We start from the raw sequence: 70415 nt of genomic DNA on the forward strand, positions 1-70415 counted from the left end.
GGGGTGAATAGGTGATCCTGTAAAACTTAAACTTATAGCCACAAAAACTTGGTTAATCGTTAGCACAATAACTGCCAAGTGGCTAGAGAGGAGTCAAAACACAATAACCACAAGAAATCAATCACAGAGATGACACGGTGGTTATCCCGTGGTTCGGCCAAGTACAAAACTTGCCTACTCCACGTTGTGGCGTCCCAACGGACGAGAGTTGCACTCAACTCCTCTCAAGTGATCAAATGATCAACTTGAATACCACAGTGTTATGCTTTTCTTTTCTCAATCCCGTTTGCGAGGAATCTCCACAACTTGGAGCCTCTCGCCCTTACAATTGAAGTTCACAAAGAAACACAGAGCAAGGGTGGGAATGAGCAACGCACACAAGACTTCAAAAGATCAGAGCAACAACACGCACACAAGCAGCAACAAGAGCTCGCAACACAACTCAAAGAGTTCACAACTCCACAAGAGCTCTATATGCTATCACAATGAAACGAATGTGTGAGATCGATGTCTTGGTGCTTAGGAATGTTGTAGGAATGCTTGTTGTACTCCTCCATGCGCCTAGGGGTCCCTTTTATAGCCCCAAGGCAGCTAGGAGCCGTTGAGAACAGATCTGGAAGGCCATCCTTGCCTTCTGTCGTCGGGAGCACCGGACAGTCCAGTGCACACCGGACACTGTCCGGTGCCCGATTTCTTTCCTTAACAGGCGCAGCCGACCGTTGCCGACCGTTGCAGATCTGGCGCACCGGACAGTCCGGTGCACACCGGACAGTCCGGTGCACACCGGACAGTCCGGTGCCTCCTTCCGACCGTTGGCCAGACCACGTGTCGCGCGCAGATTCCGCGGCCGACCGTTGGCTCGGACGACCGTTGGCTCACCGGACAGTCCGGTGCACACCGGACAGTCCGGTGAATTTTAGCCGTACGCCGTCAGCAGATTCCCGAGAGCGGCCTCTTCGCCCGAGGCAGCCTGGCGCACCGGACACTGTCCGGTGCACCACCGGACAGTCCGGTGCCCCAGACCGAAACAGCCTGTTGGCTGTACACAGCCAACAATCTCCTTTTCTTCTTCTTTCTGTTTCTAACACTTAGATAAATATATTAGTACACAAAACCAATGTACTAAGGCTTAGAAACATACCTTTACTTGTGATTTTCACTTTGTTCATCCATGGGCATAGATTCACATTTAAGCACTTGTGTTTGCACTCAATCGCCAAAATACTTTAGAAATGGCCCAAGGGCACATTTCCCTTTCAAGCCACGACAATAACCTTTTCACATCCTGATCCTAATTTGGGTTTGGTTGAGCCTATTGCGGCTATGGCAGACATTTAGATGTCTCCAGCTGTGGTGGTTCCCAGTCTTCTTTCTTCTCATTCTGGCGAGCAGGAGGATTCCCAGTCTATGCAGAGGGTAGAGTTCCTTAAATCTGTTACTCGGCAACCTTCTAAATTGCTTCCTGCTCCTCCAGTCATCTTGAAGAAGAAGGATAACTTAATGCCCTCCAGATCGGTACCACGACGCAGCCGCAGAGTTGCTGGAGTAGGCGTTGAATTTAATGCTTCTGATCTTGACAGACGTGCTACCAAAAAATCATGAAGGCAGTTGGCATAATTGCTGATAATGTAGGAATTGACCAGAGGGCTCAAGAGGAGTATGCTGATCTTTTCAAGACATCTTTGTCTGATATTCATGTAAAAGCCCTTGCAGCCTTGTTTGGCTGGCAGCTTCCTGACCACTTGTAGGGTCTGGGATTGGATCTCCTTTGTTTTTCCCTTTGGTTGTTCTCATCGCCCTTGTGTCAATGAATCTGGAACGTGTTCTGATATGGAATGTAAGAGGATTAAATTCCTTAGCTAGGCAAGACTCAGTCCGTTCTTTAGTTGCTTCCTCAAAAATTGATATCATTTGCTTACAAGAAACTAAATTGGATGTTGTTACCAGAGGGGTCCTCCTATCAGCCTTAGGATCCAAGTTTCTTAATTTTATCGAGCTACCTACTGTTGGCGCCAGTGGTGGGATTTTGGTGGCTTGGAAACAAGATGTGGTTGTCACGAGCACGCAGTATATCCGAAATAATAGTGTCTCAGTGTAGTTTCTCAATGGAAATGGGAGCCCTTGGTGGCTTACTTGTGTTTATGGACCCCAGGGAAATAATGATAAAATCCTATTTCTGCAGGAGCTCAGAAATTTGAGGGGACTGTGTCTTGGACCATGGATGATTGCTGGTGATTCTAATTTGATCTATAAAGCTGAAGATAAGAATACCCCAAACTTCAACCGGGGTATGATGGGAAGATTTCGCAATCTGATCAATGACCTTGCTCCGAGTGAGCTCCCCTTGACTGGTAGAAAATTCACATGGTCTAATCAGCAGGCTAATCCTATCTTAGTGAAGTTGGACAGGGTTTTATGTACCTTGGATTGGGAGGAAATGTTTCCGAATTCTCTGCTTCAAAGTCTGGCCTCCAATGACTCTAATCATTGTCCCCTTCTTTTGGGTTTGAGGGATAACATCTCGGGTAGGCGTAGGTTCCATTTTGAAGCTTTCTGGCCCAAGATTGATGGGTTTTTGGAGGTTGTTTCGTTGGCATGGCATTCTGTCCCAGTTTCGAATTGTCCTTTTTCCACTTTGAATCTTAAGTTGAAGGCTGCTGCTAAAGGGATGCATGAATCGAGTGCTAAAAAAGTTGGGAATATTTCGTCCACTTTGTCTCTGGCCCAAGTGTTGTTGCATCACTTGGAAGTTGCCCAAGACTCTCTCCTGTTGTCATCAGCTGAGTTGTGGTTTAAAGTAAACCTTAAGAAACATTCTCTGGCCCTTGCTTCCCTTCAAAGGACTATTGCTAGGTTGAGGTCTAGAATTGGGTGGCTGCGTGAGGGGGACGCCAACACTAAATTGTTTCATATGCATTCCAGATTTCGAAAGAAGAAAAATTTTGTTACAAAATTGGTGTCCAATGGAGTAGTCCTCTCTAGTCATGATGACAAGGCCAATCTGGTTGATGATTTTTATGGCGGGCTACTGGGGCTCTGCAGTGATAGAGAGCATACTATATCCTTGGAAAATTTGGGGATTCCAAACTTTGATCTGTCATCCTTGGATGCTCCATTCTCAGAAAAGGAAGTGTGGGATACAATTTGTCTTATTCCCTTAGACCAGGCTCCTGGTCCGGATGGTTTCATGGGGAGATTTTATAAAGCTTCCTGGGATATTATCAAGGTTGATGTTTTGGCTGCTTTTTCGGCTGTTGGAAGCAGGAGATTCATTAATTTTCATGTTCTAAACACTGCATATATCACCCTCATCCCAAAGTTTGAAGGGGCTGATCAAGTAAAAGACTTCAGACCTATAAGTTTAGTTCACAGCTTCGCAAAACTGCTCACTAAACTCCTTGCTAATTGTCTGGCGAGCAGATTACACAATATGGTGTCCCCTAATCAAAGTGCCTTTATTAAAGGCCGCTTCATTCAAGACAATTTTATGTTAGTGCAACAGACTACTCGTTTTCTCCATCAACATAAGCTTCCTCGAATTCTCCTGAAGTTAGATATCTCAAAGGCATTTGATTCAGTTTCTTGGCCTTTCCTCCTCGAAGTTCTGCAACATTTGGGTTTTGGTCAGATATTGAGGGACGTTATTAGTGGTTTGCTATGGACCTCCTCATCCCAGGTGTTGCTTAACGGACTGCCTGGACAATCTATTATTCATCGACGTGGTCTTCGATAAGGCGATCCTTTGTCCCCTTTTCTGTTCATCTTGGTCATGGATATTTTGGTATTCTTATTCAACCGAGTTGAACAGGTTGGGCTATTGTAGCCCCTTGCCTCACGGATTCTGCAGCACCGGATTTCGTTATACGCTAATGATGTGGTGATATTTCTTCGTCCGACTGCTTTGAATATCAATATTACTTTGGATATTCTTCATCTCTTTGGAGAGGCTTCCGGTTTATGTACTAATGTCCAGAAGAGCAGCGTATATCCCATTAGATGTGATGACCACGACCTTGTTGTGCTTCATGATTTGCTGCCTTGTGAGGTGGCTGCTTTTCCTTGCCGATACCTGGGTCTACCGCTAGCTATTAAAAAGCTCACTAGAGATCAGATTCAGTCCATCATTAATAAGATTGCAAATAAACTTGCTGGTTGGAAGGCTGATTTATTGACTAAATCTGGTTGAAAAATTCACGTCCAGTATGTTCTCACAGGGATGGTCATTTATCTTGCTACGGCTGTGGACCTTCCAGCTTGGGCGCTCAAAGCTATTGACAAGATTCGTCGTGGGATTTTATGGAGAGGGCGGAAAGATGCAAGAGGTGGACATTGTCATGTGGCCCGGGGGACTATTTGCAGGCCTATTGAGCTGGGTGGTCTTGGTATTTCGAGCTTAAAAGAGCTTGCTTGGTCACTGAGAATGCGTTGGTTATGGTTGGAAAAAACTGATCCAACTCACCCTTAGACTTCTATTTCCATCCAAGTTCCTAAGAAAGTAAAAGATTTCTTCTCAATGGCTATGCAAACTGATCTTGGTAATGGTGCTACTACGTTTTTTTGGACAGATAGGTGGCTGTCGGGACATAGAATTGCAGATTTGACTCCACGGTTATTTAGAACTATTCCTAAGCAAAGGGCTAATCGGAGAACAATATTGGATGCTCTTTCCAATCACAGCTGGATTTTGGATATTCAGGGGGGCCTTTTAGTGGGTGTTATCAATGAGTATCTCCTCCTGTGGGATTTAATGGATTTGGTTCAGCTAAGACCTCATGTTGAAGACAAGCATTTTTTCGCCTAGCTGCCAATGGAAAATATTCTTCAAAGGAAGCTTATAGGGGTTTCTTTATTGGGTCAATTGAGTTTGAGCCTTTTCATATAATATGGAAGACTTGGGCTCCTCCGAAATCTAAGTTTTTCATGTGGTTGGTCGCTCACAAGAAGGTGTGACAGCTGATAGGTTGCAAAGAAGAGGTATGGATCATCCGGAGAGGTGCCCATTATGTGATCAGGATCAGGAAACCTTAAACCATATGCTGCTGGGCTGCATTTTTGCTAGAGAATTTTGGTTCAAGCTGCTTCTTCTTGTAAATCTACAACACTTGGCCCATCAGTCCTGTGAAGGGGTTTTTATGGATTGGTGGCAAGACTTGAGCACCAAGGTTCCTGGGATTGCAAGAAATGGTCTTAACTCTCTTGTCATTCTTGGTGTTTGGACCCTATGGAAACATCGCAATGGCTGCGTTTTTGACAATAAGAGTCCTAGTGTTGCTATTGCTATTAGAAGTGTTGGTTTGGAGATCGATCTTTGGGTTTTGGCTGGTGCAAAGAAGCTGTCCTTGCCTACTGCCCCCATCCCAGGTCTCCGTGTTAGCTAGATAGCTGTAGTGCTGTTTTGTAGCAGTATTTTGTCATGGATGGGTTCATTTATGCTTGTTATTGGCCGCCGTAGAGAGGCCTTATCTGTATCTTGGGGTCCTATTAGACCTTTTTCTCCTTCTTAATATATTTTCGCGCAGTTCTCTTGCGCTTTCGAGAAAAAGCATGAGACTAGCTAGCCCTTCTCTACTACCACTGTTTATTACTTGGAAAAAACAGACAACATGCAGGTACTACCGGTGGATTTTCCTTCAAAGAGCAGACATTTATAGGTTGCTCTCAGCTTAAAAGGATACTAGTTATGTGCGCGTGCGTTGCTACGGATTCAATATATCACATAGATAGATCTGGTTTAAATTAGATAACTGTTGAAACTTGTCTAAACCTTGAAATCAACTATGTCAAAACAAACCATTTGACACCAGCTTTATGCTCAAGGTTGGCATTGAATGTTTGAGCAGTATAGCAAGCAGGGGAAGTGTCATAGTTCTTTTGGGTCATTCTCACGTAGAAGAGTTTGCAAGCTGGGTTGCCTTGGACCGCGAGAACAGGCAACCTTGCACTACAAAAGGAAAGTCGGACCTGTAAGAAACGCCTTGGAGTCTTGGAGATCCGAACACCGAACCAACGGCGAGCTGCGGCTCTAAGAGATTTTGATGGCTAAATGGGCCGGCATTAGTCTTAGCAGATCCGGCAAGGCCCAAACACTATGTCGGTAATGCCAACACAAACCAGTGAAAATCACATTGGTTAATGGTGAGCTGGAAATGAATTACATGTGTGTATAACTGAAGTTTGCTTTTATCACTAAACTGAGGATACTTCATAATGGTCCAATCAAATACATAATCTAGTTGGTACCCTACAAGTATACAGAATAAGCCACATCAAAAATAGAGGTGCAAGGAACATCAATTATACATTTCTCATGTTTAACCATACCCTCGCAGATAAATAGGTCACAGAAGATTCTCTTCAAATAGGAGTAATATGGTTTATCTTCAAACCGTATTGATCTACAGTAATGAAAATATGCCGTAAACTCTGATGGATATGATTTATAGAGGACCTGTTTAGAAAATTTGACATGTTATTTTCAAAGGCATAAAAAATAAATACATGAGCACATAACAAAGAGATTCCATATCATCTCTTCTGCTTTGCTCTAGAAGGAAATGAAAAAAGTTACCCAAATTCATCTATCAATGCATTCAGATTTGTGTATGAATAGCTTGCAGCTAATTGGCTACACGTTCAAGTATAGTGTTATAGGTTTTAAGGAGTTTTTAGATTTGTTAAAAGGCATTCAGATTTCTGCATTTTCAGCGATGGTAAAAGCTCTTCTTGCATCATTGTCTGAGCGGGTAGCATCGTAGATATATTTTTTATCCAAATAATGGTTGTGCTCATGTAAACCTCGCCATATATTATTCTACAATGAATAGCTCATCGCTGAAAAATGTAGAAATCAAGAAGAGCTTTTACCATTGCATTGCAAAATCCACATGTTCGGCGATTCGATCTTATGATTTGTTTAAAATTTTGTTTCACTTATTAACAACTTATTACATGTCTGGGTTATTGGTTATGAACCTATCTAAAAGTTGAATTTTAAATTAATTATACCTTTTGTCATGGACAAAATTTGGTCATTCTTGAAATGTTAACCTGGTACCTGGCATAATAAGATGTTTTGCTGGTTTTAACCAAAGTGGTCAAGTTTGTTAGTATAAGCAGGCCAGGGGCAGCCAACCATACTTCATGTTAAACATATATCTACGATGCTACCAGCTCAGACAATGATGCAAGTATTATATCTAAGAATTGAAATGCAATCATTATCTTGTCTCACCAGGGCATCATTGAGATTTTTCCTCACAAATATAAAGAAAAACTAACCTAAATGGCACCAAAGGTTTTTCTTTTAGTGAGCTAGACGCTCTGGTGGATTCTTGCCACTATTAGCAATGCCGTATTTGTAGCAATCTAACACATCCCACATGTTTGCAATTTCACGTACTGCAGCAATAGAAAAAACTAAAACAGATAGCAATTAAAGCGAACCAATACAAGAAACTTTAATAAAATGCATGTAGATACAGACCAAGCGAGGTTATTTGAAACCCTCTTGTGTGTAGCTCCAATTGAAACATTATAATTTTTTTTCTTGTTATGATGATTTGCAGGTCATGTACTCATGTTGCCATCTTTCACTCACATTCTCATGATCACATTAAAAAAAGAATGAGAGAAAGGCTAATAGCAAAGGTCATATTTATCTTCATTTACATTCACCATCAAACAGAAAATATACGCTTTATTCAACCTAAATCTCATATTCAGTACACGTTCCTAGTTGAATAATTTCTTAAGAAGTTTACAAAACAAAAGAAAAATAAGGTGTGCATATGTTTTTTAGTGCGCGAGGGAAGACATATCTATGATCTTCTTGTGAACTTGATTATGTTAGTGTCATTGGAAACTATTTTCAGAAACTACTCTACATAGAACACTTCTTATCTAGAACAGTTAGACAATATATCAGGCAGAGAAAACGGTTTCTCTTGGACAAAATGAGCGCAGGTTCTATATATCTACAACATTGCTTGTCTAGAACAGTTAAATACCAAAAATACTGAAACCTTATTGAAACACCAAAATACTGAAATTGTAGCTGACCAACAGAAATTCATAGGAAAAGAACAGTCTCACTACAGATGTCTGATAATCAAGGTTTAGTGATGCAAATAGTGTATACAAGATCCAGACGTACCTGGCAGTAGTATGAAGAGATGCATTTGTTATGTAATGTTTCTTGACATTTTATAGGCACAAATCTGTGTCTGCCGCATTCTACATGGAAGGTTTTTGATGGGGGCGAGGTTGGTCGGTGCCAAGGCGACTCACCTTCCCTTGAGAGCGTGGATCGAGAGCCGGTGCGTCGATTTGAGGCGTCTGATTCGCCTTCATGGATAGCGCAACACGGACGCGGATGAGGAGGATTGCGCTAGGAGGTAGCGAACTTCGCGGATGGAGAGAACAGGGAATGGGCGGAGGAAGCAGCCACAGTTCCTCGCTGTTGGATAGTTGCCTTCTGTCCGTGGGTGCATCGGACAGTCCGGTGCACCACCGGACAGTGAACAACACGATTTCCTTCCTTTTCTGGCGAAGTCGACCGTTGCAGCCACGACGCTCGTGGCACACCGGATAGTATGGTGTGGCCTGATGACCGTTGGCGAAGTCCACGCGTCGCCCACTGATTGCGCTGCTGACCGTTGGCACAGCTGGCTCACCGGACAGTCCGGTGAATTATAGTCGCGACACGCTAAGTTTTTCCCGAGAGCGGCCTGTTCGCCGGGGGAGCCAACCTGAGCACCGGACAGTCCAGTGCTCCTCGGGCTGGTGCAAGTCTGGCTGGACTCAGCCAAACTTCTTCAATCCGATTTCTCTCGTTTTGACAAGGTTCCTAGCACTTAGTTGAATAATGTTAGTACCAAAAACAATTTACTAAAGCTAGATTCATACCTTAATTTTCTATTTGCATATCTTTGACACTTAGTATAAAACAATATGTGTTGAGTATTTAATCACTAAAACATTTATATAAATGGTCCAAGTGCATATTTTCTTTTTAGTATGGAAGACCATTTTGCCAATAAGGAGCAGAGACGAAAGTTTGGGAAACTAAGGTCAAGCTGAGAAGATGAGGTTGGCGGCTGGTAGACTAGGCCGGATGTGGGCTTTTCTTGGCTGGGTCGTCCGAGATGAGACATAGCCATACGGCCCAGTTTGGCACACTTACTTTGATACGGCCCTTCGTTCTTATCCACATCCCCTTTTGCCAGCCACTGCTCCCGTCCCACCCGCCACACCGTCCACCGGCACGTCCACCGGCTCCCATGGCGCTCCACGCCGTCTCCTCCGCGGCGGTCTCCTCCCCGTTGCGCGCCCTCTCACGCAGCCTCCCCCAGCGCCCAGGTCCGCCCCACTTTCCCCCTCTCCCCGCCTCCCGGATTGCGCGAAATATTTTTGGCAATGAGCCGAACACCACGGAACGTTAGACGCCAACCTAGTGATTTGCTTGCCTGCCATTCGCGCTGCACGAACAGAATTCCTACTCACGTTTGATAATATATGCAGTTCCGTCTGCTTTGGGGATAATGCCGTCGAATAGATGACACTTGCTAAGGCGTTTATGGGATTTTATTTTTTTTTTCCCGCGACCGTGCCTAAGCACTTTTTTTTCATTAAGGCCTTGTTTGGTTCCCAGGAATTGAGAGGAATTGAAAAGTAATCTAATAATAGAATGAGAAGCACTTTCTAGATATTGGTTTCAATTCATGGGATCAAAACATGCAGTAAGAGAAAATGCTTTCTGGGATAATCAAATTTGTTGTAGGCAGTAGTCCGCCCGAAATTTGCTCAGTTATGGACTTATGGTCTACAGAGGATAGTTGCACTACTCGATCTCACAAAGTATGGGTGTTCAGTAATTAGTTTAACAGTGATTGCTGTGAAAAACAAATAATGTGGCAAACTCTTGACAACAGATGTTCTACTTCACAGGCTGTGGTTGTTTACCAAAGCAGTCCGTCATGATTTACTCCACAAAATTTGCAAGACCTCAGGCTGGACCGGTGGACTTCGCTGGCAGGCCTCTGGTTCTTGGACGCTCGGACAAGAGGCGAGTGGTTACAGATAGAGACATTTTCCCCATGTTATGGGTTATCAGATTAGTCTTCATTAGCTTTTGATTCTCATGATATCAGAGCAGTTTTGATGCATGCCACTATTGAAGAAATCGAAGCGGAGAAATCCCTCATCGAAGACCAAGCTGTATGTTACAGTGTATCTGCATTGAGAAGGCCCTTTTGCCTGGTCAGGTTTTGTTCCTCTCGTTTTGACTAGCTGCTGGTGTGTCTTCAGAAAGAAAAGATGGAGAAGGCAATCGAAACAGTCCAAGCTAACTTCAACACTGTGAGGACAGGACGTGCAAACCCGGCCATGCTTGACCGGATTGAGGTTTCATGGCTCGTCCTTGTTCTTTTTTCTTATATATGATGAAGTGCTAAGTGTTGCATGATCAAATATATTCCCCTGTGTTGGGAACATCTTCCATTTTGCATGCTTGTCATGGTTTCCTGCTTAGCTGAAACTTTGTACAATATAGTGTTTCTCATAGCTCACTAACTGTAAATATAAAACCTTATCTGATTTTAGCAAAGCAGAGTTTAGTGGCTGATTCAACTTTAGCGCACAGAGACTACTGGAAATGGTTGTACTGTTCTATTCAACTAAGATTCAATAAATGTTTCTTACAGGTTGAGTACTACGGAACTCCAGTAAACTTGAAGAGCATTGCACAGATAAGCACTCCAGATGCAACTTCTCTTCTTATTCAACCATATGATAAGTCAAGGTAAGCTTATACTAATTAACCTTCCCAATGCAGAGCTGTTGTTGAGTTCTTTCATCCTGTGTAATCACACCCATGTACTGTGTAGCCTCAAGCTTATTGAGAAAACTATAGTTGCTGCAAATCTTGGTGTGACACCAAGCAATGATGGAGAAGTAATACGAGTGACTGTCCCACCATTGACATCTGATCGCAGAAAGGTTTGTGTTTGTAAATTCATATGTGCATTACATTTTTTTCACTTCTTATTTTGTCAGGATATCTTTTCTTTAACCTTTACAATGGTAACTCCGTGGAAACAAAAATATATGCAGGTGATCCAAATTGCAGATTCATTAAAACCCCAGAACGTACATGTGCTACCATATATTCCATATATCTTATGACTACTGTGTGTTGACATAACTACAGAAATCATCACTTAAAATATGTAAAACTGGTTAACAAAGAAATATATATTTCCTTCAATGATAGAAGTAAAGTCCTTAAGCTTGTTCTAATAGGATAGGAGTCATTAGTAACTTGCATCTGAAACCACTTAGATGCTTATCTGCCAATCTACAACCAAACTATTTTGTCCATATTGAATGGTTTCTGAATCTTGTGGGATCACACCCCGCATCTCTACTGATAAGTTCGCCAAATAAGTTATAACTTCTTATGTCCTCGCTGATTCTTAAATTTTTAGCAATTTGGTGCCTTCTGAAATTATTGATGTTTCTGCAGGAATTATCAAAGACAGTAGCTAAATTAGCTGAAGATGGCAAGGTATTATCCCAAATTTTATCTTTCCACCTTTCTCACTATGTTTTTGCTTCCAATTCCAACATTACCTTTTTATCTTCTTACTTGGAGATTTTTTAACTAAGACCCCGTTTGTTTCCTTTCATTTTGAGGAATTGGAATTTTACTAATAGTAAAAGCTATTTTTATTAGAATGTGACATTCTACCACTTTCCAAAGTTATCATCTAAGTCTATCTCAAATTCATGGGGTGAGAGGTGGAAATTGATTCTATAGATTTACATGCTATTTTTCCAATATACAACTTATATCACACTCTTCTACTTGCTTCGTTATAACATGAATGTAGTATATAACTATCTCTCTCATATGATTTAAGATAATATACAAATATATTACATATATAAATATATGAACTTAATTAATTTTGTCTAAATTATAATTATTAAAATGGAATTCAATTCCAACGAAACAAACGAGGCCTAAGTGTTTCTGTTTTTTTACACATAAGTTCCACTTTGTTATCTTATCCTGTTTGGGCTATAATGAATATGATATCAGTAAGTGTTTTTTTTTTGCAGGTTGCTATAAGGAACATAAGAAGAGATGCAATCAAAGCTTATGATAAACTAGAGAAGGTTGCTCTTCTCATTCGTCACTTGTCCTTGTGGGCCATCGTAGCTTTGTAATAAAACTCATATACCACACTTGCTTATTTTTGTTCAAAAAACTGCACTTGCTTATGTAGGAAAAGAAGCTTTCTGAGGACAATGTGAAAGATTTATCAGCTGATCTACAAGTGAGGATGAATTTTCTGTTTTTTTCTTTTCTTCCTGTAGTCGCACATAGGTCCTCAAGGATATGCTTATATCTCTTGGAAAGCTTTTTACTGTTAGATGCAGTGGGAGCTAACTTTCTCGTACAAATTCTGCAGAAAGTCACAGATGAGTACATGAAAAAGATCGAATCCATCCAGAAGCAGAAGGAACAGGTACTTTTTTAATCTATTTGTTGACTTTTTGTCTAACAAGACGTAGTGTTTGCTGGTTATACTCTATAACCTAAGGCGAGGTAATAGGCACATATCGAACTGAGCTTCTTAATAAAAATAACTATGCTTGATGCTAGAACAAGAACTTGCAGTATTCTTGGGTTAACTGTTAAAGAGCCCTCAGAAAGTGAATCAGAACTGCCTGGATTCTTTTCAGGAACTGATGAAAATTTAGACCTCAAGCTGACTGTATGGCTGGTGAGGAGTAACCGCCTCCGTGAAGCATGGACCCCTGCATATGTTGGTGTTTCTGAAGCAATTTGTTTGGTTCATGGCTTTGGCGTCTCGGCGCTGCGCCAGGGATGCACGTTTTGAATCAGGCGCTTTGCTGGAACTTTTGGGTGCACACAAGTTGAGACTGCTGCTGCTGCTGTGTGTGTGTTTTGAGATTAAGACAATGCTGCTGTGTTTTTTCTTTGAGATTAAGACAATGCTGTTGCGTGTGTTCTTCTCGTTTTCTGTAATGTTCGTAAATAGTCTCTTCGTCGCCGTGTTGTCTGACTGCTACATTGTCAATATTTCAAAACATACGTCTCTGAATCAAATGTCTGGATTGGTTCTGCCTACTCTGTTGCGTCTATTGTCAGAACTCAGATGAGGCTCAAAGCAAGGACTCGATCCAACCAAAGCGAGGTACACTCGTCGAGCCTCCTAATATCCACCATCTTTTAGTCTTAGGCAATAATCTATGCATGTATTAAGGATTCAAAAACAAAAAACGCTTCCGTGCTATCCATTGCACGTTGCAGGCCTGCAGGAGCGGCTGTCTTGGCGTTGCTTCCTTGTCACAATGCATGGGTCTCTGCCTGCTTGGAAATTGGAATCGGTCAGCATGCATGAGTACATTGCTTGCTTGGAATCTACGAGAGGCGTAGGCCAACGCCTTGATGTTGCTATCGGTATCAACAGCCTAATAAAGTAATAATGACAGCACTTCAGGAGCAAACAAGGGACGAAAACTTACTAATGCCCTGCTCTAGATTATATAATAATCCAATTTAAATAAGCTAAGAGGTAAACTAATAATACAAATTATTAGGTGGATTATATAGTCTAAATACGTAGATTACTATAATTAATAAACTGATCAATATGTGTTTATATAATTCATAAGCTAGATTGTATAGTCATAGAAGGAAATCAGTGCCTAAAATTCAAACTTAGGGCTAGTTTAGGAATACTATTTTTTCAAGGGATTCTAATTTTCCCAAAGAAAAATAAACTAATTTTTTTAGGAAAATGAAAATTCCTTTGGAAAATGAGATTCCCAGAGAGCCACAAAATCGGAGGGGATTAGGGGGCTAAAATCACCTCCTTATTCAAATTTGAATAAGAAAGGGATTTTAACCCCTCTAACCCCCTTCGGTTTTTAGACTCTTAAACTAGCCCTTAGAGGTCTTTTGGAATAAAGGAAATTTTCCCGAATCCTGCACTTTCCTGCTTTTTTAACTAATTCTTGTAAAATTTCTATATCTCTACTATTCCTTATGTTTGTATTGTAGGCGTTCACAGTCCAGGACGGCGCACGGTTCTGCCGTCGCGCTCCATCCGTCCTCCGCGCTCGATCCTCAATTCCCGCGGCTTCCATCCTCATCCCGCATCGGCTCCCATCCTCGAACCCCGCCCGCGGATCAAGCAGTCGCGGTTCCTTCCATACTCGAATCGAGCAGCTCCATCCTCGAACCCAGCGGCTCCCATTCTTGAACCCCCGCAGCGCTCCCATCCTCGAATCCCGCCCGCAGATCAAGCAGCCACAGTTCCTTCCATCCTCGAACCCCCGCAGCGGCTCCCATCCTCGAATCCCGCCCGCTGACCAAGCAGCGGTGGTTGCTTCCATCCTCGAATCGAGCAGCGGTTCCATCAAACATCAAGCACCCGCGGCTTCCTTCGATGACGCTCCTTCCTTCGACGGCCAGCCCCGCCGCGGCGCCAGGGCGAAATCCTCCTCTGCCCCCAAAATCTCGTCGGCCTGGCTATGGTGAGCGTGCCATCTTTGACCCTGGCCGCTGCGAAGCCACTCCCGGATGGCCTCCGCCTCGTACGTGAACCCGTCACTGGAGATCTGCGGGTCCCTCATCACCTCCTTGAGTATCGGGCAGAGGAAGTAGGATGGGGCGCTGTCGGACTCGGATAGCGATGATGGCGACCTGCTCGGCTTTGCGCTCACCGCGGCCTCCAGCACGCCGCGGGCCTCCTCCAGCAACAGCGCGGCGGGGAGCCGCAGCCTCTGCTCCGCCTCCACATCCACGCCGCAGCATCTCAGCCCAAGCAGGGCCACCTCCCTGGCGCGCTCTGTCGGCCACCCTCCCGCCACCTCCTGCCACGACGCCCTGCCGTCCACGGCCTCCCGCGCCGCCTTCCTCGCTAGGAACGCCGGTCTCCTGGTCACCAGCCAGAGGAGGACCACGCCTAGCGCGTACACGTCGCGTGCGGGTTTAGCTCCCCCGTCGCAACGAGGAACCACGGGTCCGAGTACGGCCCATCCGCGGCGCTGGGGCGGGGCTGCTCTCGCTTCTCCACGAGCCCGCGCGTGCCGAGGCCGACCAGTTTGCATGACCACCCGTGCGGCGTGTTGTCCTCCAGCACCAGGATGTTCGCCGCCCTCACGTCCCCGTGCACCGTCGGCCGCGGCAGCGTGGAGTGCAGGAACGCCAGCGCGGAGCACGCCCCGTAGGCGACGCCGCACCACGCATGCCACGGCAGCGGCGGCGCCGCCGACCCGCTCCCGCCTCCCGGGTCCAGGCGCTCCTCCAGGCTCCCGCCCGGCACCAGCTCGTACACGACAGCGCGCGCCGACCGGCACGCGCCCACGAGCGTCACCAGGTTTGGGTGTCTCGCCCGGCCGATGCGTTCCACCGCTCGGGCGAACCAGTTTGACATGTCCCTGTTTTATCCAGCAAGTTTCCATAACTATTTTTTCTTTTCTCTATGCTCTAACTGTTGAACAATTTCAATTGTCTAGGATTTGATTGGTTTGGATGGAGATGAAATGACCGAGTATTTGCCATCTGCTGGTGATAAGACTATTCTTTTTAGATGATATTTATTCAATGGTACTTTATTCTTACAATCTACTAGCACAAATAAATAAGACATTGAAACTTGACTTATGATTGGAGATAGTGGGGTTGTTCTGTCATGGATGGCACTTTTGCACTACGTTTTGTGAGTGAGTTTATTGTAGTGTTTTTGTGTGTATGGGTAGGCTCTGCTTTCATAGGGGCTCCTTACCCCCTCTCATTTTCTCATATTCTTAATATAAAAATATGCAGCTCTTCTTCGTTTCAGAAAAAATACAGTTATCCATGTATTTGATGTTATATGATACAATATTCTGTGGGTTTCTTGTAATCTTGTGTTGCTATCCGTTATGCAATAGTAGAACATGAATTACTTATTTTTGTTTAGTGTATGTATTAAAATGATTGTTTTATACTATAGAGGTTTTGTAGACTCCAGCTATAGAGCTATGTTAGAGTATCAATATTTTTGTAAACTCCGATAACCCATTTTGTAGACTCTGATAACCTGATATACTTTGTAAGTTTTAGTAAATTCATGTCTATTTACTATGAATGGGGAAGTAAACAAGGTTTTCTTTCATTTTAAATGCAGGGTTATACAATCATATCTTGCAGACCTGACAATATTTTTGTGCCCTCATACCAAGAATCGGTTCCTTATATTGCTTGACAACAGGCCATGGTTGCTAGATCAGGATACAAAACCTTGCTCATCTATGGTAATTGATGGTTACTAAGGTCTGTTGTTCTTGTTGTTTTATGTAAACCTATGGTAGTATCTCTTTCTTGCTTAAGTTTTACTACGCTCCCAACAAACTGATTCTTGCTGTTTTTTTGCTCCAGTTAAGGTTCCCCTCTCACCAAGTCTAGGACTAGGAAAAAGAGGGATGAAACTGATTCTTGGTGTTTCGTATAATGCCTTGAACAAGTGAGCGATGCATACATTTAATTTTTATTATTGGCAGGACATCATTGTTTTCTTTTTATGGCCATTTTAGAACAGCAGGGATGTCTCGCTACAAATTCTTTTCTGTTCTTTTTCAGGTATCTTCCTCCAGAATGCTTTGACCTCAGCAAAACACCATTTATTTCATCTAAGGTAATTATATCTGGCAACTGTTCTACCTGTTAATGCGCTAACTGGTGAAAGTATATTATGGTTCTTGTTCTACTCATCCAGTAGCATAGTATATTCAGTAGCATAATATATTCATGTGTCAAAGGTAACAGGTCTCCTCGCTTTAAAAACTGGTTTTGGAATGTTTCAATTGGGAGGAGGTATTATGTGATGGTTTGGCTGTATGCAACTTTTACATAAAAAACACATATATCATCTCTTGCTGACCTATAGGCCTGAGGTCATTTATGTGCCTCCTGAACTCAATCAACTTTCCACAATAATAATTTTTGAAATGTGAACTTCATCCTTATTAGCAATGGCACATTAGCTTTTCCATTCGTTTCATGCAGGTGGATGTTTGGTCAGCTGGTGTAATTTTTTACCAAATGCTTTATGGAAGGCGTCCTTTTGGTCATGATCAGACTCAGGAGAGAATACTTCGGGAAGATACAATTATTTTGGTCACGATCAGACTCAGGAGAGAATACTTCGGGAAGATATAATTATCAATGCACGAAGAGTGGAGTTCCCCTAAAAAAGCCAGCTGTATCGAATGAGGCGAAGGTCTGTTTCCAATTTTTCACATGGTGTAAATATTTGCATACTCATCACATGTATCAATCCCATCAATGCAAGAATGGAATGTGTAAGAACAGAGGAGTTTTTTCAAAAGGATTAACTGAGGACCTTGCATCGCTACATACAAACTAAAGATGGCACTTCCGGTCAGTGTTTTTAAGGCGTCTCTTAGGCGGCCAGGCGCTTGAAGAATCATGGTCGCCTAGGCGTCCACGTGGCGGTCCAACGCCTTGCCTCACCTTACCGCCTTAAGAACACTGCTTCCAGTATTGCCTTCAAGCACGATCACAAACAATTTGGCATGGTAATACAAAAAAATGCATACTATTATCAACATTGTTCTTTTACTATTTCTGTACTCATGTGATTCAACATGTCATTGTAATTTCAGAACCAGTCTAGCACCTATGTTGCCACAGGAGCAGCTAGCCAACCTCTGAATTGCATGAATGAAGACAGCTCTGGTAAATCTGTTCAATCATTTATGGAAGTTGAGAATCTTTTTACTAGAGTATAAGAAAACTTCAAACATTTGTTATTCATTTGATTTGACGTTGTTTGAGTAGGCTCTAGGCTGTTAAGTGTAATGCATGTTTACTATCTCAGTAGTTTTCTGGACATGGTCACACATGGGGCTGTTGTTAGCTGCTCTTTCTGCTCTCTAGCTTTAGCCTATCCCACAATCGATGTACTCCCTTCGGTCCTGAAAAAGAAGTCACTTTAGACAAGGTTTGAGTCAAACATATAAAACTTTGACTACTGATAACCATTTTGTTATTTAGTTTTGAAATCTAATAGTCGTATATATAGATTTACCTTAAAAAGTACTTTTACAAAAGTATAAATATATTAAGAGTTTATTTGTATTTTAACAAAAAAACATTGGTCAAAGCTATATTTTAGAGACCGTGTTGATGTCCTAAATGACTTGTATTTTGAAACCGGAGGGAGTATTTGTTTTTCTTTGTCCTTTTTGTGTATCGATTGATTACTGTGTCTGTACAGTTTTTTGGTATTAAAATCTTTATTTCCATCATATTATGCAAAACTGCAGTAGCTCATAACCTATATTAGTAAAATAGTGATACTGCTCTGTTAGACCTTCATGGAAACTGTTAGACTACCCGTCTAGGGTTTGTGTTATTCCCCTTGTAATGACCGTTATACCCCCTGTGTAATAGGCCTGGCCCAGTTACTCACTCTATTAATATCACTCCCAACCCCTGTTTAGGGTATGAGTTCCTATTCTAACATGGTATCAGAGGTCTAGGTTTAGGTTTCTGTTTTTCTCTCCCCTGCAGCCAGCCGCCGGCCTCTCCTCCCCCTCCCTCCCTGCCCCGCCACCCTGCAGCCGCCGGCCTCCAAGTCCGCCGCCCCTCTCCCTCAGTAAACCCCTCTCTTCTTCCCGCGGTCTGCTCGTTCGATCCGTGCAGCCCGCGCCGCCAGCAGGTCCGGCATCCCCTGCCTGCCGCGCCGCCGCACGCCGTGCTTCCCCAGGCGCGCCGCCGTCCGCGCCTCCAGCCGTCAGGGCCGCGCACCGGCCGGACCCGACGCCCCTCCAGCCGCCGCGCCCGCCGGACCCTCCAGCCGCCGCGTCCGACAGCCGCCCACCAGGGCCGCGCGCCGTCCCGCGCTCCGGCCGGACCGTCGGTCCTGCAACCGCCGCGCCAGGAAGCCGCCGCCCTCCCTGCCCATGGCGGACCATCCCCAGGACGCGCCCACCACCGGCCTGGCACACCCGCCCCTGACCGCGGGCCTGGGCGCGACCCCTGCTTCCCTGGCCGCCGGCGTCGCCTCCCTGGGCCTCCCTGCTGCCGGCCAGGCCCACCCCATGGGCCCCGGCCGCTCCGTGGCAGATGCCGAGGCTCCCTACATCGTCGGCCTCCGGCCCCTCCGCGACGTCCCTTCCCCGGCCCACCGTCGTGGCTCTCCACCGGGGTTTCCTGCCCTCACGGCACCCCCCGGTACCGACTCCTCACTCGGCGACACCTTCGCTACGATCCAGGCGGCTGTGATGGCCTCGCGGGAGCGTGAGCGCGCCGCCTCCCTCGCCCTGGAACGTGAGCGTGCCCTGGGTGCCGCTCTGACCACCCAGATGGTCACCACGCAGCGTCTCCTCGGCCGCTCACCGGTCGCCCCTGTGGACCACCCAGCGGACCCCCGCGACTCTGACCTCGACGCCGACCTCATCGCTGCTCTCCATGCTCAGGCCGCGGGTCTGCACAACATCCGGGCCCTCGTGTCTGTGGTGCTGGATCCGGCGTCCTCCCACTACCCACGCTGGCGAGGACAGGTCCTTCTCACGCTGCGACGGTTCGTCCTCGACGATCACGTCCTCGTCGACCACGACGCTCCTCCGCCTCGCTCCTGGTGCCTCATGGACAGCGTTGTCCTCTCGTGGCTCCACGGCACCATCACCGTTGAGCTACAGGACATCATCCGCGATCAGGCGGACACTGCACGCCAGGCGTGGCTCGCTCTCGAGGACCAGTTCCTCGGGAATCGGGATGCGCGGGCACTCCACCTCGACGCCCAGTTCCACCTGTTCTCTCAGGGGGACCTCTCCGTGGGAGAATACTGCCGCCAGATGAAGGGCCTGGCTGACTCTCTCCGCGATCTCGGCGAGCCAGTTGCCGATCGTACCCTGGTGCTGAACCTCCTGTGTGGCCTCAGCCCCCGCTACGGCCACCTGAAGGCTCTCATCAAGAGGAGCGTGCCCTTCCCCACCTTCCTCGCCGTGCGGAACGAGCTTCTCCTCGAGGAGCTCACCATGGCGAATGAGGCACCCACCCCTGCCTCGGCCCTCTACAGCGCTCCTCCCAGTGGTCAGCCGCCTTCAGGGGGCCAGGCCACACGTCCTCCGTCGACCGGGGCTCCCACCCGCCCCCCACCTGCCGTCCCGGCGGCCCCTCGTCCGACTTCCACGACCGACGGGGGTCGTCGCTCCCGCAAGGGCGGCCGTGGGAGCGGCGGCTCCTCTCGTGGCGGTCCCTCCGGCCGGGGTGGCGGCCACGCGTGGCCGTCATTCTACAACCCCTGGACCGGGACCATCGCCATGTGGCCGGGCCAAGCACCGAGTACCCCCCGTCCTCCGGCGCTAGCCCTCCTGACTACACCTCACTACGGCGCACCTCCTTATGGTGTTCCCGTCGTGCCCCAGGCTCCGCCCGCGCTCCTGCCCCCGGGGACCCACACCTCGACGCCTTGGTCCCCGCCGGCCGGTGGTTGGGATAGCGCCTCCCTCGCTGCTGCCTTCAGCACCATGGCAATGACCCCACCCCCCTCCTACTGGGTGATCGACTCCGGTGCCTCGTACCACACCACTCCCACGGCAGGCACGCTCTCTCGCTCTCATCCCCCCCTCCCCTCTCACCCATCCTCGATCGTCGTTGGAAACGGTTCCACTCTGCCAGTCACCTCAGTAGGTGCCTCGGTTCTCCCTGGGCCGTTTTACCTCAACGATGTTCTCGTAGCTCCCCACATCACTCACAACCTTCTTTCTGTTCGTCGATTCACCACTGACAACTCCTGTTCCATTGAGTTTGACCCCTCTGGTTTTTCTGTGAAGGATCTGGCCACCAGGACCCTTCTCGCCTGCTGTGACAGCTCGGGGCCACTCTACACGCTCCAGCCCTCCACCGTCGGCGTGTCTCCACCTCCTGCCCTGGTCTCCACCACCTCCTCCACCACATGGCATCGACGTCTCGGCCATCCTGGACCCGACGTCATGACCAAGATTACCAGCAGTCTAGATCTTTCATGTAGTAGGGGACATTTTGAGGGTCTCTGTCATGCTTGTCAGTTAGGCCGACATACTCGTCTCCCATTTACTACTTCTTCTTCTCGGGCTGAGCAGGCTTTTGACCTGGTTCATTGTGATCTTTGGACCTCCCCTGTACTCAGTCTTTCTGGCTATAAATATTATTTGGTGATTTTGGATGATTTTTCCCATTTTCTCTGGACCTTCCCGCTTCGGTTGAAGTCGGACACATTCACCACCCTCACACACTTCTTCACCTGGGTATCCACTCAATTTCGTCGCCCGGTCCGTGCTCTGCAGTGTGACAATGGCCGCGAGTTTGATAACCACGCCTCTCGCTCCTTCTTCCTCACTCATGGCGTCCAGTTGCGTCTCTCGTGCCCCTACACTTCTGCACAGAACGGCCGAGCCGAACGCATGATCCGCACCACCACTAATATGCTCCGCTGCCTCCTCTTCCAGGCGTCTCTCCCTGCCAGCTACTGGGCAGAGGCCCTGCACACTGCCACCCACCTCCTCAACCGTCTTCCCTCGAAGGCGGTTCGCCACCCTACCCCCCACTTCGCCCTATACGGCACAACCCCTTCCTATGACCACCTTCGCGTGTTCGGCTGTGCCTGCTACCCTAACACTTCCGCTACCGCTCCACATAAGCTTTCTCCTCGCTCCACCCGCTGTCTATTCCTTGGCTACTCCCCTGACCACAAGGGATACCGGTGTCTGGACCTCACCTCCCACCGCATCATCATCTCTCGTCATGTCATCTTTGACGAAGATGTGTTTCCCCTTGCTGGCTCCACCCCACCCACCGATCTTGACTCCCTCCTCGAGTCCGATCCGATTCCTCCCCCACCTTCGGCTCCCCGTCTTGCGCCGTTACCTGCTCCTCATGCGGCCCCCACGACCTCTTCCGCGACACGCGCGGCCCCGTCGACCCCGCCTGCGCCACGCGCGGCCCCGTCGACCCCGCCTGCGCCACGCGCGGCCCCGTCGACCCCGCCTGCGCCACGCGCGGCCCCGTCGACCCCGCCTGCGCCATGCGCGGCCCCGTCGATCCTGCCTGCGCCACGCGCGGCCCCGTCGACCCCGCCTGCGCCACGCGCGGCCCCGTCGACTCTGGCTCGATTCGCCAACCCCGCCCTCGTCTACCATCGCCGCGGCCACGCCACTACCTCGGCGCCCCCCCGACTCGGGCCCGTCGACGAGCGCGGCCTGATTCGCCGACCCCGCCGTCGTCTATCACCGCCGTGAGCCGGCCCCACCAGCCGCTCCCGACGTTCCGGCGGCTCACTCCGAGTCGTCCGTATACCACCCGGTCGCCATCCACCGCGACCCCGGGCACGTCCACCCGATGGTGACTCGACGCGCTGCTGGCGTTCTCCGCCCCGTTGACCGGCTCATCCTGGCAGCCGCTACGATCAGCACTCCACCCGACGCTTCCCCGGTACCCTCCTCCGTTCGCACTGCCCTCGCCGACCCACATTGGCGTCGCGCTATGGAGGAGGAGTACGCGGCCCTCTTGGCCAACCACACCTGGGACCTGGTGCCGCGTCCACCAGGCACCAACGTGGTCACCGGCAAGTGGCTATTTCGCCACAAGCTGACCTCGGACGGCTCCCTCGACCGCTACAAGGCCCGTTGGGTCCTTCGGGGCTTCACCCAGCGCCCCGGAGTGGACTACGACGAGACCTTCAGCCCTGTCGTCAAGTTCGCCACTGTTCGCGCCGTCCTCTCCCTCGCCCTCTCCCGCGACTGGGCGATCCATCAGCTCGATGTCAAGAATGCCTTCCTCCATGGCACTCTGACGGAGACTGTCTACTGCAGCCAGCCCACCGGCTTCGTCGACGCTGACCGTCCGGACCTGGTTTGCCGGCTGAACCGGTCCCTGTACGGCCTCAAGCAGGCGCCATGGGCTTGGTACAGTCGCTTCGCCTCCTACCTGGCCTCCGTCGGCTTCGTCGAGGCCAAGTCGGACAAGTCCCTGTTCATCTACCGGCGCGGTGACGACACCGTCTACCTCCTGCTCTACGTCGACGACATTGTGCTCACGGCATCCACCGCCGGCCTCCTTCACCGCACGATCGTCGCCCTTCAGCGGGAGTTCGCGATGAAGGACCTGGGGCCCCTCCACCACTTCCTCGGCATCACCGCCGAACGTCGGCCTCAGGGTCTCTTCCTCCACCAGCGCCAGTACGCCATCGACATCCTGGAGCGGGCTGGCATGTCTGACTGCAAGCCCTGCTCCACGCCTGTCGACACTCAGGCGAAGCTCTCTGAGGACGACGGGCCTCCGGTCGCCGACGCGACGTCATACCAGAGCCTCACCGGCGCGCTCCAGTACCTCACGTTCTCCAGGCCCGACATCGCCTACGCCGTCCAGCAGGTGTGCCTGCATATGCACACTCCGCGGGAGCCCCATCTCACTGCGCTCAAGCGGATTCTACGCTACCTCCGCGGCTCCCTCGACTACGGCCTCCTACTCCGCCCATCCCCGACGTCGGAGCTCGTGGTGTACACCGACGCTGACTGGGCTGGCTGTCCCGACACGCGCCGGTCCACCTCCGGCTACGCCGTCTTCCTGGGCGCCAACCTCGTCTCTTGGGCCGCCAAGAGGCAGCCCGTCGTCTCTCGCTCCAGCGCTGAGGCCGAGTACCGTGCCGTGGCCAACGGCGTGGCCGAGGCCTCCTGGCTGCGCCAGCTCCTCCACGAGCTCCACAGTCCCCTCCAGCGCGCCACCCTCGTCTACTGCGACAACGTCAGCGCGGTCTACCTCTCCACCAACCCCGTGCAGCATCAGCGCACGAAGCATGTGGAGATCGACCTGCACTTCGTCCGCGAGCGTGTCGCTGCCGGTGACGTCCGCGTTCTCAGCGTCCCCACCACGCTTCAGTTCGCCGACATCTTCACCAAGGGGTTACCGTCGAGTGTTTTTTAGACTTTCGATCCAGTCTCAACATCTGTACAGGATAGAGTTGTGACTGCGGGGGGGGGGGTGTTAGACTACCCGTCTAGGGTTTGTGTTATTCCCCTTGTAATGACCGTTATACCCCCTGTGTAATGAGCCTGGCCCAGTTACTCACTCTATTAATATCACTCCCAACCCCTGTTTAGGGTATGGGTTCCTATTCTAACAGAAACGATGGGGATGGGATAACTTAGAAAAAACCCACATATTTTTTTCATGGGAAATCTGTGACGTCAAATATGTTGGGATTTATCTGTCAAAATGTGTAGTAGGAAAAAACAATGCATTATGTCTCTGGGATTTTCTCGCTGGAAGAGAACCCAACTAACAATGGTGATTGCTTTGCTTCCATTTTCAGAAAACTAAATAACAGGCCACGCTTTGCATACCACTACCAGAGGATCAGATACGGTAACAAGGAAGCATTGTGTTGGGCACACTTAAGTGTGCGTCTCAGATTATAAGCTGGCTACTCAGCAGTGTGGAGTGGCAACTGGCAACTGGCAACCATAATGACAAAAATGGAAGGCTCAACTGGCAGTGTCCAAATCATGTCTAGGCGTTTGGTCCAGCCAGAGTCAGGAAGCTCACTGGACATGGTGCCATCAGAGCTAGAGATTGTTCACCTGACTGCATGGGATCTCGCTCTGTTCACGGTGGGCCACATCCAGAAGGGGATCCTCTTGCCCAAGGCTGGGACAGGAGGTGCACAACTCGTCGATGACCTTGCTTCGTCCTTCGCCAGTGTGCTGGGCCATTTTTATCCACTGGCTGGCTGTCTCACTGCCTCAGAGATCACAAATGGTGTAGTAAGTCCAAGCCTTGCCATCACTCTATGCTGCAATGACAAATGCACCAAATTCATTCATGCCATGGCCCCTGAGGTCACTATCAGTCGTGTTGTCCTTCCTGCTGAACAGGCTGCTGAATGTGGAAGCACGCATGGGCTCCATCCCTGTGCTGGCCACGTAGGTCAGCGAGCTCGCAGATGTCATCTTCACTTCCATGCTGTTGCTGCTCAACTATGGCCATATGGAGCTGCATTCTGGCTCTTCTTAAACACCTGGTTAGAAACAAAAGAGGATCTTGCTGTAGAACGTGTTGTATGCTACAGCCTACGCTGACAAAATTTGGTGTTGCAGATGAATTATTGCTGTCGCACTGGGGCTCGGACGAGAACACACTTGGCTCCTACACGTTCGATGGGGGCGAACAAACCCCGTGACCTGTACGAGAAGTTGTGCATCCCCGTGGACAACATGTTCTTCGCGGGAGAGGCCATGAGTGTCAAGTACACAGGCACGGTGCATAACACCTTCTCCGTTGGTGTCGTGGCAGCCGATGAGTGAAAGATGCGGGTTCTCGAGCGGTTCAGGGAGCTTGACATGCTGGAGATATGCTACCCTGCCATGGGCGAGGACATCCCTATATCTGTCACGTTGCTCATCTCTCGGCTCATGACTTTTGGAGAGCCTCGGATAGGCTATCCTGCTTTTGTTGCATACTTTGGTGAACAAGTCCCAAGAACAATATGTGTGACCCATCAGAATGATATTGTGTCGTATTTACCACTGTATTATTATTACCTAGGTGAATGGACATATCACCACTTTGCTAGAGAGGTTTGATGATTGTCGAAAAGAATTTACAGAGATGCGTTCTTTTCCCAGATTACTGTTCGTCCATTTCTTCCGCATTTATTTATTCTCAGGTTTGGCTTCATTGAGATCATAGATGGAAATGTAGTTACTTGAAATGAGACGGTATGTGATGATTATGGTGAGGAACCGAGTTGTAGCTGGTACATATCCACCTATCTATTTTGGCAGAATCAGATTATGGCTTCATCGTGTCTTGAGGGTAGCGTCTGTAAGCATGTTATATACTGGAATTATTGATTGTCTTGAGGGTAGCGTCTTATTAGAACGTGTTTGAATGACTATCTTATTTGAATTTGTAGCAACGAACACCTAACTATCATATATACAAGTGTGTATGGTACCGATGGTTACAATGTAGTGGTGAAATAACTAAATTAAAATAATAAAATTTATGTATGCCGATGATCACAAATGTATTACAAAACTTTTTTCATAACAATATAACAGACATTTGTACATAAATTATCGTGGTATTATACGTTCTCGTTGCAACGCACGGACACACACCTAGTCAATCTTATAAATTTCATGCGTTCCAAAGAAGCCCTTATAATGGATGATATAGATTAAACCGAAACAATAATTGTTGAGTTTGACTTTTTTTTTTGCATGATACCAATTCCTTGTCATAGGAGGAGTAGACCTTTTGACCCTTGCTAAGGGTTCGACAAACAAACGCGTAAGCCATCGAAGTTAATTAACACGGCTAAGTAATTGAACCGAATGGTACGGGTTTTATTTTAAAAAATTGTGCAGTCCTAACATTGAATATCTCCCACAAATCCACTTGAAGTTGCGGACCTTGCGATTGAATTAAAATAAATCTTTGATGCCGCTGAGGTATATGGTCGTGTAAAAGTTTGAAATATAAAGTAAGATAGAATATGTGATAGTCTGACTATAATATATGTTCTACTCAACTCATCCTTCCTCCGTCTCTCCAGAAAATATCTATTTCTCTCTCCTCTTTCTTTTTCAGTAACCAACTTTTCTTTTTTTTCTGGATGAATATAAAATAGGGGAGAGAGAGGAGAGGATGAAAAGAAAAAACGAACAAAAAGGGTAATGGATCAACTCATATCAACTGACCGAGCGCTTGTCAAAAACCAAACAGAACAAGGACCCAGGCAAAATCCACTGACGGCAAGAGATAGGAGGGAGATCTCGTGATTTCCGGTGGCAAGTTTCGGTTTTGATCCCAACCCCAGGTTCCTCACCCCGAGGAGAAAAGGATCCAGATTTTCTTCCTCTCTAGTAAGTTGCAGTTCGCGGTGGCGCCGCCCCCCGCCGCTGCCTCCGTGTTGCGCGGTTCCGATTTGGAGTGAGGGGGAGCGCGTGCCGTGGGATTCCCGTTCGGATCTACGGAGTGGGCAGCTTTCCTGCTCCAATTCGGTCGGCCAGCAACGAAGGCCCTTGAATCTTGTTGATGCGCGGCCAGATGCGGGAAGCGTACTGGGAGAAGGTTTCTTGGAATCTTCGTCCGGGCTCCGTGGAGTGAGGTCCCTCGCCCGCCGGGATCGCCCCGTCGTCCTATGGGCTGCGTCAGTTCCAAGCAATTCCACGGCGGGGACGACCATGGGGACGGCAAGCCGCGCCGGCGGCCCTCGAGCAACTCGCTGAAGCGCCTGGTTAGTTACAGTTCCAGCAAGAGGCATGAGGAGTTGGAGGAGGAGGATGAGGTGGGGGCGGCTGTGGCGGCCACGTCCTCGAGCGGCGGACGCCGCGCTGGGAATGACGCCAGCACGGCGAGGCTGATCCGGAAGCCGCCAGCACTGGTGGTCGAGGCTGTGCCGGCATTGTCGGAGGAGGCTGCCACTTTGGCGGTTGGTGTAGTTGATGCAGAAAGGGCGGTTGCTGCAGCGACTGGGAATCGGAAGCGGCCTCCTGCAGATGTACATATCAATGGCGCGGCAGAGCAAGGACTGAGTAGCGTTGGTGTTAGAACGGAGGGGGAGGCCAAACCAAGGATCAGGGACGTGCCCAATGGCGTCCAGGGGGAGCATGTGGTGGCAGGGTGGCCGAGATGGCTCACAGAGGTGGCGGCAGAGGCGGTTCGTGGGTGGCAACCTCGGAGGGCTGAGTCTTTCGAGAAGCTGGACAAGGTTTGTGGTTATGATGGCCATTATTTTTCCAGCAAATTTATCATCCTTGCTACCTTTTCCATTGGTTGTCTTCTGGATCATCACTATGAGTCATTGCCTATTGGGTGTCACTCCTTTTAGGTTGATTACTTGAATGGCTTATGATATTTTGATAGGTGTTGGACAAAACATGTTATAGGGTTCATAGAATTGTTGGAATGCCATTCTTGAGGGTTTAGAATAGTTTGAATGAAAACAAATTGCAACAATAGAAATATAGTGCTCAACCCTGGGGCTCCATTTGTATGTTTATCTTGTACCACTTGGTCATGCTATTCTGTTTGCACATAAAGTAGACAAACAAAACATCCACCATTGATCAATGCTTCTCCTACTACACGACAACTAAATCATCACATTTAATACAACCGTTTTATATTTTTTGTGGTAGATGCAACATTACAGAATAAATTCTTGTTACAATTTGAACTAGTATCGAGCCACAGATCCTATGTGACCTCACTTTTCTCGTTTCATCTTTAAATATTTCAGATAGGACAAGGTACATATAGCAGCGTTTATAAAGCACGTGATCTTGAGAATGGAAAAATTGTCGCTCTGAAGAAAGTTCGGTTTGCCAATATGGACCCTGAGAGTGTCCGATTTATGGCAAGGGAAATCCACATCTTAAGAAGGCTTGATCATCCAAATGTTATCAAACTTGAAGGTTTGGTGACGTCACGCATGTCAAGCAGCTTGTATCTTGTATTTGAATACATGGAGCACGACCTTGCAGGACTTGCAGCTACACCTGGCTTAAAATTCTCAGAACCTCAGGTTTACCCTCTTAATTTGTCCTTTGGCATTCCATTTGTATTGAGGTTTAAGTTCTCACTTCAAAAGATGGTCATTTCAGGTCAAGTGTTACATGCAACAGCTACTTTCTGGACTTGATCATTGTCACAACCGTGGTGTTTTGCATCGGGATATAAAGGGTGCAAATCTCCTACTTGACAACAATGGCATTCTTAAAATAGCAGATTTTGGTCTAGCTACATTCTTTAATCCCAAACAAAAACAACATTTGACAAGTCGTGTAGTAACATTGTGGTACCGGCCTCCTGAGCTTTTGTTGGGTGCTACTAACTATGGTGCTGCTGTTGATCTATGGAGTGCCGGTTGCATTCTTGCTGAGTTGCTATCAGGGAAGCCTATCATGCCAGGACGAACTGAGGTACTGTTTGGCTATTTTTGTTGTGATAAAACTTGCACATGGTTACATTATAGGAATAATGCAGTATTCTCTGTCTGCAATAATCCAAACAATGCTATAATATTTCTGCAAATCTGCCATTTCTGTTATTATACTATTTGTTAGAACAAATTCGGTGCATAAAGGGTTTAGGAGATGAATGCTCTTGAGTTCTTTTCAGTACTTGCCAGTTGGCACAGTGTAGGGCATATTCCATTAAGAATCTGAAAATGTCAAGTAATTTATGGCTTTATGCGCTAAGAGACCATTAGTGTTTTAATATGTGTATCTGACAACATATTCTTTTTATTAACATGCATGAAGGTTGTTTGACAATAGGCCTATTTTTACTTTCCCGTGGACTTATACCAGTTTGAAGTAAATAATATTATCTGTACCTTTTTATCTTCATGATAAATGGTTACTTTATTTGGGATATATCCTTGTAGTTTTAGATTTTTGAACATCAATATGAATTTATAATGGTTGTTCTTTTGTGTTCACTTATACAGGTGGAACAGTTGCACAAAATTTTTAAGCTCTGCGGTTCACCATCAGAGGAGTTTTGGGCTAATTTGAAGTTATCCCGAGCTACCATATTCAAGCCTCAGCATCCGTACCGCCGATGTGTGAATGATGTATATAAGGACTTTCCTACTACTGCTTTAACACTTTTGGACCATCTACTTGCCGTAGAACCTGGGAATAGGGGTACCGCTGCATCTGCCCTTGACAGTGAAGTAAGTACTGGCCCTTGCATTTGTTGATCTGCATGTCTGGGTCGTGCGTGCTAAATTGTCTCATCCATTTCTTGATCTACATGTTTGGTGTATTGCCTGCACGAAGCAATCAAACTTTGATGCACAGCATACTTATGCAGTGTTTACCCTGTTGGTTTAACTTCCCCCTATATTTATTGCTAAACATGGACTTTCAGCATTGTCATAATTTATTTCAACTCTTATCTGTGTTTTTTTTCTTGTTTTTCTCTAAGTTGCTGCCTTGGTCCCTAGAGGTTCTTTCTCTTGTTTTGGTTGTCAGAAATGACTTTTATTCTTAAATCTTCGGACATGCATATGAGATGCTAAAATTGCTCCTAGCCTCCTAGGTTTATCGTGTTTATTACATCCGAACATTGGTATGGATCTGGTTCAATCCAGAATACAAGTTTAGTGATATTTCTGTTAATTTGCTGTTTTCTTTTTGTAGTTTTTTACAACAAAGCCATATGCCTGCGATCCATCAAGTCTACCCAAGTATCCCCCAAGCAAGGAATATGATGCTAAGCTTCGAGATGAAGAAGCTAGGAGGTGATTCCCTCAGAATTCAAAAACCATTACATGCTAAGAACTTGCATTACCAATCTTCTGTTCTCGACATTTCTTATTCAATCCGAGTGGTGGCTGGTTTACAGGCAAAGAGCAGCTGCTAAAGGACAGGAAGCTGAAGCTGGACGGAGGAAGCAACCTCCTGCACCTGATGGTAATAGTGGATTGCAGGTACTTGGAATCCACTTGAAATATCAGGGTCTTTTTCATTCCTTTTCTTTTTTATGCTGGTTCCAAAACACTATTGGGTGTTGAAATATTGCTTGGAGATCATTGAATTATCGAAGTACCACATTTAGAAATTCTGTGAATCTTACTGAATACATGATTCATTACTGTAATTAGCAGTCTACATAAACTTCCAAGTATTCGTTAACGGTCCTTTGGAAGTTGGTATGGATGTGCAATGCATAGATTCTACATATTCAATTCTAGAATCAAATTCGAAATATACCGTCTAAAACAAGCAATTGTGTTTGTATCCTATTGTTTCTTGCTACTGAATATTTTGTGTTCCATGACTTCACAGCACCGCCGAGTTCAGATGAATCCTAAAAGCAGCAGTTACAAGTTCACTCCAAAGGAGGATGCTGTTTCTGGATTTCCAATTGATCCGCCAGCAAGAGCTGCTGCAGACAATGGTTACCCTCAGCGCGTTCCTCTGATGCAAGCTGGCCGTTCTTCCTCCACTCTGGGTAGATCAAGTGGGATGGATCCAAAGGCCCAAAGATTCCACACCTCCCAAATTGTCACTACTGAGATGTCCGGCCAATCTACTGCATCTGGGCAGCGAGGCAATGCTCCTAAGATGTCTAACCTCGGGGAAAGTGCCAGGAGACAATATCTTCGAGAGCATCGGTCCAGTTCAAGATACAGTCAACTCACTGCTGCGGACCCTTCTGACAGGCCTGAATGGAACCATCAATTCCAAGAGCGGCCATCGTCTTCCCATCGGAAGGATGATGCTGTGGCAAACAAGGAGCATACGGTGGTGAGTTTTAAACATCTACGGTTTGTTTAATTAGTTTTTTTTGTCGAAATGTCTTCATAAAGTAGTGTTTGGTCATTGCATACTGTACACAGTTTTATTCCTCCATTCCTCTATGCTGTTGACTCTTAGAGGTCAATGTAGATGCATTCGTGCATTCTTTCTATAGAATGCAATTGAGAATGGTTGCGCATGGAATGTGTTCGTCACATGCTGCCAAAGTGTAGGAATCAGCAGTTTATTGGTGCCATATGATGAGAAATTTCCCTCCTTTTTCAGGTGAACGGGACAAAGAAGAACAGAATCCACTATTCGGGGCCATTGATGCCTCCTGGAGTGAACATGGATGAGATTCTTAGAGAGCACGAGCGACAGATCCAACAAGCAGTGCGAAGAGCGCGCCTTGACAAGGGAAAGGGAAAGCACAGCGGTGAGAGAGACCAGTCGGAGTCACTGCTGTGTACCACCGGGAATCTCAGGGCTGATCGCTAAGTTCAGTTTGAGCAGTCATCAGAAGCAAAGAAAACAGCATCGAATCCCTTATATTTTTTCGGTTCCCCCGCCCCACCCCAACCGCCAAGCGGAGAGGTTTTTGTTCTGCCAGAAACTCAAACTCCTGATGCGGTTTGGTACCCAGGAGGTGGGCAGCTGCCAAAAGAAAACCTGTTCCTGTAGAGATTTACCGCCCCAGAGTCTAGCATATGCGGTCTGAAATATTTTTTCCCTGAAGATTTGTTGGTTATCCATAGTCCTCAATTGTATATCTCAAAAGTACTCACCCCCAAAAATGAAAAATTGATCCATACACTCGTTTTTGCATACGACGTGACACTCCAAAATGAAAATTCCATAAAGATTCTCGATGAATTAAGAAAATTCTCTAAAGATTTAAAATTTCAAGTGTATTATAACAAAATTATGAATTAGGACTATCTTCCCTAAAATTTAATAAATATTAAATATAAAATGTTAGCTATATACTTAAACTATAATAAATAGAATATTGAGTTATTCTATATAAATTATTCATATTAAATTATATAACTATGTGAATTTCATGCTTATTAAATTTCATGCATATAAATACTTATTTAAGCAAAGTAAATAAGGAGTAAATAAATATAAAATAACTAGGTGAGTGCCCGTATGTTGCAACGGAATCGTATAATAACACGAAAACTTATGTACATATGTGTGTTATATTGTTATAGATATGTGTCCGTGCGTTGCGAGGGAAGTAAAAGATTTGTATGAAACATTGATACGAAAGACAAAACATCACTATAATATGCAAAATACGTGTGGAAAACATTATCAATGTCACACAAATTATTTCTAAAAAGTTAATTTAGAATTTTTAATTACAAACAAATGTGTCGACAACCGTACACTAATCAGCTAATCCTTTTTAGTGATATCGATAAGTCTCTGTTGTATATTTGCAGGGATGGCATATCGGCACGAATTATCCTCATAAATTAACAGATCAATCACAAAGTTCTTTCGAAGAGTCTTTGCATCCTACATACAAAGATATAAGAGAACAAAACATATTATCTTGTAGAACGAGATAGCTGGAATGTAAGTTTTCAACATAAAACGAACGTACTACACTCACCCCAACAAATTTCAGTCGTCTGTCATTCCCCCACATGGCCATAGCTTGTAGAACGAGGTAGCTGGTATTAAACCTATAGAATAATATTTGGGCAACTATGTTTTATAGAATGATTATTATAGAAAAAATTTAAACTGCTGAGAAGGTGATACAAAGAAAATACCCTCTTAAGTCAATTGGAACACCAATCTGAATTGTATGTTCCCACTTAAAGATATCCTCCGCCCATCCAGAACGTTTCTTGCTGTAAGCAATCTTATATTTTTTGAGGCCATGATAATCGCTTCCGAGAACCTCTTGTATGACATGTGTTTACACTAATCTTGAGTCAGTGTAAAGTCGATAAAAGTCACATGCTTTTTAACATGATCTATTACGAAAAGGGCGTGACATCCATTGAATTTACATGGCATGAGAACCTACAAAATATCAGTCATTAGGATCCTACAACAGAAGTGTCATTTATAAATACATTCGAAATGAACACATACTTACATATCTACAACCCGTGATATAATAATTCATTGATGGCAAAAAATCGAGTGTTTTGGCTAACTCTTCTGTTGTAGGATCCTGATGGTACTTTGGAAGTTTACCATAACCAACCATTCTCTGGACAATATATATACATGTCCACATGAGGATTAGATGTAGATACTATATATTAATACATTAATAATTAGAAACAAACTTACCCAAAAACGCATGTCCATATAATGCTTTCTATTATTTATGATTTCTTCTTTCGGCCTACGTGACTCTTTATTGGCAAGCAGCCGAACAGCCATGTCAAAATATCTTAGAATCATATCTTGATTTATCGTTAATATGTTTTGCAGGTCTTTGACAGATATTTCTATCTTAAAAGGATTGAAACTTCGCACCCATGTTCTCTTGTAATGTAGCATGACGAAAGTCTATATCAAGTATCTAAGTAGTTGATATACATAAAATAAATAAATAAATGAGCACTTACTCTAGTGTCGTATCGTCTTCTATTGCCATGATATAATCACATAAAACATCTATTGAATCGGCTTTGGTCACTGGCATGTCCTTTGTGGAAAGACCAACCATTAAAAAGTCATTTGTGCACCCATCGGTAGAGATTTTTACAGGAGCTCTTTTATCCCAATCATCAACAAACCACCTTTGCAAGTCTGCTTGAGTAATAGGGTCTTCCTCATCTTCATACACTACTTCGCTATCATCAAGCATGTGGAGTAGTTTCCTCTTATTAGAATCTGTTGGGTTTTCTAATATCTCAACATCTGATGGGCTTCCAGAGTCATCTTCTTTTTCATTTTTGTATAACAGACACCCCCTTCTCTTATTCAGGTCTGAAGATAGTAATATAGCAACCATTTTTTTCCCTAAAGTGTGACATGTCATCCTACAAATAAGAAATAATTATTTTAGCATTATATATGTAACACTGACTGTAGATGTCCATATATGTCGTAGTAGTAATAATATACCTGGGTAAAACTGTCAGACAGTTCATCCCCTATCCAGTATTCGATATAGTTCAAAAGAAAGAGGCCACATGAAGAGCTACAATATACATTAATATCAACATAAAGTTTAGTATGAATGAAGAAATTGGTAAAGAATATTTTAGGGCGTACCTATCTGTCTGCTTTGCATATCCCATGTCTATTTCTCTGAGCGGCCAAGAAGCAACTTGGAGGTCTGGCCACCTGTGGTCTTTTAACTCCTTACATTGAGATATCATATCTATTTGTCTTTGCAGTCCTTTAATCTTTATATATTGTAAAACAAAATTAGAGATTGGGATAAGTTAATATTGAATTCATAATTGTTTAGTTTGTGCATACTCACAGAGTCAGTGAGGTCTTTGCGGTCTTGTGAAGTACCAAGTGAATCGAGCACTTGTATCTCCATATTTCTTGCATGGATCACGACAAGATACCAGTGCGTCTCTCGGATGTTTATCGGAATAAACACCTACAAAACAGTTATAAATACTTGCATAAGAATAAAATACATATATACACTAATTGTTCAGATTGCAAACTCATATGTACCATGTCATGGTCTAAGTAAAGTAACACCCTTCGTTCAGCGCTACATATTTGTGTCATGTCTTTATTTGGATATAGCTCTTCTGTTTTAATTTCAACATCACCATCTCGCTTCAGGAAATTGAACTGGAAAGCATTTTCTATGTGAACGCGACCTCCAGATCGGCACTTTAGATGCTTTTGAGCTTTTATCAAATTTATGTAACAGTCTATAACCTGCAAGTGTGTAAGTTGTGGTTAAAAATACCAGGATGAGTAAAAAAACTTATACATAACAACGTCGCCAAATATAAAAACTAAGCATGGATTACCTCGTCACCTAAATATGCGTTCGGCTGAAATAAACACTCCATCCACTTCCTTTCAACAAAGGCATCATCAATAAGCACGACTTCTACCTTTGATTCACAAGGGATTTCCTTAATAAAATAGATGAGAGCAAGATCACCTTGCGTGCAAATATAGTCTACGAGCAACCAGTCATGAGATAAAACTAAAATTAGTTATAGTCTAGGAGCAACCAGTCATTAAAAACAAATTGATCCATACAGACTATGAAAATTATAATACCTTCTCGAACTATTGCGGTTGCCACCGAATTTTTTGGCTTGTTATGAGACAAGCCTACAAATAGAGATTCCATTCTCGCGGGACAAAAACCTACATTCATACGGTATAATAATATAGGTCAGTGCACGTGCTTTGCCATGCATTACAAATTGTTAGATGCATAAAAATTAATATTGCTAATTTCGCAAATGATCCAAAACTCAACAATACTTTAAGACAGTTACAATCTGTTATTTCATAGTGTAGAACTGAAACAAGTGCAGAATCACTTGTTTTTTTTTGTTATACGGACCATTTTCACATACAGTGGAAAATAACAGCACGATGGGACGCCCAGCAAAAGAGGGATCTTTGGGAGGCAATCAGAGGTGTTCGGTTTGGTCAAACAAAGCTCAGCTCCCTTGGGATGCTTGCTGCGAGCTGCTTGTATTCATACTTGAGAGAATAAAACAGTCCATCATCTTGCAGTCTTGTCCTTCGTGATTGGAAGAGAAAACGTGTTGTTGTTCTTGCTATGTCTGAGACAAAGGCAAGGAACAAGCTTGCCTCCCAGGAACAGCTGAGACAAAGGCAAGGAGCATAGAAGAGGAAGTAAGCAAGCTGCAAAAATGCTTGCAGGAACAATAGCATGAACAACATAGAGGGGGCATGTGCGGGAGGAGAAGAGGGATGCGATTGTGGAAGTCGGTTCTGTTAGTTAGTTTCTGGATCTCCAAATAATAAATGTGTATAATTAAGGGCCCGTTTGGCACAGCTCCAGCTCCTGATTCTAAGCGAGGATCTAGAGGAGCCGTGCCAAACGGGTATTTTTTTAAACTGATTCTCGTGTGGAGCCGAAAGATTGGGAGTTGTTTTTGTGAAGAAAGGTGGGATCTAAAAAAACCTGCTCCACCCTCCCTTAAAACAGCTCCTCAACCAACCAAATATGGACCTCCCCTTAAAGTTTGATCGAAATTACCCGCAATTGCCATTGGACAAAAACATAACGAGCCAATTTATGGGTTAAACATTTGAGACCATTTTATGCACTACTATGATGGGAATATTTTATATGTTATTGTTTCATAATTTTTTTCCGTATATGCATCCTACTTATTGGTTTGTAACAAAGTTGAACTGTAAAGGATAAAACAGACAATCGCCACAGACCACCAACTCTCAGCAGACAAGAATCAGTTTACTTGCCAAACCGTTTTAAAAATGATTCTGATTCTCTAGGAGATCGGGAGGATCAGCTCCTCACGAGGATCAGGATCTAGAGCTAAAGAAGCAGGAGCTAAAGCTTTGCCAAACGGGTCCTAATAAAGTGGTAAAACTGTCTTGTTAGGGTGAAAATACATGAGATCAGATTATAAAAAAGAAGGATATACGTTGAATGGTAGTATAATCAATTAGAGAAGGTTTGTAGTACCTTTTTTACGGATTAAATCTTTCGGATGACATTATTGCGAAGCGCACTGTTTACGGTCCTAAATATGCAATTGTCTCACGCCTGCTAGCTACAATCTGCTAGCACATGTACTGTTCTTGACAACCCTATTGGAGAGATCATCTTGTGCAAGTTAGGGGCTAATTCTGCCATTGTCTTTCCCAGCAACCAACGATCAGCCCAGAACTGAATTTGTTCATCGTTAAAGAGAGCTTGAGCATTCTGCAACACTTGGACTGACAGCCCGACCCATAGTTGTAAAGGATCTATCTTTCGTGCCCACAACAAACGAATGCTTAAGGCCCACCCCGTTATTTCAAGATTATTAATAGCAAGGCTACCGAATTCAAGTGGTTGCTACACTCTTTCCGAGACCACCAGACAATTTACTTTTACCTCCATTGACTTGTTCTTGTCCCCACCAGAGGTTCTGCATTTTTGACAACCCATTTTTGAAGATCAGTGGCAATCATAAGATAAACAGTAGTGGATGTCAGTACCATCCAGACCATAAATAGGACTCCCAGCTCTATTCATTAGAGAAGGTCTCCATCATGGGAGGTGATCTGCATCCTTATCAATCAGAGAGCTGTGGACACTACCGGAATCGCAGGCTTTGCCGAGTGTTGTATTCTTTGCCGAGTGCCTTTTGTCGGGCATTCGGCAAAGAAGGCTTTGCCGAGTGCCGCACTCGGTAAAGTTAGGCTCTCGGCAAAGAGCCCTTTACCGAGTGCTGAACACTCGGCACAGGACGACACTCGGCAAAGACAAGTTTGCCGAGTGTCAAACACTCGGCAAAGGGGGCTCTCGGCAAAGGGTCGTCAGCGGCCGTCCCAAAGTTGACGGCCGTCAGTCTTTGCCGAGAGCCAGCGGCTGGCACTCGGCAAAGAGGCTTCTTTGCCGAGTGCCACATAGTAGGCACTCGACAAAGGAGGCTTTGCCGAGTGTCATCGCTAGACACTCGGCAAAGTATATATTTTTTATTTTGTCTCCCAAAATTTTTGTGGTATGTTCCTACACTATGTAGACCTACATGTATCATTTGTGGACAATTTTAACAGAGTTTTCAATCGTTAGTAGATTTAGTTTGTTTATTTGAATTTCTTCGGAAAATTTAGATTTGAACTGCAGGTCACTCGAAACTTGGAAAACCGTGCATGCAAAAATGATATTCATGTTACTTAGCATAAGTTACGACCGATTCCAGGAGCGGACCGGAAACTTCGAGCAACATGCTCACTAAACATGGCCGTGAACTTGCCATCCACATGTTTAAAAATTGTATAAAACACAAACAAAGTTAGAAAATCCTGAAACTTGTCCACGTGTCATGATATCATATATACAGACTGCGATAAAAAATTTAGAATGTTTGGAGAAATTTGTGAGACACTATGTGTACAAACCTAAGAGATCCACATTGAAACTCTAAGGGCACATTTCCCTTTCAATCTCCCCCTTTTTGGTGATTTATGCCAACACAACATAAAGCAACTAGAACAAGTGCAAAATCACTTCAAATAAAACTCAAATTGATTTTGATTCAATTTTGGCATATATGGATCATCCTTTGCCACCACTTGGTTTGTTTTTGCAAATCAAACTCAAATCTCTATCTCTATGTCAAACACACATATTGAGGCATAAAGAGAGTCATTCCAAAAGAGATTGATCAAAGATTTCAAAAACTCCCCCTATTTCCCATAATCAACATTTCTCCCCACACGAAGCCAACTTTTGACAAGAGAGACAGTAAAAGAGTTTAACAAAACAAAAACTCTATTCTACTATTTTCAAAATCTCTCAAGTGGTAGCTGATCCATTTATCACTTTGGCCTTTATTTTCTCCCCCTTTGGCATCAAGCACCAAAACGAGATCAATCTTGGCCCATTAACCCCATTGCCTCACCAAAATCTTCAATAAGAATACAAAGGCAATAAGAGTCTAAAGATGAACTTGGAATAAGTTACCCTCTCATCGGAGTGCAGTGGAAGTCTTTCATGATCCAAGTCCACCTTTTCCCTTTCAATTCTCCTTCGAGACTAAATCATCAAACTCAAGCACATGGTTAGTCTCGAAAGGGTCAAGTTGTAACACATCTCCCCCTAAACATGTGCAGCACTTTGCAACGGACTTGTGAGGTCCAGGGAGTGTTTGTACAACTTGAGCACCACAATAAGCAACAAAATGCAGAATGAACCTGATCAAGGGCATAAACACATGTATGCTATAATTCAATCCAAGTTCCGCGAATCTAAGACATTTAGCTCACTACGCAACCTGCAAAAGGTCTTCTCATCTAGAGGCTTAGTGAAGATATCAGCTAGCTGGTTCTCGGTGCTAACATGAAACACTTCGATATCTCCCTTTTGCTGGTGGTCTCTCAAAAAGTGATGCCGGATGTCTATGTGCTTTGTGCGGCTGTGCTCAACAGGATTTTCCGCCATGCGGATAGCACTCTCATTGTCACATAGGAGTGGGACTTTGCTCAGATTGTAGCCAAAGTTCCGGAGGGTTTGCCTCATCCAAAGTAGTTGCGCGCAACACTGACCTGCGGCAACGTACTCGGCCTCAGCGGTGGATAGGGCAACGGAGGTTTGTTTCTTAGAGTTCCATGACACCAGGGACCTTCCTAAGAATTGGCACGTCCCTGATGTACTCTTCCTATCGACCTTACATCCAGCATAGTCGGAGTCTGAGTATCCAACTAAGTCAAAGGTAGACCCCTTTGGATACCAGAGCCCGAGGCAAGGCGTAGCAACCAAATATCTAAGAATTCGCTTTACCGCCACTAAGTGACACTCCTTAGGATCGGATTGAAATCTAGCACACATGCATACGCTAAGCATAATATCCGGTCTACTAGCACATAAGTAAAGCAAAGAACCTATCATTGACCGGTATGCTTTTTGATCAACGGACTTACCTCCTTTGTTGAGGTCGATGTGTCCGTCGGTCCCCATCGGAGTCTTTGCGGGCTTGGCGTCCTTCATCCCAAACCGCTTTAGCAGATCTTGCGTGTACTTCGTTTGGGAGATGAAGTTGCCGTCCTTGAGTTGCTTCACTTGGAACCCAAGGAAGTAGTTCAACTCGCCCATCATCGACATCTCGAATTTCTGCGTCATCACCCTGCTAAACTCTTCACAAGACTTTTGGTTAGTAGAACCAAATATTATGTCATCGACATAAATTTGGCACACAAACAAATCACCATCACATGTCTTAGTAAAAAGAGTTGGATCGGCTTTCCCAACCTTGAAAGCATTAGCAATTAGAAAGTCTCTAAGGCATTCATACCATGCTCTTGGGGCTTGCTTAAGTCCATAGAGCGCCTTAGAGAGCTTACACACGTGGTTGGGGTACCGTTCATCCTCGAAGCCAGGGGTTGCTCCACGTACACCTCCTCCTTGATCGGCCCGTTGAGGAAAGCGCTCTTCACATCCATTTGGAACAGCCTGAAAGAATGGTGAGCGGCATATGCTAGCAGGATACGAATAGACTCTAGCCTAGCCACAGGAGCAAAAGTCTCCTCGAAATCCAAACCTGCGACTTGGGCATAACCTTTTGCCACAAGTCGAGCCTTGTTTCTCGTCACCACCCCGTGTTCGTCCTGTTTGTTGCGGAACACCCACTTGGTTCCCACAACATTTTGCTTCGGACGAGGCACTAGCGTCCAAACTTCATTTCTCTTGAAGTTGTTGAGCTCCTCCTGCATGGCCAACACCCAGTCCGGATCTAGCAAGGCCTCCTCTACCCTGAAAGGCTCAATAGAAGAGACAAAGGAGTAATGCTCACAAAAATTAACTAATCGAGATCGAGTAGTTACTCCCTTGCTAATGTCACCCAGAATTTGGTCGACGGGATGATCCCTTTGAATCATCGCTCGAACTTGGGTTGGAGGTGCTGGTTGCGCATCTTCCTCCATCACACGATCATCTTGTGCTCCCCCTTGATCACACGCCTCCTGTTGATGAACCTGTTCATCGTCTTGAGTTGGGGGTAGTACCATAGTTGAGGAAGATGTTTGATCTCGTTCATCGTGTTCCTGTGGCCGCACTTCTCCAATTGCCATGGATCGTATAGCGGCCGTTGGAACATCTTCTTCATCTACATCATCACAATCAACAACTTGCTCTCTTGGAGAGCCATTAGTCTCATCAAATACAACGTCGCTAGAGACTTCAACCAAACCCGATGATTTGTTGAAGACTCTATACGCCTTTGTATTTGAGTCATAACCTAATAAAAACCCTTCTACAGCTTTGGGAGCAAACTTAGAATTTCTACCCTTCTTCACTAGAATGTAGCACTTGCTCCCAAATACACGAAAGTAAGATACATTGGGTTTGTTACCGGTTAGAAGCTCATACGACGTCTTCTTGAGGAGGCGGTGAAGGTAGACCCTGTTGATGACGTGGCAAGCCGTGTTCACGGCTTCCGACCAAAAACGCTCGGGGGTCTTGAACTCTCCAAGCATAGTCCTCGCCATGTCGATTAGCGTCCTGTTCTTCCTCTCTACCACACCATTTTGCTGTGGTGTGTAGGGAGCAGAGAACTCATGCTTGATCCCTTCCTCCTCAAGGAACTCCTCTACTTGAAGGTTCTTGAACTCGGACCCGTTGTCGCTCCTTATCTTCTTCACCTTGAGCTCAAACTCATTTTGAGCTCTCCTGAGGAAGCGCTTGAGGGTCCCTTGGGTTTCAGACTTATCCTGCAAAAAGAACACCCAAGTGAAGCGGGAAAAGTCATCAACAATAACTAGACCATACTTACTCCCTCCTATGCTCAGATAGGCGACGGGTCCGAAGAGGTCCATATGCAGCAGCTCCAGGGGTCTTGAAGTGGTCATCACATTCTTGCTGTGATGTGCTCCTCCCACTTGTTTACCTGCTTGACAAGCTGCACAAGGTCTATCCTTTTCGAATTGCACGTTAGTCAAACCTATCACGTGTTCTCCCTTTAGAAGCTTGTGAAGGTTCTTCATTCCCACATGTGCTAAGCGACGATGCCACAGCCAGCCCATGCTAGTCTTAGCTATTAAGCATGCATCTAGACCGGCCTCTTCTTTTGCAAAATCGACCAAGTAAAGTTTGCCGTCTAATACACCCTTAAAAGCTAGTGAACCATCACTTCTTCTAAAGACAGACACATCTATATTTGTAAATAGACAGTTGTACCCCATGTTGCATAACTGACTAACAGATAGCAAATTATAACCTAGAGACTCTACTAAAAACACATTAGAGATAGAGTGCTCATTAGAAATTGCAATTTTACCTAACCCTTTTACCTTGCCTTGATTCCCATCACCGAATATGATTGAATCTTGGGAATCCTTATTCTTGACGTAGGAGGTGAACATCTTCTTCTCCCCGTCATATGGTTTGTGCATCCGCTATCAATAATCCAGCTTGAACCCCCGGATGCATAAACCTGCAAGGCAAATTTAGGCTTGGGACTTAGGTACCCAACTCATGTTGGGTCCTATAAGGTTAGCACAAATATTCTTAGGGACCCAAATGCAAGTTTTATCTCCCTTGCATCTTGCCCCTAACTTCCTAGCAACAATTTTCTTATCCTTTCTACAAATAGCAAAGGAAGCATTTAGAGCACAATAAATTTCGGAAGGTTCATTCACTACTTTCCTAGGAGCATTATGAACTACATTTCTCCTAGGCATTTGGTGAACAACATTTCTTCTAAACACATTTCTACCATGCATAACATGAGAACTAGAAGCAGTCACAGCATAAGAGTCATAAGCATGTGAATCAAAAACATCATTACTTCTAAAGGCATTTCTAGAGTATCTCCTATCATAGTACATGAAAGCATGATTCTTCTTAACACTATTAGCCATAGGAGCCTTCCCTTTCTCCTTGGTGGAGATAGGAGTCTTATGGCTTGTTAAGTTCTTGGCTTCCCTCTTGAAGCCAAGCCCATCCTTAATTGAGGGGTGTCTACCAATAGTGTAGGCATCCCTTGCAAATTTTAGTTTTTCAAATTCACTCTTGCTAGTCTTAAGTTGGGCATTAAGACTAGCTAATTCATCATTCAATTTTGAAATGGAAACTAAGTGTTCACTACAAGCATTAATATCAACATCCTTACACCTAGTGCAAATTTCAACATGTTCAACACAAGAGTTGGATTTTTGTGCTTCTACTAGTTTAGCATTTAAGTCATCATTGATGCTCTTTAATTTAGAAATTGAATCATGGCATGTAGACAATTCACAAGCAAGCATTTCATTTCTCTTAATTTCTAATGCAAGGGATTTTTGAGCCTCTACAAACTTATCATGTTCTTCGTACAAGAGATCCTCTTGCTTTTCTAGTAGCCTATTCTTATCATTTAAAGCATCAATCAATTCATTAATTTTGTCAATCTTAGATCTATCTAATCCTTTAAATAAGCATGAATAGTCTATTTCATCATCACTAGACTCATCCTCACTAGAAGAAGCATAAGTAGAGTTTCGAGTACTTACTTTCTTCTCCTTAGCCATGAGGCACGTGTGATGCTCGTTGGGGAAGAGGGATGACTTGTTGAAGGCGGTGGCGGCGAGTCCTTCGTTGTCGGAGTCAGACGAGGAGCAATCCGAATCCCACTCCTTTCCAATATGAGCCTCGCCCTTTGCCTTCTTGTAATTCTTCTTCTTTTCCCATTTCCCACTCTTCTTTTCCTGGTCACTATCATTATCGGGACAATTAGCGATAAAGTGACCAATCTTACCACACTTGAAGCATGAGCGCTTCCCCTTCGTCTTGGTCTTGTTGGGATGCTCCTTGCGACCCCTTAACGCCGTCTTGAAGCGCTTAATGATGAGAGCCATTTCTTCATCATTAAGCCCGGCCACCTCAATTTGCGCCACCTTGCTTGGTAGTGCCTCCTTGCTTCTCGATGCCTTGAGAGCAATGGGTTGAGGCTCGTGGATTGGACCGTTCAACGCGTCATCGACGTACCTCGCCTCCTTGATCATCATCCGCCCGCTTACAAATTTTCCAAGAATTTCTTCGGGCGACATTTTGGTGTACCTGGGATTCTCACGAATATTATTCACCAAATGAGGATCAAGAACGGTAAAGGACCTTAGCATTAGGCGGACGACGTCGTGGTCCGTCCATCGCGTGCTTCCATAGCTCCTTATCTTGTTGACAAGGGTTTTGAGCCGGTTGTATGTTTGGGTTGGCTCCTCCCCCCTTATCATAGCAAATCTTCCAAGTTCGCCCTCTACCAACTCCATCTGGTGAGCATGGTGACGTCGTTGCCCTCGTGAGAGATCTTGAGGGTGTCCCATATCTGCTTGGCATTGTCCAAGCCGCTCACCTTATTGTATTCTTCCCTGCACAAAGATGCTAAAAGAACAGTAGTAGCTTGTGCATTTCTATGGATTTGTTCATTTATAAGCATAGGACTATCCGAGCTATCAAATTTCATTCCATTCTCTACAATCTCCCATATGCTTGGATGAAGAGAGAATAAGTGACTACGTATTTTGTGACTCCAAAATCCGTAGTCCTCCCCATCAAAGTGTGGAGGTTTGCCGAGAGGAATGGAAAGCAAATGCGAATTCGAACTATGTGGAATACGAGAATAATCAAATGAAAAGTTCGAATTGACCGTCTTCCTGTAGTCGTTGTCGTCGTCCTTTTGGGAAGAAGAGGATTCGTCGCTGTCGTAGTAGACGATCTCCTTGATGCGCCTTGTCTTCTTCTTCTTCCCATCTTTACGTCTGTGGCCCGAGCCAGAGTCGTTGGATTTATCATCTTTTGGCTCGTTGACGAAGGACTCCTTTTCCTTGTCGTTGATCACGATTCCCTTCCCCTTAGGATCCATCTCTTCGGGCGGTTAGTCCCTTTCTTGAAGAGAGCGGCTCCGATACCAATTGAGAGCACCTAGAGGGGGGGTGAATAGGTGATCCTGTATACTTCAAAACTTAAGCCACAAAACTTTGATTAAGTGTTAGCACAGTTAATGCCAAGTGGCTAGAAAGAAGATCTTGCACAATATGATAACCACAAGGAGTTCAACACAGAGTAGACACAGTGATTTATCCCGTGGTTCGGCCAAGTACAAAACTTGCCTACTCCACGTTGTGGCGTCCCAACGGACGAGAGTTGCACTCAACTCCTCTCAAGTGATCCAATGATCAACTTGAATACCACAGTGTTATGCTTTTCCTTTCAATTTCCCGTTTGCGAGGAATCTCCACAACTTGGAGTCTCTCGCCCTTACACTTGAGATTCACAAAGAAATACGGAGTAAGGGAGGGAAGCAACACACACAAATCCACAGCAAAATGCGCACACACACGGCCAAGAATCGAGCTCAAAAGACTATCTCAAAGTTCTCACTAGAACGGAGCTCGAATCACTTAGAATGACAAACGAATGCGCAAAGAATGAGTGTAGATGATCAAGAATGCTCTTAGGTTGCTTGGTACCCTCCTCCATGCGCCTAGGGGTCCCTTTTATAGCCCCAAGGCAGCTAGGAGCCGTTGAGAGCAATTTCAGAAGGCCAAACTTGCCTTCTGTCGTCGGGTGCACCGGACAATCCGGTGCACACCGGACACTGTCCGGTGCCCGATTTCCTTCCTTAAACAGCGCAGTCGACCGTTGCAGATGCGGGAGCCGTTGGCGCACCGGACATGTCCGGTGCACACCGGACAGTCCGGTGCCCCTTCCCGACCGTTGGCTCGGCCACGTGTCCCGCGCAGATCGCGCGGCCGACCGTTGGCCCGGCCGACCGTTGGCTCACCGGACAGTCCGGTGCACACCGGACAGTCCGGTGAATTTTAGCCGTACGCCGTCGGCGAATTCCCGAGAGCGGCCTCTTCGGCCGGGGCAGCCTGGCGCACCGGACACTGTCCGGTGCACCACCGGACACTGTCCGGTGCACCACCGGACAGTCCGGTGCCCCAGACCGAAACAGCCTCTTGGCTGTACACAGCCAAGTCTTCTCTTCTCTTCTTCTTTCTGTTTCTAACACTTAGACAAATATATTAGTACACAAAACCAATGTACTAAGACTTAGAAACATACCTTTGCTCTAGATTTTCACTTTGTTCATCCATGGGCATTGATTCACATTTAAGCACTTGTGTTGACACTCAATCACCAAAATACTTAGAAATGGCCCAAGGGCACATTTCCCTTTCAGAAGGGCTGCGTCCTATTTAGGAAAGAACACACTGAGGCAAAGTACTGTCCGATTTGTAAATCGTCTAGGTTCATGGAGGTAGACTCTGGTGATGGACAGAAGAGGCAGCTCGACATCCCTGTGACAATCCTATGCCACCTTCCGTTCATACCGAGGATCCAGCGTCTATACATGACAGAGGAATCCGCGAAACAGATGACATGGCACAAAAAAGGCAAACGATACAATCCTGACAAGATGGTTCATGCATCCGATGGTGAAGCATGGACCCACTTTGATGCCATTCACCATGAGAAAGCCAAAGAGGCTCGTAATGTTCGTGTTGCGCTGGCCACAGATGGGTTCAATCCCTATGGAATGACCGCTACCCCATACACATGTTGGCCCGTGTTCGTTATCCCCATCAATCTCCCCTCGGCGTATGCTTTCAAAGACAGAACATATTCGTGTCGTTGATAATTCCTGGACACCCGGGGAATAAAATGGGCGTGTACATGGAGCCTTTGATTGATGAATTGGTCCGTGCTTGGGAGGAAGGGGTATGGACGTACGACCGAGCTATGAAGACAAACTTCAAAATGCATGTTTGGTACCAGTACTCCATGCATGACTTTCCGGCGTATGGGCTATTTTGCGCCTGGTGTGTTCACGGTAAGTTCCCATGCCCAGTTTGCAAGGAAGCTCTTAGGTTCATTTGGTTGAAGAAGGGTGGCAAATATTCGTCATTCGATAAACATCGACAATTTCTCCCTCCTGACCATGCATTCCGACTAGACATCAAGAACTTTACGAAAGGTGTCGTGGTGACAGACCACCCACCTGCAATGATGACTGGTGCCGAAGTTCGCCAACAGATAGATGGTCTCGTGGCCAACCCAGAAGGTGGTTTTGTGGGATATGGTGAGCAACATATGTGGACACATAAGTCGGGCTTGACTCGGCTCCCCTATTATGATGACCTGCTCCTTCCACACAACATTGACGTGATGCACACTAAAAAGAATGTCGCCGAGGCACTTTGGGCAACAATTATGGAGATTCCTGATAAGTCAAAGGATAACGTAAAGGCAAGAGTGGATCTGGCAGAGTTATGTGATAGACCAAACCAAGAGATGAAGCCGCCTAGTGGTGGTAAGACATGGAGAAGGCCTAAGGCCGATTTCGTCCTGAGCAGGGCCCAGAGGAAGGAAGTACTACAGTGGATCAAGATGTTAATGTTCCCTGATGGGTATGCAACTAACCTTAGTAGGGGGGTGAACTTATCTACTCTGCGAGTCTTAGGGATGAAGAGTCATGACTTCCACATATGGATTGAACGAATTCTTCCGGCGATGGTTCGAGGCTATGTCCCTAAGCATGTCTGGCTAGCGCTTGCAGAGTTGAGCTATTTCTTCCGCCAGCTTTGTGCAAAAGAGTTAGCTCGGACCATGATTGCAGACTTGGAAAGGATGGCACCCGTGTTACTGTGTAAGCTGGAGAAGATCTTTCCACCCGGCTTCTTCAATCCGATGCAGCATTTGATTCTTCATCTCCCGTATGAGGCACGAATGAGGGGGCCCGTGCAGGGACGTTGGTGCTATCCAATCGAGAGATGTCTAAAGACTATCCGAAAGAAATGTAGAAATAAATGCAAAATTGAGGCTTCCATTGCAGAGGCATACATACTGGAGGAGGTGTCAAACTTCACAACAACTTACTATGGTGACAAACTGCCGAGCGTGCATAATCCACCCCTCGTTACAATGATGGCGACAATGAATCGAACCTTAGCATTTTTCGAGGGCAACTCGGAAGCGCAAGTGGTTCGACCACCAAGACTCTGAGACATGAAGAGTGGCGCCATATCATGCTATATGTATTGACCAACCTTGAAGAGGTGACGCCATACATGGAGCAATTTCTTCATGAATTCTGGCGTCGATCAAGGGACCCAACTCCACAGGAATATGATACCCTTCTTGGAAAGGGTGCGGGAAATGGATTGCCCGATTTCATTTCCTGGTTTAAACGTAAGGTACGTGCTTAGTTTGTCATTTGAAGTTGCTCTTACGTGCGAATAATATAACAATCTAGCGTGTTTGAACTTGCAGGGCCAAAGAGATCCGTCTATGAGTGCCGAGTTGAGACAAGTAGCCAATGGCTTTGCCTATAGGGTCAGGAAATTTTCTGGGTATAACGTCAATGGATACCGTTTTCGCACAACAAGCTACGACCAAAGTCGGCCCAATCGAAAAACCACGTGTTCTGGAGTCTTTACGCCCGGGCTTGACGAGGTCGAGTATTATGGAAGAATTGAAGAAATATATGAACTCAATTTTTATGGTTCCAAACCTCTTACTCCAGTGATATTCAAATGTCATTGGTTTGACCCTGAAGTTACGAGACGGACACATTGTAATCTTGGGCTAGTCGAAATTCGACAGGATTCCACCTTACCAGGAGACGATGTCTATATTGTGGCCCAACAGGCCACACAAGTGTATTATCTTCCATATGCGTGCCAAACGAAACAACATCTTAAGGGTTGGGATGTTGTGTATAAGGTATCACCGCACGCTAAATTACCTGTTCCAAACGATGAAGATTATAACTTAGACCCAGACACATATGATGGAGAGTTCTTCCAAGAAGATGGGCTCGAAGGGCGATTTGAGATAGACTTAACCGAAGCGATCGGAATGGAAGTAGATATTGAAATGGTTGTTGATGAGGAGGATGAGGTGCAAAATGAGAATGACTTAGAAATGCTTGAAGGCAATGCCAATGACGAAATTGCGCCTTCAGATGGTGTTGACTATGAAATGGTTGATAGTGATGATGACACTTATGATCCGGCTAACCCGGACACATATGAAGATTATTTTTAATCGATGTAATGCTATATTTCATTTATTTTGCATATGTTTCTAAATACATATTTTTTTATATGTGCTTAATTGTTTACTCTTAATTGCAGGTTGTTGGACAAAGATGGTGGGCGGTGGGACGAGGACGAGGAGGGGGAGGGGGAGGGGGAGGGGGAGGGGGAGGAGGAGCACCCATAGGACGGAGGAGGAGGCGCAGCAGGACGACGCCGTACAGCAGCAGGTGGAGCAGCAAGCCGCTGTCGATGCGGCACAGCAGGACGATGACGATGTGGCGTAGAAGGACGACGACGACGCCGCCGCTCAGCAGGACGTCTCAGGTTCTGGCTCCTCAGGTTCGAGGAGTATCTACCTGCGAGGTCCCGCGAGTCTCCCTAAGCGACCCATACTTCGTGACAGACGTCCGCTGATACGACCCGATGGAGAGAGGTAGGTAACTTTAGATGTTGTTGCTGCTTTTTCATATTATATGTTCAAATTAATAATAGAAACTAATACTTTATCTTAATCACTTGGACAGGTCTTGGATGGTTTTGAAGACTGCAGGGGGTCACGGCCGCAACCCCAATGGCATCCTCGGCCTTCTATGCAGGGAACACTTCCCTGGACTTGTCGAGTACGCCGGAGTGACGAGCCCAGCATACACCTTCGACCACTACGCCGTCACCCCCGATGCAGTAGATCGGGACGACAGACAATTCAACAACAAGGCGGAGCGGGTGAAGCAAGAGTTGTGGGTAAGTCTTCCTCGCACTATATTGTTTAATAAGTCGCATTTGTTGCATATTCTTGAAATAATGTATGGATACATCGTCTTTGTATGTAGGATTTCTTCAGATGCGATGCTGGATACGAGGCCAGGGCGGATGTGGTGTCTACTACGTGCTGTAAGAAGCTCGTCGTGGACATGCACTATGAGGCGCGCATCCAGGCCATCGTCACTTACCACGGCTCCGTCCTTGGGGAGAAGGTGAGCAAGAAGGACGCCCGAACCATGTCGTTGACTCCGGACCAGTACTTGCAGGTAAATACAAAACTTTATTATTGGTACTAAATATGCTTATTTTTATCTTCTGATATGCGGTGTACTTATATTTTTTAGATGATTCCTCATTGGTGCACCGCGCATCCTGAGTGCTGGGAGCAGATGGTGCAGAGGTGGTGCTCGGCTGAGTGGGACGAGGCGCACAACGCTAGCCGGGAACGGCGTTTGCTGATGCAAGGTCCCTCCCACCATCAAGGCAGCCGCAGCCTGGGCAAATACGCGGAAGCATGGGTACGCGCTCTTTTTTATTTAGGTATATAACTTTCGATTAGACATGATTTCTAACCATCTCGTTGGTTTTCTCGCAGTCGGCAGCACATGGTGGCGCGCCTTGCTCCACGTTCTCGGCATATGCTATGGCCCACAAGGGGAAGGCGACGTCCGACGTCACCTACAACCCGGATGACGGGCCCGAGGCGTACACCAACCCGCCATCCACAGCCGCCTCAGTGAGTACACCGCCATGGCCAAGGAGGTCCATGGGCTAGATTACGATCCGAGGACCGAGGACATCGACGGAGATGTCCTCATGTGGGTCGGAGGAGGCAAGAGGCATGGGCGGTACTGGATTGCCGACGGGGCAATCGACTCGTCCTCCACTCCCACTCTCTCTCAGGTGCGAGCAAGGAGCACGAGCGCGAGCCCAGCCATACGACCTCGGCAGGACAACTCACAACATCGTATCCAGCAACTCCAGGTTATTCCTTATCTATTCATCGTTCATTGATTATTATATATCTTCTCTTTGCATTATCATAACATTAGGGTGAAATATTACAGACTCAGCTAGATGATGAGAGGAGGCAACATGAGGAGCTGGAGAAGAGGATGGCGGAGATGTTCGCGTACATGCAGAGCCTTGGCGCCGCACAGGGTCATGCTCCACCACCTCCGTTGTTCCCTGCAGCTGACCCTGCTGAGTTCACTACTCCTGTGAGTATCAAAATTTTAGTACTGCATGATATATATATTCATATGTTCTCACACATACAATCTCTTCTCTGTGCAGGGTCAATCGGCGGCGTCGAACAACCCTCATGCTTCGTCCAGCCCTTCGCCGAACCAGTCCAGATGCCCACCTCGTTGATGATCTGTTTTGTGATGATCCAGACTTATATTTGTGAGTGTTGGTGATGTTAGTTAGACTTGGTCTTGTGAGATACTTGGTGATGTTAGTGATGATCCAGACTTATATCTGTTTTGTGATGATCCTGACTTATATTTGTGAGACTTATATTAGTGAGACTTTGTGATATATATGGTGTTGATGATAAATGTGTTCATTCTGTGATGTGATTGATATATAATGTGATGTGAATGATATATATCTTTTGTTTATTTGGATGGAACAACAAAAACAAATAAAAAAGGGACATCCTGGTCACTTTGCCGAGTGTAACACTCGGCAAAGGGTCGCTTTGCCGAGTGCTATGACCTTGGCACTCGGCAAAGAAGGAAACCTGGGAACCGGTAAAGCCATCTTTGCCAAGTGCTGACCATGGCACTCGGCAAAGAAGGAAACCTGGGAACCGGCAAAGCCATCTTTGCCGAGTGCTGTTGCCAAGGCACTCGGCAAAGGGACTGGCAAAGGGGCCCACTGGAGGACTCTTTGCCGAGTGCCAGTCCACCAGACACTCGGCAAAGAAGACTCCTTTGCCGAGTGCCTAAGGGAGCTCTCGGCACAGGGTCTGGAGGTGGGGCCCACTGGACCCGTCTTTGCCGAGGGCCTCTAGCGCAAACACTCGGCAAAATTAGCCTCTTTGCCGAGTGCCAAAGAAGACACTCGGCAAAGGATCCGTCACCGTCACTTGGCACCGTGACGGTGACTTTTCTTTGCCGAGTGTCAGATGGCACTCGGCAAAATCTTTGCCGAGTGCCCGACAAAAAGTACTCGGCAAAGAGACTGTTGCCGATGTACAGTTCGCCGAGCGTTCTTTGCCGAGTGTAAAATAGCCTTTGTCGAGTGTCTGAGACACTCGGCAAAGAAGCTGTGTCCGGCAGTGGGAGTGCATGGAAGGTCCTCCACTTTGAAGATAAAAATTTCAGAAGTGTGTAAGTCTTCGATAGAGCAATGGATGGGGGTTGCAAAACTCTTTGCTAATCCTCTTGGGATTACTTCAACTTATATGCAGTGGATTACAAGTGCTCAGTCCATGATCCAAGTAAGGCATTCATAAACTGACGCTAACTGAATAAAACAGGGTTACATTGTTGCTCTAAACAAATCTCTCCTACTTAACAGTGCAAAAAGCATTATATGTTTTACTGCCACCAAGAGTGCAAATAGTAACAGCCAAGAGAGTGATTTGACTATGTACGCAATAAATTAACAGTGCAGAAAGTATTATGTGATTTACTGGGTTGCATATTGTTTGTGATGGCAATATTCTACTGCATTTTACTACTCGCTAGCTGGTCGACCTTGACAGACAGGAATGCGAAGGTTTTCCACGGTGAAGCCTGCTGGCCTCTAGAACCCATGGAAAAGATCAAGGTGGAGGCTGCAAATTGGGGCTTCATCGGCTTGCTACTCCCAGGTTAGTAGTTTTGCTATTTAGTTATGGTTTACCCCTTTGTTTTATTGTGTGTCATCTTGAGGCTATTGTGTTTCTGCCCTGGATAGAAGTGCAATTTTGATTTTACGTCCCAAAAATCAACTTTCTGGTTTCAGGCCTCTTTTTTAAAAATGAAGAACAATTTTGCGCTTGTTCTTCGAGTATAAATCCCTCAGTTTTCCTTGAAGCATTACCAGACTGAATATGCACTTTATTATGTGTGGACCTTTCAGTCTCCATTGCAGGTGAAGCAATGTACCACAATAAAAGGGACTTCCAAGGTCTGCTCATAACAAAAGAATGGGACATCGATACAACATTCTGAAAGTTTCACCACTTCTCCTCGAAGAACTGCTGGTGGCTTTCCACCAGCACCTACAATGAAGCTGCACCCAGAAAAGAGGGGGTTGGACAGCGAATCAGTAACAAGGTGGAAGGTTGCTGCAAGGTAATATTTCAATTGATCAGAAACTGGGAGCTGAAAACCGTTCTGTCTCTGCTAAGAAACCTGATGCAGGAGGCCTTTCACCTGCTATGGACAAGGAAAAGGAACAAATCCTGTTTCGTGTTATTATAAGTTTTCCTGCTTAGAGTGGTGAGCAGAATTGATCGTTAGATAGCAATGCCATTTGCAATAGGTGGTTGTTCTAGATGGTTTGGCGAGTTGTTTTGGCTTTTTTCCTGTCGTTTCATGTCATCTGTGCTTTTCCTTGTCAGCAAATTGCTAAAGTTTGTACCTCTGCTTTTCTCGGTCCCTTGGTGTATTCCGTGACTTCTGTTAGATAAGTCCGCTTATAGCTTTTTGGTGTGTAACCCCCTCATGTGATCCGAGCCAACCAACAGTTAAAGTTTTTCATAGGCATGATCCATGTGTTCAGCTTATGATGAGGCCCTAGAAGTCAGGAGGCTACAGGACAAAGTTGCTGATTTTTCAGGTGGAAGTGTTGCACTTTTCATGGGACAAGGGAAATTGGAAAGCATATGTACCAGGTCAATGTTACAAAAAGGATAATAAATACACTGAAGTTTGCAGCTAGAAATTTAAATTAACATTTTGGGATTGCCCCGCTAAAGCAAATCACATGACTCGTGAAAAGGCAGATGCAATTTGTATGTCCAGAACTTGCATGCTGCCCTCTCAATATGTTTGTTCACCATCTATTTCGATTCATTTATATTCTTTAAGTGCTATTAGAATGCTATATCAAATGTGTATTATGCATTCATAAGTTCACTGACTTTGTTGATTGGCTTGCTTTGCAATTATTCGCTACTTTGGCTGTGTGGTGATAACCAGTTTCCTCATTGTCCTCTATATAGTGCTAACATTTCAACTGATCATAAACTGGTTATGTCAAAGCCTCCAGCTGTGGAGAATGTTGCAGATGGGAGAGCTGAAAGGATGGAGAAGGTCAGAGATGGGGCACCTAATATTGCCAAGGAAGAGGACAAAAAGAGTGATCGACATGAGAAAAAGATAAGGAAATAGAAAGATAAACACAAAGAGAAGAAATAGGAGAAAGAGGCAAAGGAGAAAAGGGAACATAACCACAAAGAGCATAATAAAACAAGAGAAAACATTATAAGTTATCCGATAGATAGTGTTAACTTGAAGCCCTCAGACCCTCCTATAGCCCCACCAGTTGATGATGGAAAATCTGTTGTGCCTGGTGAGAACCTGAAGAAGCGAAAGAACACTGAAACGAATGGTTACTTACAAAGTGAGTTCCTAGCTTTTCTTTTTTTTCTTTTGCACTTAACAGCATGCGAGTCTTGTATGACACCATTATCCGTTTTTATGGTGCTTTATATTATAAGACTTCTGATGCTGCTGTACAGACAACCTTGATATGCGGCCTACAAAGTTAGCTATGGGTCACTATGTAAAACCCATAGAGGAACTATTGGAACCCAAGAAAAAGAATGGTTCCAAGTGGTGCTGCTGTGTTTCTGAATTTTCAGATTCTAAATAGTAGCTGAATCTGGAATTCAGTATTGATGGTTGTTTTGGAGCTCATTTGTGGCTGTTCTATAAGGTTTTAGACCATGGTGCTTGTAGAGGAATTAAAGACCATATATTGGTGAACAACTTCCTTAAAGGGTGGTGGACATGATCCTATACAAAAGTTGGAGTAACAACTACTCAAAGTGGACTGTCAGGTTGGCTTTAACTGAAGTTGGTTCAGTTAGCTGAAACTGAAATTCAACAGGTTGTCCAGTTTGGAGCCCTCTAGAATTTGATCCAAGTATATTTGGTCAGGGACAATTATAAAAAACTTGGATAGACTTAGTTGGTGAGTAAGTCTCCTATTGTGAGGTTTGTGTGGTTCTATATGAATACTGGAGTAAAACTGGCTAAAATGTAGACTGTCGGGTTTGCACTGTCTGAATTTGGGTTCAGTAGCTGTAAGCTGAAAGGCAGTATTTGGTGCCAAGTTTGGAGCACTTTTTTGATTAATCCATTTCCTTTTGGACTAAAATTTCCATAGCAACGCTGGAGACCACAGTAAGGTGAACACGTTTATGCAAATAATTGGTCTTGTTACTGTGTGTAATTTGGAGATAATAGTGTTACAAAACTCCCTATTAGACTAGGTGCAGAGCTGTTTCAGACCTCTGAAAGTGGACATTTCAGTATTTTGCCCAACTTTGGGGTACCACAACTTGTGATCTGTGTATTACCAGTCTTGGTGTGCTATACCAAAGTGAAAGAGCTATGGATGAGTAAACTTGGTCAAGATGGATGGGTCTGTAGTCGAGGGGATTTGGGTGATAGAGGGGCTTAAACAGGGAGGTATGCAGAGGTAGCAGCAGTGTTAGTGAATTGGATTCAGTTTTTGATTGGCCAACTGAAGAAGATCACTCTCCCATATAGGAAAATGAAGAAGTTCTTTTATTGGCCGGGTATGAAATCGGTTGTGCATAAGTATGTGACTTCTTGTGCCATCTGTCAGCAGGCCAAGCCAGATCGAGCCAAGTCCTCGGGTTTGCTGTGCTAAATAGCAACAGAATGTATAGCTAGTGGTCTGGCTTAACTTTTGAAGAAATCATGGATGAGGCGGACATATTAACACATCGATCTGTCACATTATACAATGATTTTACTGAATGAAACTTTGCTGTTAAATTTACAAATCAGCGAAGCATTTTGTAGGTACCAGAGGGTTTTGAAATGTTTGTTCGGCTAATGCTTCCTGGTGAAAAATCTATTGTCACCTGCCCACCAGATTTTGCATATGATAAGTTACCAAGGTCGTGCCAAACATTATTTCAAAGTCCTTTATTGTAATGGGGCCTTCAGAATAATATATTGTGGTTGCAACAGGCCAGCAAATAGTCAGTTACATGTATCCGTTTACTGTGCTAAATAGCAAAAGAATGTATAACTAGTGGTCTAGTGCTACTTGGAATAGACAACAAAGACACAGAATAGAAGCCTTTCCCTTTCCCCATACGTTTTAATGTTTCTTTGCCACTCTATTTTGCTTCTCCTATAGTTTTAGCTGTTGATTCTTTTTTTCTTCTGACGACTATATGTTTATACTATAGGATTGGACTGGCTTAACTTTTGAAGAAATCATGGATGAGGCGGACAAAATAAAGAACATGGTATACTGACTAAAATTCATTTTTGCTCAACTTGTGCAAATCTGTATCCCAGTTAGCTTATCATAAGTGCATTTTTGCTGAAATGTTTATACTTCAAAATGTCCATATATGAATTATATAACTTTTTTTTGTTTTGTTTTCATTTGAGCAAACTGTTAACTGCCTTTTTGAGTGCTTGATAGAAATACAACCATGTTTCTGAAGATGGTCAATTTTGTTTAAGATGTCAGTAGTGAATATGTGAAAGCATTGAAGCATAGTCTGACAGCTGATTCTGAATTTGTCGGTGGTTTCTGTCCTGTGTTTCAACCAGTACTTAGTTACATGACACATGTTGATTGTGTATCTTCTGTCAAATACTTCTCCTTGTGCATTGACTGGTTTGTTATTTTGAGTTGATTAACATCTAGTTCTGAGCTGGAGGACTTTCTGAGGGTAACAAACTGTTTAAAGAAGGAAAATTCGAACTTGCAAAGGCTCCCACTAACGTCCACACTTTGTATTCATTAAATTTTGAGGTGATCAGGGCTGTCCAACAAAATGCATTAATTTTGTTCATATTATTCTTCAGGAATTCCACGCATGTTAGACAAAATACATATTTAGAGTTTGTTTGCATTATATAAATATTTGTAACCCATACAGATTATTACGGAAATTCATTTTTTCACACAAAATATTTATTAATCATGGGAACAAAAAAAATTCACAAACTATCTCTTATTAAACCCATGTCATAGGTATTACAATTCAGCCTCATGTTGCTTTTGGTTGATCAATAACAGTACGACATGTATTGTATCATTGTAGGATCTATCTAGGCCTAAACATAGTTCCAATTATTGCTCTTTGTGAAGTTGTAGAATCTATCTACGCCTTTGCTCTTCAAGAAATGTAACAGCAAACTGACGGTTGTTCCGCGCCACCAAAGCTTTTTGAATTGCTGCAATGAATGGCACAATTAATCACATCTACACGAAGTTCATGATTTAATGAGAACAATCACGATTTAAAAGTAACTAATTTTTAAGAATATACTTACGTCCAAAATAGTGGGTGTTGTGATGGAACGGATTGAAGTGTATTGCGGTATGATCCGAAGACTCGAGGAACTCTAGAATTACACATTTAAATCTCTGTTACGAATCATTATAAAGCAAAACTCAGTGACAGATGTGTTTGCAAGGCGTAAAGACATGTTGTACCTTGTCTTCTGAACCGCCTAAACATAGTCCCAATTATTATGCCATAATCCTCCTTAGCCAACGCCCAGCGGAGTGCATTTTTGTTTAGTAGGTCACCCCAAACTTTAATGATATGTAAAGACCCCCTACGACATTCATTTTGATAAGAATTGGTTAGTAATATATATTGATTTGACATATACAATTAATGGAATATACCTAGCATCCATTATAACAATCTTCCTGAAAGGGCCCCACATTGTGCGATGAATTGTATCCATGTGGACTACAATAGCCATAATGTCGACAAAAATAACAATTTATTAATGGATTAATACTAAATTTTGTGTAAACGATATTTTAAAAATTGGGCCAAGATCGATATATTCTTACCTACTAAAGTCATGTTTGGCAACTCAGCAATATCATCAAGGTTGAAGAATATATGTTTTGGGAATGGCGACATTTGAATTGGAACAGTGTATGGCTCCACGATAGTTTGTTGGTTGAAATACAATTCCATGGGACCATTTAGATGTCGAAAATTAAATTCACCCGGATGAAGACCAAACTTTACGTTATGCATATTGTAAACATGCTTTTCATGGAGCAAATTGTTGAAATGTTTCACTGTCACAGACACATATGTTATGGCCTCGATCTTGGCTCCCTAATAGTATTTCAGTAGGAGAAGAGGCGATGGTATGAAGATCGTGTAACTTTGTAAATGAAACTTAAATAATTGTTGGCTTACATTGATGTCAGATAAAATGAAATGTTGTCTATCACGATAACGTGGTTCAATAGGGAATTTAACTTCTACCCGAGCGACAATACTGTATTTTCAGGGTAGCCCATAAAAATCTTCATCACGGTAGTCGTCGAACAACCTGTAGCTATATTAAACATACGACTAAATAACGATCATTTCTTTGATAGACAAATTTTGTGTAAATAGATTTATGTAATAACTTACATAGGCATCCGTTTTATGCGGTCCGCTGTGTCTCTTTCTCGGTTCAATACGACTGGTTCCATCAAAACCTTGTAGCCTTTAACAAAATTTAAAATTTAAATTTAAATGAAACACATGTCATACTTTCGCGGTTCAAAAATGTGATGTTGGCATATGCAACTTGATCAATTATCATGTCATTTACTTTATAAAGCCATTTAATCTAATTTGTCATCATGTCGTCATCGAGGTTCTGATTTCAAGCGAGCTTATGCATTCAGTCTCCCTAGGTTGTTATATATATGTGTTCATCAATGGGTAAGAATAACTTGTTTCATGTTTGTTGATGCGAGAGGTACTATGGGACGGCTACAGAGAACTGCAAATGCTTGTTAAGAAATTCAAAGTGAGTGGTTGTCTCACAGAGCAACCGATGTAATTGGAAAAGAACATTAAGACAAGCACTTAAGGGTGTTTGCCTTTGTGTTGAATGGTATATTCGGAAAAGAACATGAAGAGAAGCAGATGACAAAGAGAATTGTGAACGGATGCAAGTGCACCGAACTCAAAGTATACTACCATCCAAGCCTCCCCACTATCATTTTTTCTACGAATTAGCATCAACCGATATATACCGGAATAATGCATATAAACTTTATACCCCAATACAAAAAACCCCAATACACACAAGCTCAACAATGTATTACTTAACATATTTCATATAAAAGTTATATTAGGGAAAACATAAGAACAAGACATAAGAACAAGACATAAGAACATGAACATAAGAACAAGACATAAGAATCTATCCTCGACATACATAAGAACATTGTATTTCTTTAACAGGAAAATGCAGTTGTTCAACTGAAATCAGATTTCAGTTTTCATTGTGTTTTGACAAAAAATAGATCACCTTCAAGCAAAAAATACCGGAAGAAGGATGAGAACTGTTGTTCGCTTATGTCTGTCGAGGATACTTGCTCTTTTACACGACAGGTAACAACAGTTCTCATCCTCTATTATGGGCAGAAAAGCATGGCAACTGATTTTCAGTGGTGCATAAAATCTGATTTCAGTTGTTTATTGTGTAATTCGCAAAAAAAGATCACCTTAAAGAAAAAAATAAACATAAGGCGTTCACTCACCTTGTTGCTGTCGAAGTTACTTTTGCAGCTTCAATTAGCAAAGTTCAGCTGCTAGAAGAACTGAAATAGAGAAGAAAAAATATTTAGCTACATAGGAGACTTCACCACATGCCCTCACATAAAATTCCAGATTACATATTCTTCCTAGTTTAACATATGTATATAAAAGTTATATTAGAGACAAGAAGATATTTAAGGAGACAATTGTACTCTGGTGAGCTCCAAGAAAGAAAAAAACAAAGATTCTGCATTTGCTACTGATACTTTGGGCAACCGGCATCCAGCAGACAGTTTTTAGATAAAGCACAGGACATAAAGATCCAAGCAGTTCTCTAGTTAAACTGAAACTCATGATCTCACCAGTTTACCGAAAACATCACAACCTACTACCAAACTACTTCTACTCAGCTAGCCATTGCATAACTTAAGCCGAAGCACAAGAACAGCTGTTGGTACTGCAAAGCCTACAACTAACTACTACCAAACGCATCAGATATCACACACAGTACTGCAATACCTAACACCAATAGGGTAAACGACATGAAGCTAACAACCACCACATCAACCTTCAACTGGGCAGAAAAGCATGGCAACTGATTTTCAGTGGTGCATAAAATCTGATTTCAGTTGTTTATTGTGTAATCCGCAAAAAAAGATCACCTTAAAGAAAAAAATAAACATGAGGCGTTCACTCACCTTGTTGCTGTCGAAGTTACTTTTGCAGCTTCAATTAGCAAAGTTCAACTGTAGAAGAACTGAAATAGAGAAGAAAAAATATTTAGCTACATAGGAGACTTCAACACAGGCCCTCACATAAAATTCCAGATTACATATTCTTCCTAGTTTACATATGTCATATAAAAGTTATATTAGCTGCAGGAAGATATTTAAGGAGACAATTGTACTCTGGTGAGCTCCAAGAAAGAAAAAAAACACAGATTCTGCATTTGCTACTGATACTTTGGGCAACCGGCATCCAGCAGACAGTTTTTAGATAAAGCACAGGACATAAAGATCCAAGCAGTTCTCTTGTTAAACTGAAACTCATGATCTCACCAGTTTGCCGAAGCACAAGAACAGCTGCTGGTACTGCAAAGCCTACAACTAACTACTACCAAACGCATCAGATAGCACACACAGTACTGCAATACCTAACAACAACAGGGTAAACGACATCAAGCTAACAACCACCACATCAACCTTCAACTGCTTTCGCTTATGTTAGGGAAAACATAAGAACAAGACATAAGAACATGAACATAAGAACAAGACATAAGAACATTGTATTTCTTTAACAGGAAAATGCAGTTGTTCAACTGAAATCAGATTTCATTTTTCAAGTACACCTAAATTTTGACACTTGCCATCACAGGAAGAGATAACATGAATAACAATAGCTGCAATACTAAACATATTAAACTCACCAGCCACACTTCTCCCTCTGCTAGATCCTTCTTGAAGGACCTTCCAAAACGGCTATAAAAGGGGAAATAGCAGAAACTCAGTTCCAACAAAAAAATAGATATTATATTTGAATCTCTAGAACTGCATTCACAAAAAGGACCCAAAAAGCGTTTAAGATGATTGGCTCAGCTCAGAAACATATAATTAGAAAAATATCAGATTAATGAGCATTTAGATTTAGATAATTCTCACTATGCAAGCAGGAGTTCGGTATCCTACAACTCTTACCTTCAGAGGTTAGTTAATAGATGTTTTTGGCAAAAAACAGATCACCTTCAAATTTGGACTACGCTATGAAATCCAAAAAAAATCAGTGCCTAACCTTATCAGTGCCTAACCATATTGTAACTAACCAATTTTCTGTACATATTGCAGCAATTTTCTATACAAATAAAGCAAATTACTGCCTGCAAAATGGAACTATGAGCCAACATGGGAGCAATGTACCTAGGAGAATTTGACAACGTACCTGCGCCACACTTGGAGAGAGCACCGTTGACGGTTGTGGACGCGGACTGCGGCAAATTTGGCGAGAGGAAGGGGCAGGTGTGGTGTGTGTAAGTAGGGAGAGAGGAGGGGGGGCAATGAGGGGAAGGCAGCCGCGATACTTGGTGGCCGAGATCTTTGACGGTAGGGGCGCGACTGCCATGTATGGTAGGGGCTCGGTAGGGGCGCGCCTGCCATGAAGCTCCAGCAGTGAGGGCGCGACTGCCATGGATGGAAGGGGGTGATTTGCGGCAGGTGGGCGATTTGCGCGGCTGGTGAGTGGGGCGCGGCTGGTGAGATCTGCGCGGCTGGTGAGCGGACCTTCCATGATGGCGGCCAAGAGAGGAGAGCGGGGGCGGGGATTGCGAGACTAGAGCGGAACCGCGCGGGGATGGCGGGGATGGCGGACTGGAGCGGACCTTCCTGTCCGCCGCTCCAGACTTTGCTTCCTTGGAGCAGAACCGCGCGGGGATGGCGGACTGGAGCGGACCTTCCTTGGAGCAGCCGCGCGGGCGGCGGACTGGAGCGGTGGGGATGGCGGGATGAGTAGTAGAGACTTGGAACAGTTGCACGGTCGACCGCCGATCCAGACTTTCCTTCCTTGGAGCAGAACCGCGCGGACTGCAGCGGAACCGCGCGGGGATGGCGAGGATGGCGGACTGGAGTGGACCTTCCTTGGAGCAGCCGCGCGGGCGGCGGACTGGAGCGACGGTGATGGCGGTATTAGTATTTCCTTCCTTGGAACAGCCACACGGGCGACGGACTGGAGCGGCGGGGATGGCGGGATCAGCGAATTAGCGGGTTTGGCGGCGGGGGCGCGAGAGAGAGCGGGCGACTGCAGGCAGAACCGTGCACCAAAAAGTGTGTACGTCTACACTATCGTCTTATAGAGTAGTAGAGATTGCATTAATGTTGGTGATTTGGTTGTACATATAAATATGGTTTCCAAATTAAAATCAGATTTGAATTGGGATAATTAAATCTGGAAATAAAAAAACATGAAAAAGAATAGTAAATAAAAGGGCTTACCTATTCGGACACTTAAGAAACACAATCCACGTGAGTTTTTCCATTTATTTTTCACTTGTCGGATCTTGTATCACTATTACATCATCCATGACATCAGTCATCCCTTGTGGTTCGTAACAAACTAACCACCGTAATTGTTGTAACCGACCGACCAAACTTCTCGCCTATGCAATGGATTTGGTTTTGAGTTTGTTATAATTCCTAACATATATGATATGATTGTAACAGATAAGTACCAGATTAGATCTGTCATGTAATAGATTTGGTTTCGAGTTTGTTAGAGTTCCTAACAGATATGACAACATTGTAACAGATAAGTACCAGATTAGATCTGTCATGTAACAGATTTGGTTTCGCGTTTGTTAGAGTTTCTAATAGATAGGATAACATTGTAACAGATAAGTACCAGATTAGATCTGTCATGTAACCACCTACCTCCCAGCCTATATAAATACATGTCATCATAACACCTCAAGCCATCAATCATAGACTCATATTCTCTACAGCCTTGCGGTAGCACCGCCGCCATCCAAGCCACAACAACTCGCCGCCAGCTAAACTCGCAGCCATAAGCCTCTATGCCTAGTTCGTCGAAGTTTGACTCCCGCCCAAACTCTAGCAACAACTTCAGCAAGTAATTTCTCACCATCCGTTCATCTTCGGGGGCAGCCCAGAACATTGTCGTGACCAACTCGCGAGAGCTTCGCCACCGCGCTTCCGGTTTGGCGATCGGATTTCCGATTCATAATCAAAAACCGAGATGACCAGCAACAACGAGGGAGTGAAGAACTTGATTGCAAGGTAAGTTAGTGGTTGGTTAGAGGTCTTTCCCGTATGATAGACTTGACGCTTCGCACCTAATAAATAATCACAACCACATATCTTTTTACATGCAAGAGTGTTATACAACACAAATTTAACAGTAGATACAATCATGATAAGTTGACAACAACTAGGTTATGAATTTGTAAACAAACATTTCCCACTGTCATGTCACCTATTTCTGTGCAGCCTACTAATTTATTAAAAATGTGATATGTTCTAGGTCAAATAATTTGTTTTAATCTATTCAAGTTGTGTTAGGTTCATATTATTTTTTACGTACGTTAATAACATTGTTTTAATTATGCCACATGTTTTAATTAATTAATTATTTAATGTTAATTAGCTAGATAATCTAGTTAATCTAATTTAAAGTTTTAACATATGCATTTTATAAATAATTGTTAATGATTAATACCAACTTAAATATTTTAATTTAATACCTGCTTAGTTTAAATTCAATATCCGTTAGATCTCATCTATTAGATTTATTACGCCTAAAATATCGTTTTAGCTCCGATTTTAATGGTTTTCGAACCTACGATCTCGTAGCGACGCGTAGGATATTCTTACGTTGTATGTTCATATGCTTTGATGTAATGTTACCATATCCATTATTTGCTTGATTATATGTATTGCTATGAATAGAGGTGAGGTGACGAGTAATCAGAAGCCTAACTTTTGGGTCAACATTTGGACAATATGTTATCACAAGTATAAGGCAAGTTGTGTCCTTGATCACTCTTCTTTACCTAATAATGTTCCTGTTAATCACTGTGACATGCTCAGGTTAATTTTTAGGGACCTAATAGGTTTCCCTAGTATTGTTTATCCCACACCTTGCAAACAAATGAACTATTGGGTAGATATGCTATTGCTCTACCTGGTTTTGGAAAATTAATGTTATATATGATCATGTTCCATTAATATTGTTGGTTTAATTATTGTTCATGATAAGATTATTGTATTAATTAGAACATGGAGAACCACCCGGGAAAACAATGCTATCACAAGGGTGGAATGAGACGCCCTTGGCCAAGTAATTAGGAAATCTAGGGAGAGATTACCTTACCCGAAAGGGGCAAGCGGGGAGTCATCGCTGCTGAGTATAGAGAGGTCCTCGGGTCGAACTGTCTATAAGGCTTTTCGGAGGAGAGATTCCTATGCTTCATTCTTCCTAAATCTGTAGCGAGTTTCTCGAACTAGTGGAACTTTGGAAAGGTCTCGTAGTGCTACCCTATCTCGTCTCCTCGATAGAGATGAATGGGAAATCGAGATCCCTTGGCAAATGGGTAACACGACTTGTGGGTAAAGATGTGTTGTAACACCCTGAATTTGGGGCATAAAATTTCTTCTCTAATGCCTACCAAATTCAGGTATTACCTCTTGTTTCTCTCTCTAGACTCTTTCTCTCACTTTTTTAGAGTTATGTCTAGTTTATAGGGGATTAACTATTTATTTATTTTAGCAAAACCAAGGTGAGTCATGAAATATTGCATCATGCTGAGCCTAAATTATTCTTTGGTGTGATGCACGTGTGTGAAATTGTTTGAATTTGAATTTGGTTTGAATTTGATTTGAAATCCATAGAGAAAATAAAAAGAAAAGCAATTAGAAATTCCAGGGAAAAAGAAAAAGTATTTCAGCCTAGCAGGCCCAATCCAGCCCAGCCAGGCCGCGAGCGCGGACGCTCCGCCTGACAGGTGGGTCCCACCTGTCAGCGACGGCCGCGTCCGCACCCTCTCCCTCCCGCTGCTCGATGGGGCCGGCTTGTCGGCGCCGGTTGTTTCGCGCACGCGCTCTCTCCCTCTCTGCCCGGTGGGCCCGCTCTGTCAGCACTGACCGTCCGTTTGCGTACGCGCCCTCGCTGGCTCGCGGACCCCACCTGTCAGCCTCCTCCCCTTCCCTAACCTCCCACCCGCGCACTCCGCCGTGGACGCACCCACGTCGCGTGTTTCGTGGCCACTCCCCCACGCGCCAGACCTCTTTCTGGAGCCCGCACTCGCTCGCTCACTCCCCTCGCTTAGTTGCGCCCCCAGCAGACCTGCTGGCACCTCTCTCTCGCACTGCGCGCGCACCAATGGAGCACAGTCATGGTCCATCATCCGTTCCGTGGTCGCCGTCGAGCTCCTGTTGCGTCCGTTGCCCCAGTGAGCTCCGCCACCTCGCCAGCAACACGAGACACCCTCTGGTTCGCAGGCTCCTGTGATTTTGTAGAAAAGCCCCTAACCTTTTAGTTAATCCCAGAATTAGACCTAGTTTTGTATTTTGAATTCCAAAACTTGTTTATTTCATATATTTTTCATATGAACTCCAAATTTTGTGATTCAAATTGCAAAATGTTCATAATGTTATGCTCTATCTGTTGAAATTATAATCAGTCACTATCTACATGTAGTAATTTTATGCCTAGGCTATAGGTGCATGTAGAGTAATGGTTCATTTATTAAAAAGGGAGAACCCTAATGGTAATTAGATGATTAACTTTGTGAGTTTAATATCATATGAACCCATCCCTGGTATAATTTTGGTAATTCATTAAGATAAATGAATTTAAGTTATGTGATCCCTCAGATAGGCAGTACTTAGAGAATCACGAACCTCTAGGTATATTAGTCCACCCTAGAACCTAAGTCTACCTCTTGTGTTTATACTGTTCTTTCGAGCTTGTGTTCACTTGATTACACATGTTTGGTGTATTGTTTCTTTGTCTTTATCCAAATGTATTGAATGCATGATCGCTTTGTTTAGACAATGAGCAGCCTGTGGTTCCTAAGTGTGTTGTCGAAGATCTTCCTGAGCAACAACTTGGTGAAGGCAAGTGTCCTCTGACCCATTATGTCCTACTTACTTTATAATTCATCATCCCGCATTACTTTATTGAAACCTAAGGATTGACTAGTCTGTACTTACCTTGTCCTTGTTTACCTTTTGGGTTATTATTGTTAGCTTTATGCTATTGATTTACTTTAATCAACAAACATGATGCGAATATCTATGATACGATGATGTTATCTTGATGATGATCTTGTGATACTTTAGGGGACTCAGGCTGTTTCCTAAGTACCTCTCCGTAAGGACCTATTCGTTGAGAGACCACCTGAGATAACTGTACAACCATGAGGGTGGAATGGGACTCCCTTAGCTTATTAATTAGAGGAACTTGAGGTGTAGTTGGCTTCGCCGTTGGGCCGTCAATGGGGTCCGGGCACAATACTTGCTTTGCCGAGGCTGGTTGCCGAGGTTCTTCCGATTTTGGTTTTGTTAGTCACCTTCCTGTGGGGAGAAGCACTGTGTTTATCAAACTAGAGAAACCTAACGGGCGGCTATGACCTCTGGGGAATCTTTGTAAAAGCTACGTAGTGAGACCCTACCAGGTCACCTTGGAAGTGATCAATGGGGAGTCATGATCCCCGGGTAGAACGGGAATCATGACTCGTGGGTAAAGTGTGCAACCTCTGCAGAGTGTTAGAAACTGGTATATCAGCCGTGCTCACGATTAAGAGCAGCATTGGGATCCTCTTTGATTAGAATAACTCTAGATACTTTATGATGATGGTTACTGATAATGAATATAATTATGGTTTCTGGTATTTCCTCTTGGAGGGAGTACTTTTGGGTAATAACTGGGTTTATTTCTAAAACTTGGCTCTACTACTAGTAATAAATACTTTACCAACTAAAAGCAACTGCTTTAACCTTAACTCCACATACCGCTAGTCCACTTTAGCCAAACGGGACATTTGATGAGTACGTTGATGTGTACTCACCCTTGCTTTAAAAACCACCCTACCCCAGGTTGTCCTCATTACAATCAGTGCTCAGAAGAATATGCAGGCAATATGGAGGACTTTGAGGAGTTCTAGGACTACAATGAGTTCTAGTTGTGTTAGTGGCAAACCCCTATCAGCTGCCTATGAAGGCCTTATCTCTACATTTTGTATTCTGCACTTTGATCATGTTAAATGACTAATTTATGTTAATGGCTCTGTGGATGACTTGGACATCGTGATCTAATAAAGTACCCTTTCCGCTACTATTTTGAGCAATGTGTGATGATGTCCAATTATGTAATCGCTGTGTACGTGAGTTTCTGATCCTAGCACGTACATGGTTCGCATTCGGTTTGCCTTCCAAAATCAGGTGTGACATAAGTGGTATCAAAGCCAGGTTGACTGTAGGATCGCTAACCTAGACTAGAATGGTCGCCCTAAGGACTATAGACCCTTATTCTCACCTTGACCTTTGGTGCCACTTCAAAAGTTGGTCATCTTGACCAATTATATGTTATACTTTTATCTATATACTCACCTTACAAATTTTTTGTCTACTTTGCTTTTGGTTTACTTGCTAGTCATATAGTTCTATTCTCACTCTTGTGCTTACGATGTCTTTTGTAGATGGCTCGACTTAGATGCTCTGCACGTAAGTCGGTGATCTGTTTCTTGCCCTCTCGCCTTGTGAAGCTCCCACTGTGACGCACGATGACAGGACAGTCGAGCCACCTGGAGAGACTGCATTGCCGACGCCAGGAGCAGGAGCAGCAGGACTCTTCCCCCTCGCCTTAGCAGGAGGTGGAGTCTAGGAGGCAGCCCTCCCCTACGCCTCAGCTAGAGATGCCCCCTGCACCACCACAGGGCATCCCCGCTGCTGGAGGAGACCCTGACGGAGACGGAGACGACGACGATGGTGGTAGTTCGAGCCACAATACAGAGCTCTCGGAGGAGCAGAAGCCAGAGGGATGGATCGCCTAACCCATCACTCGTGACGTCACTCGTGGTTGTCATTTCCACGATGCTCTCGACACCTTGCTGCGTCGGGCCTTCGACCAACACACTTGGTCCATCGAGTACCGTCGTGTAGTCTACCAGCATCGTCGCGGGTTATACCCGGACCAGTGGGAGGGTACTTGCTTGGTGCGACGTCCGGATGATGATCTCTAGGGTGCAAGGCCTTCTTAGAGCACTATTCTATCACTGAGAGGGACACTGCCGAGGCAGCCATGCAGGATGCTACACGGCGTGCGCTTTCGCAGTACTGTTTGTTGTTCAGCGTGGTAGCTAACAGCCTCGACCTAAAGTACTACCCCCATCGTTCGACCGACAGTGTCAGAGGTGTGATTGTCTCGCCCGTTGGTGAGGGAAATCCTAGGCTGAGCAGCATGGTCAACCTGGTCATCATGCTCAACACTGAGTTGGACCACGCCCTTGACGAGTTGTTCAAGGCTCGGGCGGAGATTGCTGAACTGCATGCTGAGCGTGTGAAGCGCCGCCATTAGGAGGATGGTTCCCCCACTCCTGTCGGGATTCAGCATCCTTACCGCTCGCGGCTCCATGGTCATTATGCTTATGGCACCCCTGACTGTAGAACCCAAATAGATTTGGAGCCATAGATCGACGGAGTCAGAGTCTGTAATAATGTTTAATTCAATGTCTTAGTCTTAGTCAGTCTTAGTTGGTTTTAGTTTTCTTATCATATGTTTTGATGCTTGTCGTGATGAACTCATGATGAAGTTGGATCTTTATAATGATTGTCACCAAGGTGTGGGCATCCCCTGCAACTTGGTGTAGTTATTAATAAAGTTAGTCATTTAGTTGGGCAATCTTTTAGTTCCACTTTCCTATTTATCTAAGACGTTGTGTTTGGTTGTGTTGAGAGTCAGTGAAGATGCTCATTTGCTCAGTATTGTGAAGACTTATTTATATCTTTTCTTATGATGAAAGACTGCAAGGTCAGATCTAATGTGTGTGTGCTTTCTACAGATGTCTGATAACAGGCGTAGAGGTGGAAGGTGTGCTCAGCAGGAGCAGCAGGCACCCTAAGAGGAGGCACCTCACAGCAGTTGCCACCACCACCCCAATGACTATTGAATAGATGTTTCTGATGTAGACCCAGGCAATATAAGTGATTGGCCAGACTCTAGCAGCTATGCAACAGGTGCAGCAGCGGCAACCCCCACCTCAACCTCAAATACAAGTGCAGATGTCACAGATGCACAGGGACAAGCGTGCAGAGTTTATGAGGGGTCATCCCTCTTTCTTTGCCCATTCTACAGACCCCATGGACGCCAAAGACTGTCTGCGCACAGTGGAGCGGGAGCTGCATACCGCTCAGTGCAACGTTCATGAGAAGGTTCTGTATGGTCCCCTCCTACTAAGGGAGCATCACAGTCCTGGTGCGAGTCCTACATCGCCACCCATGCCGACCTTGAAGCCATCACCTGGGAGGATTTCAGAGACAACTTCCATCGTTACCACGTGCCTGAAGGGTTGATGATAGTAAAGAAGGAGGAATTTCTGGCATTGAAGCCAGCTCCCCTATTTGTCAGTGAGTACAGGGACAAGTTTCTGCAGCTATCTCGTTATGCACCCGAAGACGTCAATACAGATGCCAAGAGACAGTACCATTTTCTGAGAGGTTTGGTTGACCCACTTCACTACTAGCTGATGAACCACACCTTCCCTACCTTTCAGCATTTGATCAATAAAGCCATCATAACCAAGAGGAAGTGCTGGGAGATGGAAGACAAGAAACGCAAGATCGGTGGACCTCAGGCTGGGAGCAGCAGCAGTCCCTGTTTCTAAGGCAACCCACCCCAACAATTCAAGCAAGGTCACCCTCAAGGACACCAGCATCAGCATCAGCTCCAGCACCAGCACCAGCACCAGCAGTAGTATCAGAGGCAGTTACCTCAACAACAGCAGTACCGCCAGAACAACCAATAGAGAGGAAATCAGTATCAGCGATAGAGCAACTAGGCACCTTGTCTTCCTGTCCCAGCAACCAATAAGAACAACAAGGAAGCGCCAGTGCAAGGAGGATGCCATGGATGTTTCCATTGTGGGGAACAAGGCCACTGGATGAATCATTGCCCGAAGAAAGCAGCTCAGCAGCAACCAGCTTCCAACACCTCAGCAAGATAAGGAGCACCACAGCAAGCACCGGGAGGCCGTAACCAGGCCTACAACCGTGGAAAGGTGAACCACTTGGAGGCCGAAGAAATATAGGATGCACCAGATGTGGCAGTAGGTATGTTTCTAGTCAAATCCTATCCAGCAAAAGTACTATTTGATATTGGTGCCACA

At 44.8% G+C, this 70415-nt stretch overlaps 4 protein-coding genes, 4 long non-coding RNA genes and 1 pseudogene across 8 annotated transcripts; 4 read left to right on the forward strand and 5 right to left on the reverse strand.

Moving 5' to 3' along the window:
- Positions 1-9175: 9175 nt before the first annotated feature.
- Positions 9176-13191, forward strand: LOC100284109 (ribosome recycling factor). The gene is made up of 11 exons (NM_001157006.2): positions 9176-9357; positions 9946-10063; positions 10149-10215; positions 10306-10401; positions 10701-10798; positions 10884-10995; positions 11522-11563; positions 12121-12177; positions 12288-12338; positions 12474-12530; positions 12748-13191. The coding sequence occupies exons 1-11, from the start codon at positions 9279-9281 to the stop codon at positions 12763-12765; spliced, it is 795 nt and encodes a 264-aa protein (NP_001150478.2). The 5' UTR covers positions 9176-9278; the 3' UTR covers positions 12766-13191.
- Positions 13192-14457: 1266 nt separating this feature from the next.
- Positions 14458-15470, reverse strand: LOC103655240 (U-box domain-containing protein 33-like; annotated as a pseudogene).
- A 1186-nt stretch (positions 15471-16656) lies between these two features.
- On the forward strand, positions 16657-17190 carry LOC103653142 (uncharacterized). The gene is made up of 2 exons (XR_002269064.1): positions 16657-16712; positions 17084-17190. It is a non-coding gene; the product is annotated as an uncharacterized lncRNA (long non-coding RNA).
- Positions 17191-17740: 550 nt separating this feature from the next.
- Positions 17741-25682, forward strand: LOC103653143 (uncharacterized). The gene is made up of 3 exons (XR_565280.3): positions 17741-17776; positions 24396-25103; positions 25180-25682. It is a non-coding gene; the product is annotated as an uncharacterized lncRNA (long non-coding RNA).
- An 891-nt stretch (positions 25683-26573) lies between these two features.
- On the forward strand, positions 26574-32168 carry LOC103653144 (probable serine/threonine-protein kinase At1g54610). The gene is made up of 8 exons (XM_008680101.3): positions 26574-27800; positions 28332-28616; positions 28696-29013; positions 29544-29771; positions 30241-30341; positions 30446-30530; positions 30889-31350; positions 31627-32168. Exons 1-8 carry the CDS (start codon positions 27231-27233, stop codon positions 31837-31839), a joined length of 2262 nt encoding a protein of 753 aa, XP_008678323.1. The 5' UTR covers positions 26574-27230; the 3' UTR covers positions 31840-32168.
- Positions 32169-32648: 480 nt separating this feature from the next.
- Positions 32649-33230, reverse strand: LOC103653145 (uncharacterized). Its single transcript, XR_565281.3, has 3 exons — positions 33129-33230; positions 32966-33038; positions 32649-32868 (listed from the first exon to the last, which is right to left on the reverse strand). It is a non-coding gene; the product is annotated as an uncharacterized lncRNA (long non-coding RNA).
- Positions 33231-34295: 1065 nt separating this feature from the next.
- Positions 34296-34888, reverse strand: LOC103653146 (uncharacterized). Its single transcript, XM_020552036.1, has 4 exons — positions 34808-34888; positions 34594-34727; positions 34444-34519; positions 34296-34358 (listed from the first exon to the last, which is right to left on the reverse strand). Exons 1-4 carry the CDS (start codon positions 34868-34870, stop codon positions 34296-34298), a joined length of 336 nt encoding a protein of 111 aa, XP_020407625.1. The 5' UTR covers positions 34871-34888.
- On the reverse strand, positions 34888-35407 carry LOC109945503 (uncharacterized). The gene is made up of 3 exons (XR_002268702.1): positions 35322-35407; positions 35014-35226; positions 34888-34933 (listed from the first exon to the last, which is right to left on the reverse strand). It is a non-coding gene; the product is annotated as an uncharacterized lncRNA (long non-coding RNA).
- Positions 35408-57096: 21689 nt separating this feature from the next.
- Positions 57097-57731, reverse strand: LOC103653147 (uncharacterized). Its single transcript, XM_008680103.2, has 4 exons — positions 57649-57731; positions 57451-57575; positions 57288-57359; positions 57097-57188 (listed from the first exon to the last, which is right to left on the reverse strand). The coding sequence occupies exons 1-4, from the start codon at positions 57726-57728 to the stop codon at positions 57112-57114; spliced, it is 354 nt and encodes a 117-aa protein (XP_008678325.1). The 5' UTR covers positions 57729-57731; the 3' UTR covers positions 57097-57111.
- Between the last annotated feature and the right edge of the window lie 12684 nt (positions 57732-70415).

Source organism: Zea mays, chromosome 4, assembly GCF_902167145.1.
Source record: "Zea mays cultivar B73 chromosome 4, Zm-B73-REFERENCE-NAM-5.0, whole genome shotgun sequence".
Taxonomy (NCBI): domain Eukaryota; kingdom Viridiplantae; phylum Streptophyta; class Magnoliopsida; order Poales; family Poaceae; genus Zea; species Zea mays.

What these genes read in the sequence shown, in the direction of transcription:
- LOC100284109 (NM_001157006.2), top strand. Translation starts at nt 9,279, where the DNA reads ATGGCGCTCCACGCCGTCTCCTCCGCGGCGGTCTCCTCCCCGTTGCGC. An exon ending in CCCTCATCGAAGACCAAGCT is followed by an intron (nt 10,216 to 10,305) that starts GTATGTTACAGT and finishes GTGTGTCTTCAG; the next exon opens with AAAGAAAAGATGGAGAAGGC. An exon ending in TGACATCTGATCGCAGAAAG is followed by an intron (nt 10,996 to 11,521) that starts GTTTGTGTTTGT and finishes ATGTTTCTGCAG; the next exon opens with GAATTATCAAAGACAGTAGC.
- LOC103653144 (XM_008680101.3), top strand. Translation starts at nt 27,231, where the DNA reads ATGGGCTGCGTCAGTTCCAAGCAATTCCACGGCGGGGACGACCATGGG. An exon ending in TCATGCCAGGACGAACTGAG is followed by an intron (nt 29,014 to 29,543) that starts GTACTGTTTGGC and finishes TCACTTATACAG; the next exon opens with GTGGAACAGTTGCACAAAAT. An exon ending in ATGGTAATAGTGGATTGCAG is followed by an intron (nt 30,531 to 30,888) that starts GTACTTGGAATC and finishes ATGACTTCACAG; the next exon opens with CACCGCCGAGTTCAGATGAA.
- LOC103653146 (XM_020552036.1), bottom strand. Translation starts at nt 34,870, where the DNA reads ATGGAGATACAAGTGCTCGATTCACTTGGTACTTCACAAGACCGCAAA. An exon ending in GCAAAGACCTCACTGACTCT is followed by an intron (nt 34,728 to 34,807) that starts GTGAGTATGCAC and finishes CAATATATAAAG; the next exon opens with ATTAAAGGACTGCAAAGACA. An exon ending in TGTCTGACAGTTTTACCCAG is followed by an intron (nt 34,359 to 34,443) that starts GTATATTATTAC and finishes TCTTATTTGTAG; the next exon opens with GATGACATGTCACACTTTAG.
- LOC103653147 (XM_008680103.2), bottom strand. Translation starts at nt 57,728, where the DNA reads ATGGCTATTGTAGTCCACATGGATACAATTCATCGCACAATGTGGGGC. An exon ending in ATTGTTATAATGGATGCTAG is followed by an intron (nt 57,576 to 57,648) that starts GTATATTCCATT and finishes TGAATGTCGTAG; the next exon opens with GGGGTCTTTACATATCATTA. An exon ending in CAACACCCACTATTTTGGAC is followed by an intron (nt 57,189 to 57,287) that starts GTAAGTATATTC and finishes CATTCATTGCAG; the next exon opens with CAATTCAAAAAGCTTTGGTG.